Source organism: Haliotis rubra, unplaced genomic scaffold, assembly GCF_003918875.1.
Source record: "Haliotis rubra isolate DU_JTF1 unplaced genomic scaffold, ASM391887v1 Scf536, whole genome shotgun sequence".
Lineage (NCBI taxonomy): Eukaryota > Metazoa > Mollusca > Gastropoda > Lepetellida > Haliotidae > Haliotis > Haliotis rubra.
This window is the reverse complement of record NW_025767231.1, coordinates 1-72089: the sequence shown is the minus strand read 5'-3', so window position 1 is coordinate 72089 and position 72089 is coordinate 1. Positions and strand designations below refer to the sequence as shown.

General features: G+C 43.1%; 3 protein-coding genes across 5 annotated transcripts in view; 2 read left to right on the top strand and 1 right to left on the bottom strand.

Moving 5' to 3' along the window:
- LOC124253230 overlaps nucleotides 1–6872 on the top strand; it is a 9734-nt gene extending 2862 nt beyond the window's left edge. Inside the window, exons 5-6 of the mRNA XM_046686956.1 lie at nucleotides 3732–3862; nucleotides 6718–6872. Coding sequence (XP_046542912.1) covers nucleotides 3732–3862; nucleotides 6718–6835 — 249 coding nt within the window. The 3' untranslated portion in view covers nucleotides 6836–6872. The remainder of the gene's footprint in view (nucleotides 1–3731; nucleotides 3863–6717) is intronic.
- An 878-nt stretch (nucleotides 6873–7750) lies between these two features.
- On the top strand, nucleotides 7751–23807 carry LOC124253229 (ubiquitin conjugation factor E4 B-like). 3 transcript variants are annotated; one of them, XM_046686954.1, is made up of 10 exons: nucleotides 7751–7832; nucleotides 10438–10532; nucleotides 11335–11433; nucleotides 11851–11918; nucleotides 13428–13647; nucleotides 15975–16137; nucleotides 16579–16621; nucleotides 17479–17568; nucleotides 18325–18480; nucleotides 23697–23807. In XM_046686954.1, exons 1-9 carry the CDS (start codon nucleotides 7769–7771, stop codon nucleotides 18338–18340), a joined length of 858 nt encoding a protein of 285 aa, XP_046542910.1. In that variant the 5' UTR covers nucleotides 7751–7768; the 3' UTR covers nucleotides 18341–18480; nucleotides 23697–23807. The 3 variants fall into 3 exon arrangements, with proteins under 3 accessions (XP_046542910.1, XP_046542909.1, XP_046542911.1); XM_046686953.1 differs by lacking the exon at nucleotides 23697–23807 and adding an exon at nucleotides 19012–19037; XM_046686955.1 differs by lacking the exon at nucleotides 23697–23807 and adding an exon at nucleotides 18720–18745.
- Nucleotides 23808–38466: 14659 nt separating this feature from the next.
- Nucleotides 38467–54992, bottom strand: LOC124253227 (neuronal acetylcholine receptor subunit alpha-3-like). The gene is made up of 6 exons (XM_046686950.1): nucleotides 54819–54992; nucleotides 52634–52678; nucleotides 44648–44757; nucleotides 43068–43290; nucleotides 42336–42645; nucleotides 38467–38939 (listed from the first exon to the last, which is right to left on the bottom strand). The coding sequence occupies exons 1-6, from the start codon at nucleotides 54936–54938 to the stop codon at nucleotides 38830–38832; spliced, it is 918 nt and encodes a 305-aa protein (XP_046542906.1). The 5' UTR covers nucleotides 54939–54992; the 3' UTR covers nucleotides 38467–38829.
- Between the last annotated feature and the right edge of the window lie 17097 nt (nucleotides 54993–72089).

Genomic DNA, 72089 nt, shown 5'->3' with positions numbered 1-72089 from the left:
TCCACAGATCTCCTTCTTTGTTGTGTTTCTTCTAGAAAGACCTGACGTCATGCCTGGTGCTATCTCTGTCCACAGATCTCCTCCTTTGTTGTGTGTCTTCTAGAAACACCTGACGTCATGCCTGGTCCTATCTCTGTCCACAGATCTCCTTCTTTGTTGTGTTTCTTCTAGAAAGGCCTGACATGCCTGGTGCTATCTCTGTCCACAGATCTCCTCCTTTGTTGTGTGTCTTCTAGAAAGGCCTGACATGCCTGCTGCTATCTCTGTCCACAGATCTCCTCCTTTGTTGTGTGTCTTCTAGAAAGGCCTGACATGCCTGGTGCTATCTCTGTCCACAGATCTCCTCCTTTGTTGTGTTTCTTCTAGAAAGACCTGACGTCATGCCTGGTCCTATCTCTGTCCACAGATCTCCTTCTTTGTTGTGTTTCTTCTAGAAAGGCCTGACATGCCTGGTCCTATCTCTGTCCACAGATCTCCTCCTTTGTTGTGTGTCTTCTAGAAAGACCTGACATGCCTGGTGCTATCTCTGTCCACAGATCTCCTCCTTTGTTGTGTGTCTTCTAGAAAGGCCTGACATGCCTGGTGCTATCTCTGTCCACAGATCTCCTCCTTTGTTGTGTTTCTTCTAGAAAGGCCTGACATGCCTGGTGCTATCTCTGTCCACAGATCTCCTCCTTTGTTGTGTTTCTTCAAGAAAGACCTGACGTCATGCCTGGTGCTATCTCTGTCCACAGATCTCCTCCTTTGTTGTGTTTCTTCTAGAAAGGCCTGACATGCCTGGTGCTATCTCTGTCCACAGATCTCCTCCTTTGTTGTGTTTCTTCTAGAAAGACCTGACGTCATGCCTGGTCCTATCTCTGTCCACAGATCTCCTTCTTTGTTGTGTTTCTTCTAGAAAGGCCTGACATGCCTGGTCCTATCTCTGTCCACAGATCTCCTCCTTTGTTGTGTTTCTTCTAGAAAGACCTGACATGCCTGGTGCTATCTCTGTCCACAGATCTCCTCCTTTGTTGTGTGTCTTCTAGAAAGGCCTGACATGCCTGGTGCTATCTCTGTCCACAGATCTCCTCCTTTGTTGTGTTTCTTCTAGAAAGGCCTGACATGCCTGGTGCTATCTCTGTCCACAGATCTCCTCCTTTGTTGTGTTTCTTCTAGAAAGACCTGACGTCATGCCTGGTGCTATCTCTGTCCACAGATCTCCTCCTTTGTTGTGTTTCTTCTAGAAAGGCCTGACATGCCTGGTGCTATCTCTGTCCACAGATCTCCTTCTTTGTTGTGTTTCTTCTAGAAAGACCTGACGTCATGCCTGGTCCTATCTCTGTCCACAGATCTCCTCCTTTGTTGTGTGTCTTTTAGAAAGGCCTGACATGCCTGGTGCTATCTCTGTCCACAGATCTCCTCCTTTGTTGTGTTTCTTCTAGAAAGACCTGACGTCATGCCTGGTGCTATCTCTGTCCACAGATCTCCTCCTTTGTTGTGTGTCTTCTAGAAAGACCTGACGTCATGCCTGGTCCTATCTCTGTCCACAGATCTCCTCCTTTGTTGTGTTTCTTCTAGAAAGACCTGACGTCATGCCTGGTGCTATCTCTGTCCACAGATCTCCTCTTTTGTTGTGTTTCTTCTAGGAAGGCCTGACATGCCTGGTGCTATCTCTGTCCACAGATCTCCTCCTTTGTTGTGTTTCTTCTAGAAAGGCCTGACATGCCTGGTCCTATCTCTGTCCACAGATCTCCTCCTTTGTTGTGTTTCTTCTAGAAAGGCCTGACATGCCTGGTGCTATCTCTGTCCACAGATCTCCTCCTTTGTTGTGTGTTTCTTCTAGAAAGACCTGATGTCATGCCTGGTCCTATCTCTGTCCACAGATCTCCTCCTTTGTTGTGTGTCTTCTAGAAAGACCTGACGTCATGCCTGGTCCTATCTCTGTCCACAGATCTCCTTCTTTGTTGTGTTTCTTCTAGAAAGGCCTGACATGCCTGGTCCTATCTCTGTCCACAGATCTCCTCCTTTGTTGTGTTTCTTCTAGAAAGGCCTGACATGCCTGGTCCTATCTCTGTCCACAGATCTCCTCCTTTGTTGTGTTTCTTCTAGAAAGGCCTGACATGCCTGGTGCTATCTCTGTCCACAGATCTCCTTTGTTTGTTGTGTTTCTTCTAGAAAGACCTGACGTCATGCCTGGTGCTATCTCTGTCCACAGATCTCCTCCTTTGTTGTGTGTCTTCTAGAAAGACCTGACGTCATGCCTGGTCCTATCTCTGTCCACAGATCTCCTCCTTTGTTGTGTGTCTTCTAGAAAGACCTGACGTCATGCCTGGTGCTATCTCTGTCCACAGATCTCCTCCTTTGTTGTGTTTCTTCTAGAAAGGCCTGACATGCCTGGTGCTATCTCTGTCCACAGATCTCCTCCTTTGTTGTGTGTCTTCTAGAAAGACCTGACGTCATGCCTGGTCCTATCTCTGTCCACAGATCTCCTTCTTTGTTGTGTTTCTTCTAGAAAGGCCTGACATGCCTGGTCCTATCTCTGTCCACAGATCTCCTCCTTTGTTGTGTTTCTTGTAGAAAGGCCTGACATGCCTGGTCCTATCTCTGTCCACAGATCTCCTCCTTTGTTGTGTTTCTTCTAGAAAGGCCTGACATGCCTGGTGCTATCTCTGTCCACAGATCTCCTCGTTTGTTGTGTGTCTTCTAGAAACACCTGACGTCATGCCTGGTGCTATCTCTGTCCACAGATCTCCTCCTTTGTTGTGTGTCTTCTAGAAAGACCTGACCTCATGCCTGGTCCTATCTCTGTCCACAGATCTCCTCCTTTGTTGTGTGTCTTCTAGAAAGACCTGACGTCATGCCTGGTCCTATCTCTGTCCACAGATCTCCTTCTTTGTTGTGTTTCTTCTAGAAAGGCCTGACATGCCTGGTGCTATCTCTGTCCACAGATCTCCTCCTTTGTTGTGTTTCTTCTAGAAAGGCCTGACATGCCTGGTCCTATCTCTGTCCACAGATCTCCTCCTTTGTTGTGTTTCTTCTAGAAAGGCCTGACATGCCTGGTGCTATCTCTGTCCACAGATCTCCTCCTCTCCTTGTTTGTTGTGTGTCTTCTAGAAAGACCTGACGCCATGCCTGGTGCTATCTCTGTCCACAGATCTCCTCCTTTGTTGTGTTTCTTCTAGAAAGGCCTGACATGCCTGGTCCTATCTGTGTCCACAGATCTCCTCCTTTGTTGTGTTTCTTCTAGAAAGGCCTGACATGCCTGGTGCTATCTCTGTCCACAGATCTCCTCGTTTGTTGTGTGTCTTCTAGAAACACCTGACGTCATGCCTGGTGCTATCTCTGTCCACAGATCTCCTTCTTTGTTGTGTTTTCTTCTAGAAAGGCCTGACATGCCTGGTCCTATCTCTGTCCACAGATCTCCTCCTTTGTTGTGTGTCTTCTAGAAAGGCCTGACATGCCTGGTGCTATCTCTGTCCACAGATCTCCTCCTTTGTTGTGTGTCTTCTAGAAAGACCTGATGTCATGCCTGGTCCTATCTCTGTCCACAGATCTCCTCCTTTGTTGTGTGTCTTCTAGAAAGACCTGACGTCATGCCAGGTCCTATCTCTGTCCACAGATCTCCTCCTTTGTTGTGTGTCTTCTAGAAAGACCTGACGTCATGCCTGGTCCTATCTCTGTCCACAGATCTCCTCCTTTGTTGTGTGTCTTCTAGAAAGGCCTGACATGCCTGGTGCTATCTCTGTCCACAGATCTCCTTCTTTGTTGACTGCTGTGTAAGTCTCCTGGAGAGGCCTGACCTCATGCCTGGTCCTATTCCTGCCAGTAAGATGGTCTCTTGTTTGCTCCAGTTTGTCAACTCATCAAAAAGGCAAAGCTCAAGGTATGTACCCAAAATTTCTGGAATGACAATAGTGCATGTAACTTCTTGGTCAGTGACACATTAATATCAGCATGTCAATGTTAATAAAGCAATGAACAATACCTAGAGGATTGGGTAACGGTCTCATGTTTGTGTAATAATGTGTTGTGTACCTAGAGGATGGGGCAGTGGTCTCATGTCTGTGTAATGATGTGTTGTGTACCTAGAGGATGGGGCAGCGGTCTCATGTCTGTGTTATGATGTGTTGTGTACCTAGAGGATGGGGTGAGGTCTCATGTCTGTGTGATAATGTGTTGTGTACCTAGAGGATTGGGTAACAGTCTCATGTCTGTGTGATAATGTGTTGTGTACCTAGAGGATTGGGTAACGGTCTCATGTCTGTGTGATAATGTGTTGTGTACCTAGAGGATGGGGCAGCGGTCTCATGTCTGTGTGATAATGTGTTGTGTACCTAGAGGATGGGGCAGTGGTCTCATGTCTGTGTAATGATGTGTTGTGTACCTAGAGGATGGGGCAGCGGTCTCATGTCTGTGTTATGATGTGTTGTGTACCTAGAGGATGGGGTGAGGTCTCATGTCTGTGTGATAATGTGTTGTGTACCTAGAGGATTGGGTAACAGTCTCATGTCTGTGTGATAATGTGTTGTGTACCTAGAGGATTGGGTAACGGTCTCATGTCTGTGTGATAATGTGTTGTGTACCTAGAGGATGGGGCAGCGGTCTCATGTCTGTGGGGGCGGTGGGGTAGCCTAGTGGTTAAAGCGTTGGCTCGTCACGCCGAAGACCCGGGTTCGATTCCCCACATGGGCACAATGTGTTAAGCCCATTTCTGGTGTCCCCCGCCGTGATATTGCTGGAATATTGCTAAAAGCGGCGTAAAACTAAACTCAGTCAGTCAGTCATGTCTGTGTGATAATGTGTTGTGTACCTAGAGGATTGGGCAGCGGTCTCATGTCTGTGTAATGATGTGTTGTGTACCTAGAGGATGGGGCAGCAGTCTCATGTCTGTGTAATGATGTGTTGTGTACCAAGAGGATGGGGTAGCGGTCTCATGTCTGTGTAATGATGTGTTGTGTACCTAGGGGGGCGGTGGGGTAGCCTAGTGGTTAAAGCGTTGGCTCGTCACGCCGAAGACCCGGGTTCGATTCCCCACATGGGCACAATGTGTTAAGCCCATTTCTGGTGTCCCCCGCCGTGATATTGCTGGAATATTGCTAAAAGCGGCGTAAAACTAAACTCAGTCAGTCAGTCAGTCAGTTGTGTACCTAGAGGATTGGGTAACGGTCTAATGTCTGTGTGATAATGTGTTGTGTACCTAGAGGATGGGGCAGCAGTCTCATGTCTGTGTAATGATGTGTTGTGTACCTAGAGGATGGGGCAGCAGTCTCATGTCTGTGTAATGATGTGTTGTGTACCTAGAGGACGGGGCAGCAGTCTCATGTCTGTGTAATGATGTGTTGTGTACCTAGAAGATGGGGCAGCGGTCTCTTGTCTGTGTGATAATGTGTTGTGTACCAAGAGGATGGGGCAGTGGTCTTTGTCTGTGTGATAATGTGTTGTGTACCTAGAGGATGGGGCAGCGGTCTTATGTCTGTGTAATAATGTGTTGTGTACCTAGAGGATGGGGCAGTGGTCTTTTGTCTGTGTGATAATGTGTTGTGTACCTAGAGGATGGGGCAGCGGTCTCATGTCTGTGTGATAATGTGTTGTGTACCTAGAGGATGGGGCAGCAGTCTCATGTCTGTGTGATAATGTGTTGTGTACCTAGATGATGGGGCAGCGGTCTCATGTCTGTGTAATAATGTGTTGTGTACCTAGAGGATGGGGTAACAGTCTCATGTCTGTGTGATAATGTGTTGTGTACCTAGAGGATGGGGCAGCGGTCTCATGTCTGTGTAATGATGTGTTGTGTACCTAGAGGATGGGGCAGTGGTCTCATGTCTGTGTGATAATGTGTGGTGTACCTAGAGGATGGGGCAGCAGTCTCATGTCTGTGTAATAATGTGTTGTGTACCTAGAGGATGGGGCAGTGGTCTCATGTCTGTGTAATGATGTGTTGTGTACCTAGAGGATGGGGCAGCGTCTCATGTCTGTGTAATGATGTGTTGTGTACCTAGAGGATGGGGCAGCGGTCTCATGTCTGTGTAATGATGTGTTGTGTACCTAGAGGATGGGGCAGCGGTCTCATGTCTGTGTGATAATGTGTTGTGTACCTAGAGGATGGGGCAGTGGTCTCATGTCTGTGTAATGATGTGTTGTGTACCTAGAGGTTTGGGCAGCAGTCTCATGTCTGTGTCATAATGTGTTGTGTACCTAGAGGATGGGGCAGCGGTCTCATGTCTGTGTGATAATGTGTTGTGTACCTAGAGGATTGGGTAATGGTCTCATGTCTGTGTGGATAATGTGTTGTGTACCTAGAGGATGGGGCAGTGGTCTCATGTCTGTGTGATAATGTGTTGTATACCTAGAGGATGGGGCAGCGGGTCTCATGTCTGTGTAATAATGTGTTGTGTACCTAGAGGATTGGGTAACGGTCTCATGTCTGTGTGATAATGTGTTGTGTACCTAGAGGACAGGGCAGCAGTCTCATGTCTGTGTAATGATGTGTTGTGTACCTAGAGGATGGGGCAGCAGTCTCATGTCTGTGTAATGATGTGTTGTGTACAAAGAGGATGGGGCAGCAGTCTCATGTCTGTGTAATGATGTGTTGTGTACCTGAGGTTTGGGCAGTGGTCTCATGTGTACCCAGTACCTAGAGGATGGGGCAGCGGTCTTATGTCTGTGTAATAATGTGTTGTGTACCTAGAGGATGGGGCAGCGGTCTTATGTCTGTGTAATAATGTGTTGTGTACCTAGAGGATGGGGCAGCGGTCTCATGTCTGATCTTGCTGCGATGGTGGAGACATGCCCATCAGTACAGAACCAGCTAGGCTCGCCCTCCTCCGCACTCCACGCCAGCCGCCGATGTTGTTGAGGGCCTGGATGTAGACAAAGATGAGTTTGACAAATACTCTGCAAGGTAAGAATTTCAACAACTTTGTAATAAATGTGGATTACATAATTCAGCACTAGTCCATTACTGATGTAGAGGAGAGGTGTTCAGATGAAGCTTGTTGAGGTGATCTGAACCAGGATTCACGTCAGGTAAGAAGCTAATGGATAATATTGACTCTAGAATGTTGCTATACAAGTAACATTTTCTGTGTCTTAATCTTAACCATAGACAGCATGTCTTTCAAAAGTCTGATGTGTGTTTTTCTGATATCAGATCTGAGATTGGCAAACTGATTGAACACCTGTGGAGGAGGGCTGACTGTCGGACATCTATTGTTCAGCAGTGTGAGAAGGAGATATTTCAGGTAAGAGTCTTTGCTCATATGCTCAGTAAAATCAGATCTTTCATTGGACTGAAAAGAGCATCACTTACCAGGCCCGGAAAGTGAGATCTGTTTTCTCTTATCAGGCTTAACACTGGGTATGCGGAATGTCAGTTACAGGCAAAATCATCATCATCATCATCTCCAGCTTTAAAATGGAGGAGATTTTTCATAGCCAGTGGGAAGTTTTACACATTCCAGAATTTTTTCGTGTTCAGTTTTTCAGATATTGAGTTGAGAGTTTTACAAAATTTTTGTCCAGAGTTTAGTCTGAAACGGAAATCACCAGTTTGAAACTAGTGTTGTATTGCTTAAGGAAGATGATTTGCTAATGTGGAAACTTATGTTTGCCATCCCTTTGGTCTGTCAAATTTTGCTAAAGGTCATTTTAATATGACCAGTAATGGGATATCCTTTGATTAGATCTTTGAGAGCTAAGATGTATGTAGTGGATAAGTCTCACATGTTCCATGATCTGCTGCCTGCTGTTCCCAGAATTTCCTGGGAGCCATTCTGACACGCTGCTGTACATGCTGCATGACAGTCTCTCCAGACTTGCCAACATCAAGAAGATAGAAGTGGCCAAACAGAATGGTATTTATGTGAAAAATATAAATGACAGGTGAATAGGCATTTGAATGTAACGTTGACATGAGTAGAAATATTGTATGTTGATACGATTGTAGCAATACACCCTGTATGAGAGAATGGGACATGAGGTCCTAGCAATACACCCAGTGTAAGTGAGAATGAGGGATGAGATACAAGCAATACAATCCAGGGTATGTGATAATGGGAGATGAGATACAAGCAATACACCCAGGATATGTGATAATGGGAGATGAGATATAAGCAATACACCTCAGGGTATGTGATAATGGGAGATGAGATACAAGCAATACACCCAGGATATGTGATAATGGGAGATATGAGATATAAACAATACACTCAGGGTATGTGATAATGGGAGGTGAGATACAAGCAATACATCCAGGGTATGTGATAATGGGAGATGAGATACAAGCAATACACCCAGGATATGTGATAATGAGGGATGAGATATAAGCAATACACCCACGGTATGTGATAATGGGAGATGAGATACAAGCAATACACTCAGGGTATGTGATAATGAGGGATGAGATATAAGCAATACACCCACGGTATGTGATAATGGGAGATGAGATATAAGCAATACACCCAGGATATGTGATAATGAGGGATGAGATAAGAGCAGTACACCCAGGGTATGTGATAATGAGGGATGAGATACAAGCAATACACTCAGTGTAAGTGATAATGAGGGATGAGATACAAGTAATACACCCAGGGTTTGTGAGAATGAGGGATGAGATACAAGGACTACACCCAGGGTATGTGATAATGGGAGATGAGATATAAGCCATACACCCAGGGTATGTGATAACGAGGGATGAGATACAAGGAATACACCCAGGGTATGTGATAATGGGAGATGAGATACAAGCAATAATCACCCAGGGTATGTGATAATGAGGGATGAGATATACAATACACTCAGTGTATGTGATAATGGGAGATGAGATACAAGCAATACACCCAGGGTATGTGATAATGAGGGATGAGATATAAGCAATACACTCAGTGTATGTGATAATTGGAGATGAGATACAAGCTATACACCCAGGGTATGTGATAATGAGGGATGAGATACAAGATGAATACAAGGCTAGGGTATATATATGATAATGGGAAATGAGATACAAGCAATACACTCAGGGTATGTGATAATGAGGGATGAGATATAAGCAATACACTCAGGGTATATTAATGAGGGATGAGATGCAAGCAATACACTCAGTGTATGTGATAATTGGAGATGAGATACAAACTATACACCCAGGGTATGTGATAATGAGGGATGAGATACAAGCAATACACCCAGGGTATATGATAATGGGAAATGAGATACAAGCAATACACTCAGGGTATATTAATGAGGGATGAGATACAAGCAATACACTCAGTGTATGTGATAATTGGAGATGAGATACAAGCAATACACCCAGGGTATGTGATAATGAGGGATGAGATATAAGCAATACACTCAGTGTATGTGATAATGGGAGGTTAGATACAAGCAATACACCCAGGGTATGTGATAATGAGGGATGAGATACAAGCAATACACTCAGTGTATGTGATAATTGGAGATGAGATACAAGCTATACACCCAGGGTATGTAATAATGAGGGATGAGATACAAGCAATACACCCAGGGTATATGATAATGGGAAATGAGATACAAGCAATACACTCAGGGTATATTAATGAGGGATGAGATACAAGCAATACACTCAGTGTATGTGATAATTGGAGATGAGATACAAGCAATACACCCAGGGTATGTGATAATGAGGATGAGATACAAGCAATACACCCAGGGTATGTGATAATGGGAGATGAGATACAAGCAATACACCCAGGGTATGTGATAATGAGTTATGAGATACAAGCAATACACCCACGGTATGTGATAATGGGAGATGAGATACAAGCAATACACCCAGGGTATGTGATAATGAGGGATGAGGTATAAGCAATACACTCAGCGTATGTGATAATGGGAGATATGATACAAGCAATACACTCAGGGTATGTGATAATGGGAGATATGAGATATAAACAATACACTCAGGGTATGTGATAATATGAGATGAGATACAAGCAATACACCCAGGGTATGTGATAATGGGAGATATGAGATATAAACAATACACTCAGAGTATGTGATAATATGAGATGAGATACAAGCAATACACCCACGGTATGTGATAATGGGAGATGAGTTACAAGCAATACACCCAGGGTATGTGATAATGAGGGATGAGATATAAGCAATACACTCAGGGTATGTGATAATGGGAGATGAGATACAAGCAATACACCCAGGGTATGTGATAATTGGAGATATGAGATATAAACAATACACTCAGGGTATGTGAGAATGAGGGATGAGATACAAGGACTACACCCAGGGTATGTGATAATGGGAGATGAGATACAAGCAATACGCCCAGAGTATGTGATATGGCTGACAGCTGTGAAAGCCCCTACCATTGTGACATGGACATTTATAGCTGACCTCTGTTATCTTCACAGATTGTTTCATTTATCAAAATGTGAATGTTATAATGGAGGGTCATTGACCATATTTCAGAGCATGAGTGGAATGCTCTGTCGATGCAGGAGAAGATGGACAAAGAACACTTCCTGAAGAACGAGGAACATGTGGGGAAAGGCTTCATGGCCATGGTATGAAACATATCATCTTTGTTTGTCTTGTAGATGTCCAACCCCAAGATATTTTAGTTCATACTATAGTTTGGCATGAAATGCATGTGGACCCGGTTTTTTGTAAATATCTCTTCATCCAATGACCCAATCAATCTCAAACTGTGCAAGTGGATGTTTTATCAGACAACCTAATCACATTGTAAATCACCGATTTTATGCATTTGTATTAAAGAATCTGTGTATGTAACTGTCAACAAAATAAATAGCAGAACGCATAAACTGCTTGCAGAGGGAGGGAGCCAATGACCTGTAACAGCTGCAGTGTTAAGGTCATAAAGGTCAACGTCAGATTATGCGTTCTACTGTTTATTTTTTATTTACAATGTGATTAGGTTGTCTGACAAAACATCCACTTGCACAGTTTGAGATTGATTGGGTCATTGGATGAAGAGATATTTACAAAAAACCGGGTCCACATGCATTTCATGCCAAACTATATGTTTATATAACACACCTCTACACTGAAAACACAGTATGTTCTTCTTTAACCTTTACATTGGTCTGAGCACAGCCAACATATAAAACAAAATATGTCACGACTTTCTGTTACAGTCAGTTCTGTCAGTTCTGGCACACATACCTTGAATAGCGTACACACCGGAACTCTTGACTTGTAATATTGTAATGTTTCAAAAGGTGACTGAAACAGATGCACTGTCCTTCAGATATTAGTTTGAGCACTGATGCAGGTGTTTCAATCAGAACTGGTTATTGTGACTTTGATTGACGAATCAGAATCAACGGTGATCTTTTTCCCCAGGCTAACCAGACTCTGGAGTTTATTGACCTATTGACGAGAGCTGAGGAGGTGGCCAGGTGCTTCACACGACAACCACTAGCCAAGAGATCAGCATCAGTGGTCAGTGGGTGGATCTCATCTCGAATGAAAGTGGAGGACAAAATATGGTCACAGACGGATATGAATGTTTTAATGCTTACTTTCTTACACTTTGAACCAGATAGCAAGGGGAACTGTTTACTACTTCAGGCCTCCTTGCTGTGTTTTGTTATGTGTCTGTTGGTGTATTGGTGATGTATTTGTGCTAGTGAAGTGATAAGAGTGTTAAACTTCTCTGCAAGGGATACAAATCCTTCATGATCTAACCGGTAGTGTAGTGATGGCTATAACTCTCATAAATCTGTTTACATTTCTGTTGAAGTTAAAAAGAGTTGTCAATGATGAAGGGATATGCTCATTTAAAATTTTTTTTAAACCATTCAATGTCTTACAGATTTCCAGGCCTAGCTCAAATGGGTACTGTGTACTTGTTTTCAGATCTGTGGGTTTTTAGAATCTCTGTGTGGAGCCAAAGCGAAGGATTACAAGGTGAAAGATTTTGAGAAGTAAGTCCTGAAATCTTCATCTCACTGTTGTTTGTCATTTACATCAGAACAATGAAGTGTTGAGACATACACCTGTATGCTATAATACATTTATAATGTCAAATTAGCACGGTATACAGCTTTTCCAGTGGATCAGAGGCTGGTCACATGACCATGAACTGACATTTATATGAATCGACACATTTTGATTTTCACACATTATTCACAAGACTTTTTTTTTAAATGAAATAAGACTACTTTCAAATTCTTGGGGGAACTTCCTGGAATTCCCAAGCTTGAATAAATACAGAAGTGTTGTTGTGATCATTTATTTCATCTTGAACTTTGCATGTTGGCATAAATTGGGATAAGTTAGTTTGATGTCCTTTGAAGAATATCATTCCTTTGACTGGTTGTAATGAGGAAATGCATATGTGACAGTCTACCACAGTCTGTTGGACACATCTGTATAGTAACCTTCCAATGATCAGGCAGATGATCAGTGATGAATAACACATGTAATCTCCACACCTCCCACATCCATACAGTTTGGTCCTCACTCTGTCAAGCTTCATACTCCAGTGAACTCACTCAGTTCGTAATTTTACTATGTGTCGATTGCATGAATTAATACTATAATACAGTGGAATTCAGTGGGACTGTACCAGTAGGTAGTAGAATAGGTAGACACTGTATCGCTTGTAGGGTGACAGAGGTAGTGCAGCTGGTCAGACTCAGTGATTCTTGAGATTTTACCTCGACAACGTCACATGGTGCCCATAACATGCAACTGTCAAGCACAGGTTCATTTGTTGACATTAAGTAGTTGGAATAAGGCAACAAGTAAAGAAACTTGAGGTCTGTACGGCATGTATTTCATTACTTGTTCATTTTTGTCCTGTAATACTCAACCATACTCACCCAGTTTCTGCTTGATCCTGCTATGTTTTAGATACAACTTCAGTCTTGATCCTGCCTTGTTTTAGATACAACTTCAGTCTTGATCCTGCCTTGTTTTAGATACAACTTCAGTCTTGATCCTGCTATGTTTTAGATACAACTTCAGTCTTGATCCTGCTTTGTTTTAGATACAACTTCAGTCTTGCTCCTGCCCTGTTTTAGATACAACTTCAGTCTTGATCCTGCCTTGTTTTAGATACAACTTCAGTCTTGATCCTGCTTTGTTTTAGATACAACTTCAGTCTTGATCCTGCTTTGTTTTAGATACAACTTCAGTCTTGATCCTGCTTTGTTTTAGATACAACTTCAGTCTTGATCCTGCTTTGTTTTAGATACAACTTCAGTCTTGATCCTGATTTGTTTTAGATACAACTTCAGTCTTGATCCTTCCTTGTTTTAGATACAACTTCAGTCTTGATCCTGCCTTGTTTTAGATACAACTTCAGTCTTGATCCTGCCTTGTTTTAGATACAACTTCAGTCTTGATCCTGCCTTGTTTTAGATACAACTTCAGTCTTGATCCTGCCTTGTTTTAGATACAACTTCAGTCTTGATCCTGCTTTGTTTTAGATACAACTTCAGTCCACAACAGCTACTGTTGCAAATTACAACAATCCTACTTAGAATTGCCCGTGAGGTGCCGGCCTCAAATGACAACTTCCTGGTAAATGTGGCAACTGATGCTGACTTTGATGCCAGTAACCTGGACAAGGCCCTCTCTGTCATCAGCTCCAAGGGTCTGTCTGAAGAGGAGGACAGTCTCCAGCAGTTCCAGCAACTCATACAACAGGTACACATCCCCTCCTACAGCAGGTACACATCCCCTCCTACAGCAGGTACACATCCCCTCCTACAGCAGGTACACATCCCCTCCTACAGCAGGTACACATCCCCTCCTACAACAGGTACACATCCCTCCTACAGCAGGTACACATCCCTCCTCCAGCAGGTACACATCCCCTCTTACAGCAGGTACACATCCCCCTACAGCAGGTACACATCCTCCTACACCAGGTACACATCCTCCTACAGCTGGTACACATCCCTCCTACAGCAGGTACACATCCCTCTTACAGCAGGTACACATCCCCCTACAGCAGGTACACATCCCCCCTACAGCAGGTACACATCCCCCTACAGCAGGTACACATCCCCCTACAGCAGGTACACACACCCTCCTACAGCAGGTACACATCCCCCTACAGCAGGTACACACCCCCTACAGCAGGTACACATCCCCCTACAGCAGGTACACATCCCCCTACAGCAGGTACATATCCCCTACAGCAGGTACACATCCCCCTCCTACAACAGGTACACATCCCTCCTACAGCAGGTGGTACACATCCCTCCTACAGCAGGTACTCATCCCGTCCCTCATCCCATTCTACACAGCAGGTACACAGCATCCCCCTCTACAGCTGGTACACATCCCATCCCTACAGCAGGTACACATCCCCCTACAGCTGGTGTCCACTACATCCTGTCCCTACAGCAGGTACACATCCCTCCCCTACAGCAGGTACACATCCCTCCTACAGCAGGTACACATCCTCTTTCTACAGCAGGTACACATCCCTCCTACAGCAGGTACACATCCCCCTACAGCAGGTACACATCCCCCCTCATCCCTCCTACAGCAGGTACACATCCCCCCCTACAGCAGGTACACACATCCCCCCATGTCCATATCCCTCTACAGCAGGTACACATCCCCCTACAGCAGGTACACATCCCCCTACAGCAGGTACACACACACAGGTACACATCCCTACAGCAGGTACACATCCCCCCTACAGCAGGTACACACATCCCCTACAGCAGGTACACATCCCCAGGTACACATCCTACAGCAGGTACATATCCCCCCCCTACAGCAGGTGCACACATCCCTCCTACAGCAGGTACACATCCCTCCTACAGCAGGTACACATCCCCTACAGCAGGTACTCATCCTCCCGTCTACAGCACAGCAGGTGGTACACATCCCTCCTACAGCTGGTACACATCCCTCCCTACAGCAGGTACACATCCCCCTACAGCTGGTACACATCCCCCCCTACAGCAGGTACACATCCCCTCCTACAGCAGGTACACATCCTCCTACAGCAGGTACACATCCCTCTTACACATCTACAGCAGGGTACACATCCCTCCTACAGCAGGTACATCACAGCAGGTCCATCCCTACAGCAGGTACACATCCCTCATCCCCTCCTACAGCAGGTACACATCCCCCTGCAGGTACACATCCCCCTACAGCAGGTACACATCCCTCCTACAGCAGGTACACATCCCCTCCTACAGCAGGTACACATCCCCTCCTACAGCAGGTACACATCCCCTCCTACAGCAGGTACACATCCCCTCCTACAGCAGGTACACATCCCTCCTACAGCAGGTACACATCCCTCCTACAGCTGGTAACATCCTCCTACAGCCCACATCCCTCTACAGCAGGTACACATCCCTCCTACAGCGGTTACACATCCCTCTCTACAGCAGGTACACATCCCTCCTACAGCAGGTACACATCCCTCCTACAGCCTGGGTACACATCCCTCCCTACAGCTGGTACACATCCTCCTATAGAAGGGTACACATCCCTCCTAATACATACACATCCCTCCTACAGCCAGGTACACATCCCCTTTACAGCAGGTACACATCCCCTCCTACAGCTGGTTACACATCCCTCCTACAGCAGGTACACATCCCTCCTACAGCAGGTACACATCCCCTCCTACAGTGGGTACACATCCCTCCTACAGCAGGTACACATCCCTCCTATAGCTGGTACACATCCCCCTACAGCTGGTACACATCCCTCTCCTACAGCTGGTACACATCCTCTCCTACAGCTCCCTCCTATATGGTACACATCCCTCCCATAGGTACACATCCCCTCTCCTACAGCAGGTACACATCCCCTCCTACAGCAGGTACACATCCCCTCCTACAGCAGGTACACATCCCCTCCTACAGCAGGTACACATCCCCTCCTACAGCAGGTACACATCCCCTCCTACAACCAGTACATTGTTTGGTTTTAGCTGTCAATCATATGTATTCTGTCATCACTGTGATATGCAGTACTGTGGCAATGCATACTTCCAGTTACGTCAGCTACATGAGGAGAGAAAGTCGGACGATATGGCCGACTCGGATGAGCTGAGTGTGATGAAGGAGCTGGATGGTGTGGCTGTAGACCAGGACAAGGTGCTGGAGGTCTACACCCGCTGTATGATGGGCTATCGCTTCCTCACAGCAGACATACAGGTAACACTTCACACTTCATACCTACAGGTTCCAGTTTCACATATGAATTGTAGCGCATACATAAAATAAATCATAAATGCATGTTGAACTCTCTAAGTTACAATCACTTTGTGAAATGCGGCAGAGGTCACTAAATTCAACACATCTACACACCACAGGCATACCAATAACACGAGAAGATCCAACTCGGACAGTAACACTGTCTATTTTGTGATACCTCTCATGAACAATAGTGAAGGTTGCATCCCACATGGCAAACTTACAGTAAACTTTGTACCCACATGTTTGATGAATGTCTTGCAAGGATGTAGGTTATCACAGCCTAATGAAGGCTGGACACAGAAAACTGGACTCACTCGCATTATGTGTGAATTCAAATGGACTGTGATTATAAAGGGTTTTTTGTATAAATTTTATGTACATGTATTGATATTTTTCAGGAAAAGTCACAGCTACCTGAGTAATTTGCAGAGTCTTGATCCAAGGTAGGTGCATTACATATTTCACAGTGCTATATCAGCATTCTAGGAGTTGGGTAGACAACAATGAAGAATCTACACTAAAACGCCGCTCTGTGCAATAAACAAGTAGTTGTTATCCATGAAGTTTGTATGCATCGCTATATTTCAAAAATGCTGTGCATAATGTACAGGTCCCAGACCAGACCAGGTTATGCAGGTTTGGTCACATAGAATAGGTGGGTACTCTTAAGACACTGCTGCTGTGTGCTGGGTACACTAAGACACTGCTGCTGCTGTGTGTCAAGTACACTAAGACACTGCTGCTGTGTGCTGGGTACACTAAGACACTGCTGCTGTGTGCTGGGTACACTAAGACACTGCTGCTGTGTGCTGGGTACACTAAGACACTGCTACTGTGTGCTGGGTACACTAAGACACTGCTACTGTGTGCTGGGTACACTAAGACACTGCTACTGTGTGCTGGGTACACTAAGACACTGCTACTGTGTGCTGGGTACACTAAGACACTGCTACTGTGTGCTGGGTACACTAAGACACGGCTGCTGTGTGCTGGGTACACTAAGACACTGCTGCTGTGTGCTGGGTACACTAAGACACTGCTGCTGTGTGCTAGGTACACTAAGACACTGCTGCTGTGTGCTGGTACACTAAGACACTGCTGCTGTGTGCTGCTGTACACTAAGACACTGCTGCTGTGTGCTGGGTACACTAAGACACTGCTGCTGTGTGCTGGGTACACTGGAGACACTGCTGCTGTGTGCTGGGTACACTAAGACACTGCTACTGTGTGCTGGGTACACTAAGACACTGCTGCTGTCTGGTAGGTACACTAAGACACTGCTGCTGTATTCTGTCTGCAGGTCCCCCAAGGTGAAGACTCTGATGAAGGAAATGAAGCAGCTGTGCCAGAACCTGCCTGTTCACCCCAATGCGCCATCTTTGTTGTTCAGGTAATATGATCATTGGTAAATATAAGAACAAAATTGGCAAATAAGATCAAGGAAACATGCCAGATACTAACAAATGTATCTCTGCTATGACTGTTGGTGTCATGGTTCTAAATCATTAGTGATGGTCATGCTTTCCTAACTCTTGAATCAGTTTCCCTGTTATAAGGAGAGGTTCAAAAGTTCTGAGCCTAGCCAAGTTGGTGACACTCATTTACTTGTAGTACTTTTTATGCTAAGAGAATGGCTACCAACTGAAAAAGTTAACTCCAACAGGAATCCATGCAGAAATGGTGTCAGGGATAATGCCAGTGTTTAGTGATGAGTTCAGGAGGGAAGTATGTGGCAAGTAATATGCAAGTGATGGTGACATTATTCCTGCGCCAGGAGGAATCCTGCTTAACCAGCAGGATCCATGTACTCCAACATCAGTGTCAGGACCTCAGATTGGATTGTGGAAATACAATAACCATCAGATTGTGCAGTCCATGACAGGCTGGCTTAGAACTTTTCAGAAACCTCTCATGGGTTCTGTCAGACCCTTCATGTAAGTAAAAGATGTTTTCAAATGAAACAAAGAATTAAAGCAAAACAGAAGCATTTATTGTTAATGTTTCATGTCACTTGTCTCCTAGACAAAGGGATCATAGTCCTTTGGTTCATGTATATGGCTTGTTTCTACCACATTGAACAGTAAGACAGCTGTGATTGTTGTGTCAGGGCATGTTCCACCATTGGTAATGTGTGTGTTCTTCACAGGAGGAGGAGCGATTGATGTGATGCGAAAGCCTGGTAACAGGGCCTGTTGGGACACCTTACAGTCTGGGTTGTTTCGTTTGACATTTACTTCCCCGCCAGCTACCCAAACAGTGCCCCACTGGTGAAGATCATCACCACGGGAGGAGGAAGTGTCAGGTATTTAGGGTTTATTGATATTACCAGCATAAGAAGCAAGGTGTCACAAACAAGGTCAACAGATACATGTCCTGGCTGTTGTTCATGAATACAAGCCACAGGAGGACTAGGAGGACCATGGCAAATGGGGTCCTTCCACGTGTGCTCTTACAGAGGTGAAGGATAGTCTATCCATGTCAGTCATACAGCCGGTTACATGATTAAGCATTGAATTCAGTGGTGATGTTTTTCTGTGTCAGATTCAACCCCAACCTGTACTCTGACGACAAGGTGTGTTTTGTGTGTCAGATTCAACCCAAACCTGTACTCTGATGACAAGGTGTGTTTTGTGTGTCAGATTCAACCAAAACCTGTACTCTGACGACAAGGTGTGTTTTGTGTCAGGTTCAACCCCAACCTGTACTCTGATGACAAGGTGTGTTTTGTGTGTCAGGTTCAACCCCAACCTGTACTCTGACGACAAGGTGTGTTTTGTGTGTCAGGTTCAACCCCAACCTGTACTCTGATGACAAGGTGTGTTTTGTGTGTCAGATTCAACCCCAACCTGTACTCTGATGACCAGGTGTGTTTTGTGTGTCAGATTCAACCCAAACCTGTACTCTGACGACCAGGGCCCGGTTGTTCAATACTCGGTTTTCTTAACCGCCGGTTAACTCCTAACGGCCGGTTAAATCCTTAACCAGCCGTTAGGTAACCGAACGTTAAATATGCGTTGTTCAAAACATGGTTAGTCATGCCGTTAGCTAACGTCATTGTCAAAGTTTAGTAGTGTGGTTAACATCACTGGTTAGCTTTCATATATCCCACAATTCCGTTTTCTGTTTACTTCCGGATTACCAAAAATGGAATTGTGAAATGTCGCCTGCACCCCAAGGAAAAAGAGAAGTCGTAATTTCTCTGCTGACGATGAGAATGTAATCCAGTCAATGGTTGAGACCAACTCTATAGTTTATCATAGGCATGCGAATGTCGAAGCGCCATTTAACGCTTGTATTGGAAACACAGGGTTCCAGACGCTTGCATATATATTTCAAAGACATATGATCCCAGCTCTGTGTGGGACTTACTTCAATTCCGACAACAGAAAAGACATTTTCATGAGAAACTATAGCACAGCTATACTTTAAATATGATGAATCCATGAAAATACATGTAATATTAATAGTAAAAGCATGTTTTCAGTGGATAGAATATTTACAAATATTACACAGGAGTTACACTTAGACGGCTACAGTCTTAATAAATCTTTGAATTCCACAAGACCTATCGCTCACTTTTCACTCCTTAAATTGTCATCACTGTATGGCCAAGTCATTAAGATGCTATCAATATCATTTATTAATTATTTGCCAAGTCTGTCAAAAATTGTAATGTATGAACACACATTGCCAAATCTTTAACATCAAACAATATAGATGTTGTGACAATAATACCATTAGCTTTTATCTGAAATATGCATTCAATGCCAATAGAAACTTAATATGTTACTAGCACCATGTGAAAGTAATCAAACTGTAATTGTACTATAGGCCCCAGGGCCAACACTGCTGAATAAAATCGATCTATTATTCGACCTTACTGTTGACAGGAATCTCATGAATAAAACTGTGCAATATCGCCATTATCTGAATCTTACTTCACAGACACACATATTCGAAAGATGTCTTGAAAAACATGAAGCTGTGTCTAATTTATAGATGAACATAATTTCCTCGATACTCATTAATCAGATGAACCTTCATTTAGTTCAATTCACAAGTGACTGCAGAAAATGCATAATTCTTTTTAATGACTTCAAGGTCGGAAAACATTTCATAAGTGTATTATAGAACTCTGTAGTAGATGAACATAATTTCCTCGATACTCATTGATCAGATGAACCTCCATTTAGTTCAATTCACAAGTGACTATAGAAAATGCATAGATAGTTCTTTTCAATGTCTTCATGGACGGAAAACATGTATTAAATTTCATGAGGGTATTATAGAACGCTGCAACGATTCGGCAGAGAAATACTATTGTGCCATTGTATTCCTTATATAAAATACATCAGTGTATAACATTAGCATTCAGATATTGTTATAAAATAAGTTTAAAATTCCAAACATTATCGCGGTAAAATGACAAGAGATAGTGTTGTGTTCGCCAGACAAAAGGTTTCGATATTCAAATATAACATTTAATCAAAGTGACTACTTAAGTAGGCCTGCATATCACTCACAACTCACAACGCTTCGCTAAGGCCGGGTATTGAGACGCCAATTACATCACATATATTTCATATTCAGCTTATACAAATGCATCACTGAATTCTAAGGCTGTGACGGGTACTCACGGGTACTCTCGAATCTGGGTCGGTACAGCTGGAATCGAGTCCTATTTCTAGGAATTGGGTACCGGAAAGGGAGAGAGCTCTATAATGACAAGGGCAGACAATAGCTTGTCTTTTCGTTTTTGACGTAACACACATTTACATCATTGAATGAGTGAGTTTAGTTTTATGCCGCGACTCAGCAATATTCCAGCTATATGGCGGCATGGGTCTGTAAATAATCAAGTCTGGACGAGACAATCCAGTGATCAACAACATGAGCATCGATGTGGATACGCGATGACATGTGTCAGCCAAGTCAGCTTAGTCTGACCACCCGATCCCGTTAGTCGCCTCTTAAGACAAGCATGGGTTACTGAAGATCAATATTCTAACCCGGAAATTCTCGGGTTTTTACATCATTGGTACTGTCCGATGTGCAGTGAGTAGTTAAGTTACAGTAGCAGCAGGAACGAAACGTTCGTTGTTATAACGAGGAGTGTAAGTAATGGTGTTAGAATAGAATAGAAGAATAGAATAATACTTTAATGCCTTTTCAGGAATTTGTGTTACATCAGCAGAGCTACTGACACATTAGAGAGATACCAAACATATTTACATAAATTCTTGATTTAGATATCTTCACATTTGTTTAAGAGAGATATGGTACTTGGAATAAAGGATGTACGGGCTCTCTTAGTTTTCACAATTGGAACTTTGTATCGGGCGACCTGAAGGAGAAGGTTGTATTCCGAATTTAAGTAGTGAGTACAGTCAGATATGATTTTGACAGCTTGATTCACGATTTGCCGCTCATATATTGATGATAAACATTCAAATCTGACTCCAGTGTTTTTACTTGCAGTGTTAACAATTTTGTCTATTTTAGATTTGAGATGAACTGAGATTTGAGATGAACTCTCTATATTGGTTAAACAGACGTAAATTAAATAGCTTGAGGTCAGTTTTATTGTCTTATTACCACTTTTTCAAGTTTTCTATGATAGTCTCTGTCAAATCATGATTGAGTATTCAGAGGTTGACCCGAATGTATTTCTTACATTTCTGGGTACTCGATTTCCGATTCGGGTAAGTACATACGGGTACTCGATTCCATTTTTTCCTACTTGTCCCAGCCCTACTGAATTCCTCATACATTTTAGAATCTAATTACAACTGGTCTTTGTCACCAATACCAAGTGTCTAGATAAACTGAAACGAAAGATATTGGGGTGGAAACAAATGCTGTGCTCGAAAAGACAACACCTGTTTGAAAATGTAAACAAAGAAAATTTCAGACTTTATACTGTGTAGCATTTTCTCAAATTTTCAGACACCCATTTGCATGGAAAGAGCATAGTAGCAAGAAATAGGAAATTAAGAATGAATACAATACAGGAATGCGATATGTTTATACAAAACTGTCAAGTTTCTGTGCAGCGTGACGCCATGACTGACGCAAAATCACGCAGAACAAACGGTAATAATCGGCATTTCTGGCCGCTTCTTCTCTTTCTTAAAATGAAAACGATAAAAACATGATACAATACACAGATAGTCAGAATCATTCTGATTACTTACATCTCATATTTATGTAAAAACGATCCCTGAATCAAGGGGAGGGTCCTCGCAAAACCCATGTCAGCCGCCATTTTTAAGAAATCTCAACGGTAGTGATGTCATGCGTCAACATTGTTGTACATATTTGGCAATTTCTCTGAGGTGAAGGTCGGTAGAATAAGAGTATACACAATCACCATATCCCTACCGATTACACTTTCAGTATCATAATGTAATCATTTGGATATTTTTTCATGAAACTAATTTAATTATCTTCATTTAGCCTTGTTCAATATCATATCATACGTGGGTATAGGGTGTATGCGTGTTTGATTCTGTGAAAGTGTTTGTTTTGAATAATATTTACAGAAGAAATTCACACATTTAGTGTAGTAAAACATATATAAACCTTTACACAAGTGTTAAAAGATGAAACGTATGGCATCATGTTCTTGTACAACATGTATGTTAGTTCCTATGAAGTGCATAGTTACAGTTTCAGATGTAACTCTTCGGTCAGAATAATTTCCAGTATCGAAGTCCAGTCCACGATACACCCTATCCTTTCTTTGCTGAACTGGCCTCATGAAAGCAGTGTTAGCCATGAACGCCATTTGCGAGTTAACCAACCTTAGGTGTGTTAACTTAACGTCACGTTAACAACCTGTTTAAAGTTAACATAGTTTTGAACAACAAGATAACCCTCTGTTATTAGTTAATGGTCGGTTAAATGTACTTAACGGCTGGTTAAAGATAACCGAGTTTTGAACAGCCGGGCCCAGGTGTGTTTTGTGTGTCAGGTTCAACCCCAACCTGTACTCTGACGACAAGGTGTGTTTTGTGTGTCAGGTTCAACCCCAATGTGTACTCTGACGACAAGGTGTGTTTTGTGTGTCAGATTCAACCCCAACCTGTACTCTGACGACAAGGTGTGTTTTGTGTGTCAGGTTCAACCCCAACCTGTACTCTGACAAAGGTGTGTTTTGTGTGTCAGATTCAACCCCAACCTGTACTCTGACGACAAGGTGTGTTTTGTGTGTCAGATTCAACCCCAACCTGTACTCTGACAAGGTGTGTTTTGTGTGTCAGATTCAACCCCAACCTGTCAGATTCAACCCAAACCTGTACTCTGGTGTGTTTTGTGTGTCATCGATTCAACCCAAACCTGTACTCTGACGACAAGGTGTGTTTTGTGTGTCAGATTCAACCCCAACCTGTACTCTGACAAGGTGTGTTTTGTGTGTCAGATTCAACCCAAACCTGTACTCTGACGACAAGGTGTGTTTTGTGTGTCAGATTCAATGCCAACCTGTACTCTGACGGCAAGGTGTGTTTTGTGTGTCAGATTCAACCCCAACCTGTACTCTGACGGCAAGGTGTGCCTGAGTCTCCTGGGTACGTGGCATGGCGGTGATGCCAGTGAGAAGTGGAACCCTTCCAAGTCCAGCATATACCAGGTTAGTCTTGTATAGCAGTGTAGTTCACCAGCTGGAGCAAGATCCGCTTTTACATACAATGAACAATAAATGTACAATAAACATTCTCAGGTGTAATTGTCTACCATGGCCGCCTATGTCCTGATTGTGTCTACTGAACAGTGTATGATCTGGTGATACTGCTGCAGGTGCTGGTGTCCATACAGAGTCTCATCCTCATCCCGGACCCCATGTTCAACGAGCCTGGCTATGAGGGGATGAAGGGCAAGGCAGAGGGAGACGTGAGTTGTTGATATGGCCTTGTGTATGTGTAATCTCAGTGGCAGGTGGTTACTATACCACTATACTATACACACTGACAAAATGTATACAGTCATATGTGTGATGTACTTGAAAACATGACATTAGTTTATCTTTACAGATGTGTTTAAAAGCAAAGAAAGGTGGTGTAGATTTTAGTATGTGCCTGAAAGTACAAACAATATGACTACAAGAACCAAGCATAATAATTGTAAACATTTTAAATATAGTGAATTAAATGTATTATGCGCTTGGAATGGAATCAGCATTAAATGGACTAAACTCTCAAACCAGTTTAACTCAAACAGTTTACATAAGACAATATGAAAACTATTAAGCATCATTTGTACCGGTTTTGCCAAGTTAAGTTAAACAAATATCTCTGGGATATAACTGTTGCTTTATCTAGTCCTTGTATTTACTCACCTATTGTGGTTTTGATGTTTGTTCCAGCGTCAGAGCGCTGCGTACAACTGGAAGATCCGTCTGAACACACTGAGACATGCCATTCTGGGACAGCTCAGGAACCCTCCACCTGGTATGGTGTGAATAAAGGCTGAATGTTGGTTTACAAAATTGTGATAAATGGCTTTTTTTAGCTTCTTCTTAAGCTTTGTTGAATTATGAATAAATAACTATTGTCATATCATTGCAGGCTTAGAGAAGGTGATCCCAGGCCACAACATCAGTTGCAGTTCAAAAGGATCAGCGTGGCCCGGTTGAGGCAGTGTAGAGAGTGGCTGGCTGGAGTGCCAGGATGAGGACCAGGCCAACCCGGCTTAGGCAGCTGGTTACTGCCATAAGTGCACAGCCCAAGCTACCTGCAGCCTGATCGAACGATGAAGAGAGCCGGAGGAGATAGTGAACTGAATGTGGAACAATGGATGGGGTAGGAAGAGGTGGCAGGAACAACAGGATGGGGGGGAGGAAGAGAGGAAGAGGGGGTGGCAGGAGATAGTTACAGAGTGGAAACAATGGATGGGGGAGGAAGAGAGTGGAACAATGGATGGGGGGTAGTAGGGGGGAGGAAGAGGGTGGAGAGATAGTTACAGGAGTGGAACAATGGATGGAGGGGAGGAAGATAGAGTGGAACAATGGATGGGGAGGAAGTAGGGGAACAAGGGGGGCAGGAGATATGGAACAAGGGATGGGGATGACTAAGAGTGGAACAATGGATGGGGGGAGGGAGAGGGGTGGAGATAATGGAACAATGGATGGGGGTGGGGAGGAAAGAGATGGCAGATAGTTACAGAGTGGAACAATGGATGGTGGAGGAAGGAAGACAATGGAACATGGAGGAAGAGTGACAGAGTGGAACAATGGATGGGGGGGTAGGGGAGGAAGAGATGGCAGGAGATAGTTACAGAGTGGAACAATGGATGGATGGTGGAACAGGGAGTGGAGGAAGAGAGTGGAACAATGGATGGAGGTAGTAATGGGGGGAGGAAGTAGGAGGGAGGTGGAGATAGTGACTGAGTGGAACAATGGATGGGGAGGGGGAGAAGAGGAACAATGGAACAATGGATGGGGGAGGAGAGGAGTGGAACAATGGATGGAGGAAGGAGATAATGAATGGAACAATGGATGGGGAGGAAGAAGAACAATGGAGGACAGGAGTGGAACAATGGATGGGGAGGAAGGAGAGAGTGGAACAATGTGGAGATAGGAGGAAGATAATGGAACAAATGGATGGGGGAGGGGAAGAGTGGAACAATGGATGGGGGGAGAGGTGGGAGGAAGAGAGGTGGCAGGAGTGGAGTGGAACAATGGATGGGGGGGGAGGAAGAGGGGAGTGGAACAATGGATGGGGGAGGGAGTAGTTACAGAGAGTGGAACAATGGATGGGGGAAGAGAGTGGAGGAAGAGGTGGGGAGATAGTGACTGAGTGGAACAATGCATGGGGGAGGGAGGAAGATAATGGAACAATGGATGGGGGAGGGGAGGAAGAGAGGTGGCAGAGGATGGGGAGGAGTAGGGGTGGAACAATGGATGGGGGGGAAGAGAGTGGAAGCAATGGATGGGTGGCAGTGGAAAGAAATGGATGGGGGTGACTAGAGGGAACAATGGATGGGGTGAGGGGGAGGAAGAGGTGGCAGGAGATAGTTGGAGTGGGATGGGGAGGAAGAGAGTGGAATGGATGGGGGGGCAGAGGGGGAGGGAGGGGAGATAGTGGAACAATGGATGGGGAGGAGGGTGGAACAATGGAAGGGGGGCAGTAGGGGGGAGGAAGAGGATGGGGATGGAACAATGGAGGGGGATGGAACAAGGGATTGAGGAGAAGAGGTGGGAGGAAGAGGGTGGAACAATGGATGGTGGGGAGGAGGAAGAGGGTGGAGGAGATAGTGATTGAGTGGAACAAAGGGGATGGTGGGAGGAGGGTGGAGGAGATAGTGATTGGAGTGCTGGAACAAGGGATGGGGGAGGAAGAGAGGTGGAACAATGGATGGGGGGCAGTAGGAGGACTGTGTAGTCTTTCTGTTACTGTTTCTAACTGGTGACAAAGTTGATTGTCTGGTGAAAATATTGGTAGGTTAAATATGTTCAAGACATGGTGAATAGAAAGATTATCAGCACTTGCTCACTGTATCATGGAGAATGACCCGCCCTAGAAATGCTCTAAACCATCCCTAGATTTTGTGATAGATAGGCTGTATGGCTTCCCTTGGCTGCTATGATGAGGGAACTAAATAAATATTAATATAATTACTATTATTATCTTTGTGCGCGTGTGTGTCCTTAAGTCATTGGGATTGCACAAAATATTTGAATCTCACCTTTGACAGCTACTTTTGTTGAGTGGACACCAATTCTTTGGTTAATAAACCAAGACATTTTGTCTTTGCTATTTGCCTCTTGTAGAAATCCTTACATACTAATAAAATCAAAATAAATAACTGGTCTAACCTTTAGACGAAAAAGATTTTACTTTTTGTAGTGGTGGACATGTGCAATAACAGAACTGTATACTGTAGGTCAACATTGAACATTTACATTTTATCAGTGAAATGAAACAATTCATGGTTGTTAAAATGGTGATATATTAGACTGGAGTAAGACATCACGAGTCTTGATGTATTTGATGTTATATTTATATATATTGTGTTATATATGTTGTGTATGCTATTGATGAAGTTGTCTTTATAACTGAATAACATGTTTGAGAAGTGGATTATTAGATAATACAATGTCTCATATCAAGAAGCTAGACTTAAGACAACAGTATCTATGTGGTATTTGTCACATGCTATTTTCATGTTTATCTATCATGCTCATACCTTTCTGTGTGTTTTGAGGAAAACTGTTTGAATTCCAGCATTTTCACATTACTATTCACATATTGATGTTATTCTGGTAAGCTCTTGTCTAACAGTTTGGCAATAATATAGAAATATGCAAACATAGAAATATGCAAACAGATATTGATATACAATGTATGTTGAAATATGGGTTTTCAGGAGAAAATGAAAACAGTTTAAGAAAATGTTCAATTACAAATTACACTTATGTGTCATTTATACAGGAGCACAGGTAGGCTGTTTTCTCCTCGTAATTTGACAAGACAATAGATAAACGTTGGACCTTTTCACTGATATTAGATGAATGTTCAGAACTGTATTATTTTTAGTGATTAATGTAGAAAGATGTCTTTTGTGACACCTTTGTTTCAAACTAAGGATCATTAACACCATCATAGGAAAACATTGTTTGCTGATGTCATAAAGGTTCATATCAACTGTAATATTTTAATTATGCTCACAGGTAAATTAACTCAAAACATTCCTTTTCAACTATTTTTCCTGTTTCACTTGCATGTATGTCACCAATTTCTGTCTTATTCTGGTGTCAACAAAATCAGATTGGTTGTTTGGTTTGTTGCTGAACGCCTCACAGAGCAATATTCCAGCTATATGGCAGTGATCTGTAAATAATACAGTCTAGACCTAACAATACAGTGATCAACAGCATGAGCATCGATCTACACAATGTGGGATACGATGACATGTGTCAATGAAGTCAGCGAGCCTAACCACCCGATCCTGTTAGTCACCTCTTACGACAATCGTGAAGACCAATTCTAACCCGGATCTTCACGGGTAGACCAACTCAGGAGACCTATCTCCCACAAGCCAGTCAGACCATCTTAATTCAAAAGTTGAGTAGCTAAGTCATGTATGATACTGGTGATCATTACTTGGTCTTTTTATAAGCTCCAGTAAAGTACAGGAAATAAACAGAATCAAGTTGAGATTACAAAGTGCAATTATAATACAAATCCCATGCTGTGTTGCCCACCACTGTCAAGGCCTACATGTAGTTCACTTTGAACTTGACAGTGATGTTATACGAGTCTCTAAACAGGTTGTTTGTGGTATGACACACTCAGCTAAATGGGAGCTTGTTAACCATATGTGAATCACTGTTGTACTGAAGGGATCATTAGAATGACTGGGCAGTATAACATGTACTTTGATGTGATTGTCCAATTAATAGAATTTCAATCATTCATCATATCAGCATTTTAGTTGAATATTCATTTTCCATTGTTAATAGCTATACACATTTCCGCTTTGAGGGGAGATACTAGTGGGAAATGGCGTATTTGCTACTGTGCATTTAATTATAATATGTTCAAGAATTGATAAATTGAAAGTACTCATTCTTCAGAACTATATGTATTGATTGTATTTGATTTCATTACTATTCTTGAGCTGAGTGAGTGACCCACATGACATTCTACAGGCAGTAACAACAGGTATAGAACTCTAACGGTCACTGTTTGAGTGCTGTAATCAGTGAGTGAGTGAGTGAGTTTAGGTTTACACTGCTTTTAGCAATATTCCAGCAATATCACAGCAGGGGCACCAGAAATGGGCTTCAAGCATGTTAACCATGCGGGGAATTATGCTGTAATCATGATACACCCTACTTCTATATATCATGTGTGTATATGATAATAAACCAAATGTTTATAAACACTTATCTCTTGTATTGCTTCTCTTACTTTGCCCTTTACATCTGTCAGTGTTAGTGAAGAGTGTGCAACCTTTAGAAATGTAACAAGGCTCCCACTACGATTTTGAAACAATGTCCAAATATTTTTATCCCCCGCAACGCGTTTTGCGGTGGTATTAAAATGGACTCCGTCTGTCCGTCCATCCGTGCACATTTGTCTTTTTCGGAGCAGAACTCTAAAACCGTTCAATATTTCTTAACCAAACTTGGCACATACATGGATCTGGTGGTGTACTGGTGCCTTTTGGTAGTTTTGGAATTCTGAATCAAATATTTTTGGCATTTCCATGGCAACAAGTTCGACTTAGCCTGAAATTGTGGTAGTGCTCTTTTCCGGAGCTGAACTCTAAAACTGTTCACTATTTCTTCACCAAACTTGGCACATAGATAGATCTGGTGGTGTACTTGTGCCTTTTGGTAGTTTTGGAATTCTGAATAAAATGTTTTTGGCATTTCCATGGCAACAAGTTTGACTTAGCCTGAAATTGGTGATAGTGCTGCTTTCTGGAGCAGAACTTTAAAAACCTTTCAATACTCTCCTTCTACTTTTCTATATACACACCTAAATATTTGACATAATCATAACTCATAGACATAATCATGAAGAGTATTTTGCCATTGCGGGGGATATTGATGACTTTGTCTTCTTGTTATATGTTGTTTTGTTTCTTCTTAAGCTTTCAAAAATGTTGAACATGTTTCCAAACTTCATGTATATATTTCCTATATTGTGATAATGATTTAAGATGTAATGCTTGGCTGAAGTCAGGAGTAGTCCCATATGTGGGGTTGTGTTTTCCTGCAGAAATATATTCAGTAAAGCATGCCAAACTATCAGACCAGGGATACTCTACAACTCTTATAGAGTCTCCCTGATCAAACTAAGCTAAAAATAAAATAATAAAAAATAAAACATTTCCTTCGGGTTAATAAAGTATTATCTTATCTTATCTAACAAGGCATTGCTTCCAGTGAAATCATTTTTAAATAGATACAAACATGTACCATGTTAAATACAATCAATTCTGTTATTTTGCTCTGAATTATAGGGTGTAACATGGTGAAAGCCAATTGAAGAAATACATGTGTGTTGTGTTGACTACCTATTATTCAGTAAAAGCCATTCTTGCATAATGCGGTAGATGCCCCTCATTGATTAAGGCTTATAGGAGAGTCCTGTCATCTTGGATTGGTTAATAAGACATCAGTCACAGTATTTCTGAAAATGCTATAATATGCTAAAACGTTTGGAGGAGACTGGGGCAAATGGTGGGTTAGATGTTAGGACTCTGCTATTTTGATATATGGTTTTAGATATGTATGGCTAGCCCAAGATGTTCATGATAAGAAAATATTTGTTCGCCAATTCAAACCAAGCTGTAGAGATATTTTCAGCAGGAATGGTATAATGACATATGCTGTTCAAGGTTTCAGGGAAAATATGCTACATTGAAATCACAAATTACACCGGAAATGTACTTGTGAATATCCTGAGGACAGTTACGTAGAGCAGTGACTAACTTCAGGTCCAATTTACATGATTTTTATATCCTAGCATATGCACAAAAGAAAAGTCCAGAATTAGAAATATATACATGGAACTTCATAAAGCACACGGCTTCGATGACAGCACGTGGAGCCGTAAAACCTATGTAAACAAAGGATCGCTACGCAAATCGAAATGGTGTTACATGTTTTTGGATATTTTCTCAGTGAAACTAATTCATTCTGTTAAAGATGTTTAGTTAGATGTGTAGACTCGTCAAAAATAAAAGAGTAAAACAAATCTGTACATTATATTAAATGGACGGTGCAAGATGTGACGAATCGTCACATTTTTCTGGCCTGTGGCAGAGGTACTATGCTGGCTTGCCGCATGGAAGTCTGGGTAGGAGAGTGGGGTTCAGAAATGGTCTTACTCTTAGCATCGCGCTCATTCCAATTAACTTGTAAGTATTTTGTGTCACATGACCAACAAGTTTCGATGTATGGATTTCATAATGATTGGTCACGTGTATTTCTGTCTAGAATATTTCCTATTCATGTGAATAAACCTTCTTACAAGTAATTTTTATAAAGTTATCACGTTTCACTAAGTATTTTTTTTAAAGTATTACACTTTTTAGGTCCAAATTACACTTTTTGACCTCCAGTATTACACTTAGGCCCAAAATAGGGTTGGCATCTCTGCAAAATGTATCCCTGTACAACTATAGGGCTGCAGAGTTCCAAAATGGGAGAGTCAGTCTCAGTCTGAAAATGTACTCTGTCATCTTCAGACAACAAATCACATGAAAAAATGTTAATAGCGTTCATATCCACCTTGTGCACGGATGACTGCTTTGACCCTCATCCTCATGCTTGTCGTGAGTCTCCGGATTCGCTCCAGGGGCAGCTGCTGCCACTCCCGGCGCAGAGCTGCTTCCAAACATGCTAGATCTTGCACAAGCGGATCCAGTACTTGCACTCGGCGTCCAAGAATGGCCCACGTACAGGCTCCAATGGGTTCAGATCAGGGCTGATAACAGGCCATGGAGGTTTGGTTACAGCGTTGTTCGAGAAAAACTGTCACCAGTCGGGAACGATGTGGTCGGGCGTTGTCATCCATATATCACATGCGGTATACAGTATATTGCACTTGATGTACTGTATACTGCATCGTAGGCACTTTGATGGGGTATGGGTTCATCAGGGAATATAGACATACCCCATCAAAGTGCCTACGATACATAAATACAGGGCGAGTGGCTAATGGGTGGTTATCAAAATGTGGCACAAGAACAGGATCCAGAATGTCCGGATGGGATGTCGAGGTCGCCATTGAAATTTCCACGAACAGTTACCAAGTCCAGTTTACAATCATGGGAGAGACAACCCCAGATCATGACAGATCCTCCATCGTAAGGAACTGATGCTCTGATGTTCTTAGGCTCATGGGCACTGTTCTTGGTCCTCCAGACTCGCTGGCGCCCGTCTGCGACGTGCAATAAAAGGTGACTCTCATCCGACCAATGCACCTTCCTCCATGACGTGAAATTCCTGTGACGTCGGGGTAAACACCACTCCAAATGAGCTCTCTTGTGAAGATTGGTCAAGGCTGGACGCTTGATCACCCTTCTTGCCCTTCTTGCGGTTTCTTACAGTGCTATTGCACAGACGTCTGTTGGGGAGCCATAGGTGTTTCAGGACGCCATTTGTAGTGAAAGGTTGACGTCTCACAAAGCTTGCTAAATCCCGACCCGGCCTTGATCAGTCCTTAACCCTGTTGGTTTGACGGTGTTTTTGAACAAGTCGACTTATGACATCCCGGTGTCTAGCATTCCAATAATTTGCCATCTCCTTACTCCTGTTAGTCTCCTTCGTGCCATTGTAACAGATACTGGTAAAATCATTAAAACGTTTTGGTGTTTTATACAGTAAGCCGCATTGAGTTAATAGTGCTTTCTGAGACAATCGTGGGTAGTGTGCTCCTACTACATATTGGGATGTGTTTTGACGATTGATTTAGCAAAACCCTTAAACAATATTGAAAGGGACTACAGTTCAAATAATACTAATCGTTACAATTCAAGATTTATCATTAAGTAAGTCAGTAACTTAAAATATGTTAGTGGGTGCTTAATTACGTTCCATGTGTATATTAACTTGTAATTATTCTGTTGAGGATGAATACCATGTACTGATGATCTAAGAATGCTATAATGAACTAAGATATGAACATGTACCTGCATACTATAATGGAAACCCCACTTATCAGAAATGTGTCAACCTTATATCATCTGACAATGTTGGTATTCTTTATAAACTTGTGTTCACAAGTAAAATATTCACAGTACGAAAATCCCTCTGACCTGGTGTCATTATGTACGTGTTGTCAGGTGGAGCACAAACAACATACATACTGTAGATGAAATTTAAGCTTCTTGTACTATTGGCCTTTTGGTCACATATACATGATAAACGAATTGAATTGAATATCTGTAGAATGGTATTATATTTACCTAAATACCACTTTATAGCGTCTCAAAGGGCAGTGGTTCTTGCAAACAGGTTGATCAAACTGAAGCCTTCTTGTCTATGTTCTCAACATAGTCTCCATATTACAAATGTTCAGTACGGCTTGGCCTTGGCTGTGAAAAAACAACTTACACATCACACATATATCCTGAATTCTGTTTAGATCCGTAGAATGAATCTACTTGAATATCACTTTAAAGAGACTCAAATCGTAGTATTTGAAGCACACAGGTTGCTCAGTGTGAAGCCCCCTCTCTTATTTACTGAATTCAAAATCACAAAATGACTGTCAAAAGCAGGTTGTGGTATCGACACGTTCTGGCTGGTGTATGCTGTGATGAGATCATTGAGATAAGACGGCGCAAGACAAGACAGAGGAGCTTAAAGTCAACACGACATGCAAAAGGAAACCAATGTTATAGGGTTTTGGGGAAAGGAGTTCTGTGATCTGACGTGGATTTTAAAGAAACATTGCGAGCAGCTGTATTCTGAGGTGAGGTGAGGTGAAATTAGGTTTTACGTCGTACTTGAGAATATTTCGCTCATATGACGACGTGCATGCGTGTGTATGTGTATGTGCGGCTGCTTGTACTAGCCCAGACTTAAGCTGGTTTTATAGTGCTAGCTCACTGAGATACTATGCCGCAGTTAAGCATGAATACCCCACTCAGACACATTATACTGACTCCGAGCCGACCAGTCCTTGTTGTACCCATTAATGCCGAGCGCCAGACAGAGACCAACAAGTACCATATGTTAACGTCTTTTGGTATGACGCGACCGGGGATCGAACCCGCGACCTTCCGCTCTCCGGACGGACGCTCTAACCACTACACCACGGAGGCGGTCTAGCTGTATTCTGAACCTTCTGTAGTTTGTAAAGCTTTGTTGAGTCCATTACGGTAATTTACCTGACATATGACGAGGACCTGAGCACACTCTGTGGTAATGTACTTTCGGATGTTTCCGATCGTGCCCACATGAAAGTAACATGTTTTACAAATTCTTTAAGTCTGTCCACTTGAGCTTCCATGCAGCGATCGGAATCAACCCGGTACCCAGATCCAGTGTAGAAACAATATAGCTTGGAGAGAACCGATATTGACCTTTCTGCCTAGAAGTAGGATTTCTGTTTCGTCATCATTGAGTTTTAGGCCAGTAACCTTGGGTACAATTCTCAATTCACTTAAAGGTGGACTGTGCGGATTTTGACTTATAAGCGTTTACCCGTCGATTATCGACAAAATAGTAATAAGAGTGGAATTTGTAATTGAGAAAAGTTGACTCGCGTAGAGGAGGAAGAGTAGAGGTCCTAGAACAGAGCCTTTGGGCACACCACAAGACAGCACTGCCTGACGTCTGTCGGTCAAGTATGATGAGAACCCTGATAATGCAGTACCACTGATTCCAACCTGGTGTTCTACTGTGTGAAGAAGCTCCTCACGGTCCACAAATGCAGTCTCAATATACTGTTTTCTAGGGGCCTTCACCTGCATCGGAGGGCTAAATATAATATCCCAAAAATATGGTTCCTTAGAGACCGTTCATAATTTATGGCGGCCGGGGAAGAGGAGAAAGAATGATGATTTTTATGGAGAATCATGTACAATGTGACTGCCCCCTAAATTTTATGCACATAGTAAGTGACAACCCCCTTCTGCATGCCATGTACAAAATCAATTTCCCCTTCCCTTCCTATATTTTGTGAGCATAGTTTTTTAAATAGTATTACGTTCAACATTGATGACCCCCCACCTCCCCAGAACAAAATGGGTGACCCCCTTAAAATCATCATTTTCCTCTTTCTCCTCCTCCTTCCCCAAAAACCCACCCCCACCCCCAACACACACACACACACACACACACACATTTTGAACGGTCCCTAAGGAACCATATTTTGGGGATATTATATTTAGCCCTCCGATGCAGGTGAAGGTCCCTAGAAAACAGTATATTGAGACTGCATTGTGGGCCGTGAGGAGCTTCTTCACACAGTAGAACACCAGGTTGGAATCAGTAATATTTGCAACATACACAATAGCGTATTATATACACAAGCACAAGAATGTATTCTTTGACACGTGTCTGCAAAGATATCACTATTTATCTTTCCTAAAATGCCAAGTCTATGTCATTTGTTTCCAAGTAGCATACTGTCAATCGTCGACAGGTTTAACTCTTCACAATGTTTTCATTTTTGTATTGTATAAATTGTTTTCGTCACGATATGGCTGACATATTGCCGATGTGACGTTAAATATGAACTCACTCACTCACTCAAAGTAGCAAATATTATACTTTCAGTCATATTTGTGGTATGATTAGTATGTTATAGTTGAACATTGAAAGTAAGAGTTATTTTGTAACTGATCTTTAAAATAGACATAATTATCAGTTAATACTCTTTCCTTGATTATGACAGGACTATCAACGCGCACATGTAGCGAGATGATTCACACAAGCGCTGAAACTGCTGAAATAACTTTTGGGGGGAGACACATTTCACAACAGCCAAATATATGTGCAAAAACCTCAAGGAACGTGTATCACGTATAATTAGACGATTAGATACCGGGTGCTCGTGAACCAATACACATACATAACTAATTTGGGTTATTATTGAGTATAACAACACAAGTATTTGAAACAGCAAGGCGTTTATGTACAAACATCACTGTATATAATGTCCCCATCTACAATAACAGAAACAGTATTACTTCTTAAATCTGTTGATGAAAGCATGATGTCCACGGATGTCCGCTGACAGAAAGTTCAGGTTACAACTTCACAGTTACATTAGAGAGATGCTATACTCGGCGTCATTAATGAAGGGTCAAACTATTGGTTACACTATTTCTCAAACGTTGTAAAATCTTTGTTTTTGTTTGAAACATATACAGCGAATGTGTTACAAACTACTTTGTTAACATTATGGGAAAACACATCAGGTCGTTGAAATGTCATTATTACGTTCGTTAATATCTGATACGTTCTGTTACAAATGGCACATATTCTATTCAAATTGTCAATATGGAAATCCACCTACCACTTAATGTCAACGATTTGCACATGCAAGTCACTCTGTCCATGGAAAGTGGAGGACAATAAACATGCATTGATGCTTTTTCACTTTCGTTCACTGTTCAAGTACCTGTTGAACAGCTTAAAATGAGACGTTTTTTGACACTTGCCGAAAAGGGTCAGGCAATGGAGCTTTTGGAATCTGGTCAAACTCAGCAGCCAGTTGCTGTCCGCTTTAATGTGAGTCAGAGTGCTATTGGTAGACTGTGGCAGAGATTTCAAGCCAATGGGTCCGTGAAATATGCACGTCGACCAGGTCGCAACAGTCCGAGATGATTGGCACATGATTAACACTGTGTTACGCATCAGATTCCTTAACACAGCAGATCTTCAGACAGAACACGTCAACGTTAACAATGTAAGGATATCCAGGAGCACCGTTCGTCGACGTTTAAGGGCAGCCTGACTCCGCTGTTAGCAACCTGCAGTTCGTCCACCACTAACACCATATCACAGGCAGATGCGTTTGTGATGGAGTAGACATCATGGCCGCTGGAATCAACGTCAATGGTCCCGTGTGCTCTTCACAGATGAAAGCAGATTCAATTTATCCTTCCATGATGGTCGGGAAAGGATTTATCGTCGTAATGGAGAGCGAATGACAGATGCAACTGTCGCCACGCATAACCGATTTGGCGGGGGGTCGATCATGGTTTAGGCAGGGATATCTCCTACTGGATGTACTCCACTGCACGAGATTCTGGCTCATATAGCAATACCATTCCTGCAAACTATGCATGGATTTTATGGTCGACCCTCTTTACTGCAAGAGGGCCAGGATTGTCACAGAATTCCTTAGGCATCAGGGTGTAGAGCGGATGGAGTGGCCAGCATGTTCTCGCCAGACCGCAACCCAATTCAGTATGCGTGGGATGTACTCGGTCGACGTGAGTACACACGTCACCCAGCGCCAGTGGATCCCCCAGGACTCCGCAGAGCTCAGTCTAGTGGAGGAAAGGAATGCGATTCCGCAAGCTTTCTTTATGAACTTGATAAGGAGCACCTGTGCACCTGTGTCTTGGACGCGCGAGGAGGGTACACAAGATATTGAATGTCCGAGTGCTTCATGTTTGTCATTTTCGTTTTGGGGGGTTGGTCTATACACCTGATGTCTGATAGTACTGTTTGAATTTTATGTCTGTAGGCTATGTCACGATGTGTCACGTTTGTCAACATATTAAACATTATTATGACACTCTTAGTTTTATTATTTCTGAGAAACCTTTCTTTACACCCGTGAAGGTCCGGGTTAGAATGAGCTTTCAGTAACCCATGCCTGTCGTAAGAGGCGACTAACGGGATCGGGTGGTCAGGCTTGCTGGCTTGGTTGACACATGTCATCGGTTCCCAAATACGCAGGTCGATGCTCATGCTGTTGATCACTGGAATGTCTGGTCCAGACCCGATTATTTACAGACCGCCGCCATATAGCTGTAATATTGCTGAGTGCGGCGTAAAACGAAACTCACTCTCTCACTCATTACATATAAATATGCTATATATCATTTGACCCCTATTAATGACGCCTCGTATAGATTTACAATAATGGCCAATATGAGATTAACAATATACTGCAACAAAACACTGTAGTTAGCCGACACCGAATCGCATGGTAAATACGCAACTCGAAAACGAGGCTCTCGTAATGGCCGTATTGACACATACATGATCGGAGGATTCCAACAATGGTACGTATCAAGGCCCAATTAAGGACGTTAACGGGCACATAATCAATCTACAGAATCCTGACTTGCCTAAGAACATTTACATATACACAACTAGTAATCTGTTCTTAGGTTTTACAGGGAAATGTCGTACACTGGACATGTGCTGAAAACAACTTGCTGTGAGTGCAAGTGAGAGAAAAAACATTGTCTGTCAAGACACTGACAAAATAATTTGTGTTAAGTTTGAAACCATCCGCAAAACTGAAATGTAATTTTTGTGTTGTTGGTGTTGTGCTGCATTTATAACAAGAGTCTTAATATATAGTATCGAAAGGAGTTGAGGCACGAGGTTGTGTCATATTGCAATAATCAATCTCCCATGGCAAGACGGTCCTACAGAGGCACTGGCTGGTTTCAATACCATACATACCTCATGGTAAGATCAATGTAACTGGACCAGGTGTTCCATGTAGTTTATGATAACTACAATGTGTTTTGATCAAACAGTTTAGGGCTATCATTTGATGTGAGTGGAACCCTGTTTGTGTATCTCATGTCCAAATGTATTCTGAATAATGTAACAACTGCAAAAATAACGCGTTTTAACCCATACGCGATTACTTGGTTATGTTGGGTTACATTGCATTCAGGAGAGGAGAAAGCTTCTATATATTCAGCCAAATGTCGGATCGACGAGATACCCTCCTACGGACAGTGCGACAAAGAAGCAGAGTGTTGTCACAACTACAAACACGACGTACAGTTTGAACAGAAAGCTGTCCAGCATCATTGCCACATCACGCCAAGTGTACCCGTCTGAACAATTCTTGTCGTCTGCCTTCGAGTCTTCCCACGCCGCCTGTGGTGTGTCCACCGGAACAATCTTCTGTTGGCTGGTACTTTCTACGGGGCTTTACGCCACTGCTGCCTTTGGACTGTCTTTGAAGACATCGTACAAATCTCTTTAGCATAGGTGGATAGGTCGAACATCTTTCTGGTGGTAGATGTAGAGGTTTATGACGGCCAGGATCACGGATGTGCACCCAACGAAAAGGATCAAGGCCAAATAGATACCTGCAAGAACAAGGTGTGTACAGTTAGACCTGGGCTTTGCAATGTGAGGATATGAACATAAAGCATATCCACCGTGCATCAGTTTTAAGTATTCTTTCGCTTTTCTCTACACTGTGTTTACTATTGTATCTGTTAAATGAACATTCTCAAGGCTTGTGCTGAATTGTATTGTGTATTGTGTCAAATAATTGTTAATTCTACGAAGCTTCTTTGCTGAAGATTCTGGTAAGATCGTTTTGTACATGAGAAAACTTCCGAATTGCATTTCTTACATGACTAACTCTGATGCCATTTGTAACGATATGTTGCTTCCGAATGTATATTAATTGGTCATTTCATCGGAACAATTTTGCAGAAACGGAAAACTCTGAAATGACAGTTTGTTTATCTTAATTTAATTATGACCAAGGTAAGCACGAACCCTTGACGTTGTCGAAGACACTGATTAGAAATCTGAAAATATCTCTGTTTCAGGAAGCAGGTATTGTCGCCGAGGAACAGTATTCCACCAAGTACATGCCACCCACAGCTCGACCAGGACAAACCCACCGTGGGAAATATTACATAGAACTGGCAGTATTCCACCAAGTACATGCCACCCACAGCTCGACCAGGACAAACCCACCGTGGGAAGTATTACATAGAACTGGCAGTATTCCACCAAGTACATGCCACCCACAGCTCGACCAGGACAAACCCACCGTGGGAAGTATTACATAGAACTGGCAGTATTCCACCAAGTACATGCCACCCACAGCTCGACCAGGACAAACCCACCGTGGGAAGTATTACATAGAACTGGCAGTATTCCACCAAGTACATGCCACCCACAGCTCGACCAGGACAAACCCACCGTGGGAAGTATTACATAGAACTGGCAGTATTCCACCAAGTACATGCCACCCACAGCTCGACCAGGACAAACCCACCGTGGGAAGTATTACATAGAACTGGCAGTATTCCACCAAGTGCATGTACATGCCACCCACAGCTCGACCAGGACAAACCCACCTTGGGAAGTATTGCATAGAACTGGCAGTATTCCACCAAGTACATGCCACCCACAGCAGCTGCGACAACACGACACAAAGCTCGACCAGACCAAACCCACCGTGGGAAATATTACATAGAACTAGGGCGAATTGTTACAGAAAAATGTTGGCGTTTTTCTTGTGGACATATCCCTTATTGTGATTGAAATACATCCATATCGCATTCTGTTTGCTAACTGAGATGTACATTAATTCGAAAATTGCTTGTTATTGTTTTATGCATCAGTATATATCTAAACCTCACAAAAGACGCATGGAAGCACCCGAACATGCAAATACATCCACACTGTCCCAAACCTCTCGACCGGGAACCAGTGTTTGCCCAGGGAATTACTCTTGACGCTCACAATCAAACTCAACAATCGACTTTATTGTTTAGACCTAACGTCCATTCTGTGAATGATGGTTTTATTGAGAAAGCAATTTCATGTCTTCGGGGGTATCTAATGCCTAACTGTGTCCGTGTTCATCAGGCAGTTGAGACAGTGTTGACACAAGCCGCACCTCCGTTGCAACATACATGTCAGCAAACACATTTTTAATTACTTGTCGAATCAAACTAAGAGAACCAGTCATAAACTCATTACCGTACAGCTGCTGACTATGTTTGTTCCAAGTAAACGTTGACTTAGTGTAAGAGCTGCTCCAAAGCTGTTTCAGTTAATGACTGCCATCACAGTATATCGGTGTGTCAGCTCTTAAATACATTCGTGAGATAAATGAAGACCTCTGCTTTTAACGAAAGAAACACACGAATCTGCGGTTGTCCCACCATATCCCACTATAACGTCACTATAGTCCCGTGTAGTAACCTCAGTAGGGATGATCTCAGTATTAACCCGACGTAGTCGTCACATACAACAGGACTGCAAACACCCCATCCGCTGATACGAAATCGATATTAACTACTTTGTTTATATGAATTATAACACCTACACGTAATGGACAACTTGTCTGTTTTGTCCAAACGCATACCGGTAGCATACAGCATGGGACAACAAGGCTAAAACAAAGTTAGGATTAAGATCGTCCAAGCCCTAGACGTGCACTTTTTTGCAAGGTTTGAAACTTATGATCATTGTTTACCTATTCTGAGGTCATGGGCTTCACCAGCTTGACAAGACGTAAAGTAGCATCTAACTACACATACAGTTGTTAGTGTCACTACTCCATTACCTGTGTCGGACGTATAGAACAGATCAAGAAGCAAGTTCTGCAATATAATTAATCTCCGATCTGTTACATATCATTCTTATATGTTGGGCTCAAAGCATACATGAAATACAGTTGTATCCAATCAGGATATGAAACTCCCAAATATTTCAGCCAGACCACAGGGCTGGTTAGATGTAAAACTCGCCAGCCCAGAACAAAACTTACCTGCCCACAAAAAATACTAAGTTACTTAGTATAATTAAATTTTTTTAAACTTGTAAAATATTGAAAAAACTAATGCCAATGCAAAAAAAAGAAGAAGAAACTGTCTATTTCAGATTTGTGTGTGAATAAATAATTATTTATTATCCAAAAATATGAGGAATATCTTCATATACATGTCTAAAATTTTAACCCGACCGTCGGACAGGTGAATTTGAGAATCTGGCAGTCCGTGTTGATAATAACCCGTCGCGGGCGGTCGGGCAGGCAGTTATTTCGAACGCTGACCCAATATCGCTTTGGGCTAGACCCGTGAAGATCCAGGTTAGAATTGGTCATCTGTAACCCATGCTTGTCGTAAGAAGCGACTAACGGGATCGAGCGGTCAGGCTCACCGGCTTCATTGACATATGTCATCGTATCCCAATTGCGTAGATCGATGTTCATGCTGTTGATCACTGGATTGTCTGGTATAGACTCTATTATTTACAGAACGCCACCATATAGCTGGAATATTGCTGAGTGCGGCGTCAAACAACATACAAACAAAACGACCATATCCAATAAATGCCACAACCAAGATATGTCAACCACGATCTCAGGGCTAGATTCGCACATGTTTAATATAAGTCTTGGGATGGCCACATACAATCAGTATGTTAAGCCCTATATGACATCCGGCAGGTTCTTCTGTGTTGACAAAGTGAGCAAAACTTCAAACATAAATGACACGGAGATTGTAATATTTTAGCCCAAAGTGTTGGTTGGTTGTTTAACGGCGCATTGAACAATATCCCAGCTATATTGTGGTGTGTAAATAATCGAGTCTGGACCAGACAATCCAATGATCAACAGCATGAACATCAATCTACGCAATTGAGATACGATGATATGTGTCAATCAAACCTGACCAGCACTGATATTGTAATGGTGACGTTATTGCATGTGTCCAAGAAGCAGAACCTACCCAGTACCGAGATCCTGATGGAGGTGGGTGGGATGTTGCCGGCAACGATGGTCATGAGCACAGCGTAAGACAGCAGCACGGTGAGGGAGTAGCTCACCTTCTCACCAGACTCGAAGGGCAGGATGAAGACAATGGAGCTGAGCGCGGAGGTGAGACCAATGGGAAACATGATGTTGATGACGTAGTAGAAGGGGCGGCGGTGGACATGGAAGATGAACTGCAGCTCTGAAAAGGTCTCCTCCTCCTCCACCAGCTCCGACCGGATGAGAGTTGTTTTCAGGAGAGACCACTCGCCGTTGAGCACGTAATCCTGGACCCACGTAAGTCGACACAAGGTTCACAACATATAACTATGCATGAAAGATGTATAACTAATCCTATCAATTCATACTGTTTTATCGAGTGGTCTGAGAAACATGGACGTACACAGAAACATGTTGGAGGTTGACCTTTTTGATGGAACTAGAGTGGTGGCTGAGGTTGACCTACTTTAAGGTTGACAGAACTAGAGAGATGACTGGGACTGACCTACTTTAAGGTTGACAAACTAGAGAGATGACAGGGGCTGACCTACTTTAAGGTTGACAGAACTATAGAGATGACTGGGGTTGGCCTACTTTAAGGTTGACAGAACTAGAGAGATGACGGGTTGACCTACTTTAAGGTTGACAGAACTAGAGCGATGACTGGGGTTGGCCTACTTTAAGTTGACAGAAATAGAGGTTGACATACCTTAAGGTTGACTGACGTGGAGAGATGGGTGAGGTTGACTTCGTTGATGTTGTAAGCCCAGCTAGCAACATTCAGGGCACACTTTTGACCATCAAATGGGTAGTATGTAGTGTCCATTTCACAGTGGACTGAGTGTATACCAGGAGGTTCCCATACCACTTCGCCGTCGTAACGCACCCTCAGCAACAGGGCGTTGTCTTTGATGACGCCAATGTTGCTGATACTGAGGAAAGGAACACTGGAAGGCTTTGAGAGTTATAGTACTCCTCTGCATCTGCGTCATCTACTCTGGATCCTAACTTCTACTACTGACGCTTCAACTACATCTGCATCATCTACTCTACTGGATACACCATGTCTTCTACTGACGCTTCAACTACATCTGCATCATCTACTCTACTGGATACACCATGTCTTCTACTGACGCTTCAACTACATCTGCATCATCTACTCTACTGGATACACCATGTCTTCTACTGACGCTTCAACTACATCTGCATCATCTACTCTACTGGATACACCATGTCTTCTACTGACGCTTCAACTACATCTGCATCATCTACTCTACTGGATACACCATGTCTTCTACTGACGCTTCAACTACATCTGCATCATCTACTCTACTGGATACACCATGTCTTCTACTGACGCTTCAACTACACCTGCATCATCTACTCTACTGGATACACCATGTCTTCTACTGACGCTTCAACTACATCTGCATCATCTACTCTACTGGATACACCATGTCTTCTACTGACGCTTCAACTACATCTGCATCATCTACTCTACTGGATACACCATGTCTTCTACTGACGCTTCAACTACATCTGCATCATCTACTCTACTGAATACACCATGTCTTCTACTGACGCTTCAACTACATCTGCATCATCTACTCTACTGGATACACCATGTCTTCTACTGACGCTTCAACTACATCTGCATCATCTACTCTACTGGATACACCATGTCTTCTACTGACGCTTCAACTACATCTGCATCATCTACTCTACTGGATACACCATGTCTTCTACTGACGCTTCAACTACATCTGCATCATCTACTCTACTGGATACACCATGTCTTCTACTGACGCTTCAACTACATCTGCATCATCTACTCTACTGAATACACCATGTCTTCTACTGACGCTTCAACTACATCTGCATCATCTACTCTACTGAATACACCATGTCTTCTACTGACGCTTCAACTACATCTGCATCATCTTTACTGAATCCTGTCTTCTACTGCATCTACATCCTAAACGTTAATGGATCCTGTCTTCCACTGCATCTACATCCTAAACGTTAATGGACCCTGACTTTTACTACTGATGCTTCTACTACATCTACACCAATCATCTAAAGGATTCATCATGACTACTATTCTATCTAATTCTTCAATTGTTGAAAAAAACGAAGGCAGAGCTTTTTTGTTCAGATGGTTTGAAGCAAGTCTGTGTTGGCAATGATGGAGGCATCAGTGAGTGGTATTGTTATTGCACAGTTTGTATTATGTGTACAAGTTATCTTTCGACCTAAGATACTGTATAACTGAGGAAATATCATAATTACGAGTTGTCGATGATGAGTTCCGGTCTCCACAGAACGTCCTCCGTATCAAACATGTAGCTGAGGTTCCCATAGTTCTCCCTGGTCCAGGCTAGGCGGCGGTCCTCCCATTTCTGGTAAACAAAGATGGCATTACGCAGAGCCCTACCCACTCCTTGAACAACATCAACACTTATATCTACATATGCCTACCATGGTTTCACCGCCTTGATGTTAACTCCAACAACACTTATATCTACATATGCCTACAACACGTCACAATTTAATTCTGGACTCACAAAAGTCCAGAAACTCTCCGCACTGTGGGCATTTCCTAACAAGGGATTTGACCAAATTAAACATGCAGTTTTTATGAATATATACCAAGGATGAAAAAATGAAAAAATATTTTTTCGAAAACTTTCAATTTAAACTCGCTCGCCCTTGGGCCTGCCCATGGGCGAACAGTGGCCCATGGGGAGAATGTTTAATTTCGATCAGAATTCATGTTTTGGAGGTCGTAAATGAATGAGTGTATGTTTATAAACATCATGACACAAATTTCAACTCATTTTGACTTAATTCGACTAACTTAGAGCAATATTACAAAATCTCGCCCATGGGCGAAAAATATGTTGGCCCATGGGCGAGAATAATTACTTTTACTCAAAATACATGTTTTTTCCATGTTTTGGACGTTGTAAATGAATGAGTGTATACTTATGGGTATCATGAAACAAATTCAACTCATTTTGACTTCATTCGCCTAACATAGGGCGATATTTAAAAATCTCGCCCATGGGCGAAAATATGTTGGCCCATGGGCGAGAATGTTTAATTTCGATCAGAAATCATGTTTTGGAGGTCGTAAATGAATGAGTGTATGTTTGTAAGCATCATGAAACAAATTCAACTCATTTTGACTTAATTCGACTAACATAGGGCGATATTAAAAAATCTCGCCCATGGGCGAAAAATATGTTGGCCCATGGGCGAGAATGTTTAATTTCGCTCAAAATTCATGTTTTGGAGGTTGTAAATGAATGAGTGTATGTTTGTAAGCATCATGACATAAATTTAAACCCATTTTGACTTAATTCGACTAACTTAGAGCGATATTAAAAAAGCTCGCCCATGGACGAAAAATATGTTGGCCCATGGGCGAGAATGTTTAATTTCGCTCAAAATTCATGTTTTGGAGGTTGTAAATGAATGAGTGTATGTTTGTAAGCATCATGACATAAATTTAAACCCATTTTGACTTAATTCGACTAACTTAGAGCGATATTAGTGCTCGCCCATGGGCGAAAAATATGTTGGCCCATGGGCGAGAATGTTGAATTTCGATCAGAATTCATGTTTTGGAGGTTGTAAATGAATGAGTGTATGTTTATAAACATCATGACACAAATTTCAACTCATTTTGACTTAATTCGACCAACTTAGAGCCATATTAAAAAATCTCGCCCATGGGCGAAAAATATGTTGGCCCATGGGCGAGAATATTTACTTTAACTCAAAATACATGTTTTTCCTCCAGAACATGAATTTTGAGCGAAATTAAACAGTCTCGCCCGCCTTGATGTTAACTCCAACAACACTTATATCTACATCTGCCTACCATAGTTTCACATCCTTGATGTTACATCCAACAACACTTTTATCTACATCTGCCTACCATAGTTTCACATCCTTGATGTTACATCTAACAACACTTATATCTACATCTGCCTACCATAGTTTCACATCCTTGATGTTACATCCAACAACACTTATATCTACATCTGCCTACCATAGTTTCACATCCTCTGATGTTACATCCAACAACACTTATATCTACATCTGCCTACCATAGTTTCACATCCTTGATGTTAACTCCAACAACACTTATATCTACATCTGCCTACCATAGTTTCACATCCTTGATGTTACATCTAACAACACTTTTATCTACATCTGCCTACCACGTCTACAGTTTCACCTACTTCATCTTCATCTGCTACTGAATGACTCCATCTATCTATATTATGAAGTGTACTTCTGTATATTTCAGTATTCCATATTTAGATGGATCTATCTATCTATCTATCTATATATATATATAAACAAGTGATTTCTGCAGGTGTATAAGCAATACATATATAAAATATGAGTCTAAATATTTCTCCTTTATATCTGCACAAGATCTTTCGCCGTTCAACGGCTCTTCAGGTGTACACGCTAAGTGTCGTCATAGGCGACATACTGTCTACCATAGTTACCAAAGCCGTTGAACGGCGAAGATCTTGTGCAGATATAAAGGAGATTTGGCAAGAAGAAATATCTGGACTTATATATTCTATAAGTCTTCGATCAAATGAAGTACTTAGTCATTTCAAATCACGCCAAAAGATCGGAGTTTTCATGCATATATATTGATAAACATAGGTTGTTCCTGAAAATGTTTTAATTTGCCCACAGATGTTACCCCGAATATACTGGATGCTGAACATGCTGTATGTAGTGGAAACAATGTGTTCTGAAACAGTAACGAAACGCCTCTCCTACTGCATATCAGGCTACAGGATATACATTGTTTCTAGTGACGTTGTCTGGTTTATTTACCAGTTTGTTTGCGTGTATCTACCCAATGCCGACACGGAGTATTGCCCTCTGTGAATTATCGCCGGATACGTTAGGTCATGTGGCAAGGACGAGGGATAAATGCTTCGACGAGGGATATGCTTTAACTGTGGGTGCTGTGGCGTCCAGGTACAAGCGGGGTCACGGGGAGCTGCTGGACCAAGCTTGTGATAGTGGTTCCTGGTGCTGCCACAGGTAGCCATCTACCATTCAAGTAAATCCAATAACACTTCATTAACAATAAGGACTTCGTGGTCAACGAATGACCAGTACCCATTGACAAAAGTGTAGGACTATCGAATATTGCAGTCGTGGTTAGTCTGTCTCACAGTCCCTAACCATATTTTTCCCCTTCAGCCTAGCCCTCCCTGCAATGTTTAAGTCTTAAAAGTCCAGATTTCCCCCAGGTTCTGAATCTCTGGTCTCCCTGGGGCTCCTTTTCAATTTAAATGGGACTATTTGTTACAATCAAAATTATATATATTCAGAGACTAAGCGTTAGTCTACTGTCAGGTTTATCCCTTGGCTGATCTTCCCAGGGGGAACCTATTCCTCTATATGTTCGTATTATCTATATATATATTGTATTATGAGTGTTAATGAGACCAGAAAGGGAATGATTAATATTGTGATAGATTCCACTCAGATTGAGCTTAAGCAGCACACAACGGCCATTGTCTGTTGAATCAAAGACCCATTACTGCCCGGGTATCTGTTATTGACTGATGGTAACAGTATTGATCGATTGTGTCCACGTTCAGTATGTTTGGTTGGTCGTTTGTCAATCACCCCTTTCCTACATGCCACGCGGAATCAACCAGTTTATCTGAACAATAACAATATCGATATCAAAAGGTAATTTCGACGAAGATTGATTTTTGGTGAAGTTTTCATTTACAAACACTAACAATGGTTTGTTTGTTACAAAATAAGCCGTTGTCATTTCCGGAGAGATGTATTTATGGTAGTGGTCTTTGGTTTTAAAACCGCTGTGACTGTTAGTTCCTGATTCGTATAGAATGAGCACTCTTGGTTGTTCGCAGTACATTCAGGTTCCGCGGTAATGACAACACACTCCTCTTTACTTTATTTCAGTTATGGGGGTGGCCTATCTAGCCTTAATATGGCGAAATGCACACGATATTTTCTGACTCTTTAAGAGATTGAAGCAATACATTTCCGCATTATTATATGCAATAAGTTCCCGCGTCATTAATGAAGGGTGAAGCTGTTGGTAACACTCTTTCTTAAAAGTTGTAAAATCTTCGTCTTTGTTTGAAATATACTCAGCAGCATAAGATACGTCAGTACGAATTTAAAATTAGATAGGCACTGTTATCAAATCATTACAGAAATTTGTTAAATAAGCGCATCAAAAACTTTTTGTGTACAATATCCTGACACAACAATGAACAAATCAGCACAATTCCAAGACATTACGTGAGCGTTTGCAGTCCATTCAGACTCTTGACTTCAGTATCTAGTGTGACCACCACGAGTGGCAATAACTGCAGCACAGCGTCTATGCATGGAGTGATGAAGGCCATTGGCACCTGGAACCACACTCTGAGAAAGGCCTGGCGCAATCGGCTTTGTTCGGCCTTGGTATGACACTATTCAGTCTCCTCTGAATTTCATCCCAAAGGTGTTCAATTGGGTTTAAATCAGGACTAAGGGCTGGCCACTGCATAATGTTGACACCGTTCTGCTGTAGGAAGTCCCGTGTAGCTCAGGCAGTATGGGCCCGGGCGTTATCAAGCTGGAAAATGTTGTTCCGGTAACGTGCGAAGTGTGGTATGACGTGGGGTCTGAGAGCTTGGTCGATGTAGCGCACCGCTCTGATGCCGCCTCCTCTCCCTGGACCAAGGTTCTGGACCACCACAGGACCCACTCTCTGGTTCAGGCCTATTCCACCCCATACCATGATGCTTGCACCTTCCCATGAGTCTCTTTCCATAACACATTGGTCTGAGTAACGCTGGCCACGTCGTCGCCATATTCTTGTTTTGCCATCTGCAGCTGATACTCAGTACTGACTCTCATCTGTGAACAGAACAGTTCTCCATTGCCTGTATCGCTAGTTTTGGTGTTGTAGGGCAAACTGTAGACGTTCACGCCGATGACGAGGGGTGAGGATAGGTCCACGGTAAGGTCAACGGCAATGGAGGTTCCCACTGTTAAGACTTCGGCGTACTGTATCAGGACTGATTGGTCTGCCGTGTGTTCCCACTGTCTAGCGTGCTGTTTCGGATGTCTGCATGAAGGCATTCTGTACATGTAGATGGTCCGAACGTTGACCTGGAAGTGATTCGCAACGGCTTTTGTATTGAGGCCATCTTCAAGTCTTCCTAGCGCTTGGGTCCTCTGAGCTGTAGTGAGTCGCGGCATCCTGCTGACGTTGTAATGTGAATGTTTCAACCAGATTGGGGGAAATTTTATAGGGCTGGTCTATGTAAACAGCACGTGCATCATAAGTTCCAAGAAAAACATGGAGAACACCGTACCATCTCTAAGATCAGGTTGCGATTTTAAGACCATTTCCTGGGTTCCATTCTTTAGTTTAGGAAGGAATGTCCTTGCTCAGGTAAAGTTGGAGATGTTGTCAAAAATATACAATCAAAACATTAAATGAGTTAAGAGTTATCCGTTTCTGCGAAGGAAAATTCCAAACTGACGTTTCTTTTGCTGCTTAGTATATATACAACTGAATGTTTTACAAACTTTCTTCATAGTATGGATAAACACACCAGGCCGTTGAAATGTCATCAATACTATACATTATGTTACAAATGGCACATTTTCTATTCAGATTGTCAATATGGAAATCCACCTGTTACTTAATGTCAATTATTTGCACGTGCGAGTCGCTCAATCCATGGAAAGTTGATTAAAATACACATGCATGGATGCTTTTTCATTGCCGTTCACTGTTCAGGTACCTGTTTGAAATCGCAGCTTGAAATGAGACGTTTTTGACACTTGCTGAAAGGGGTCAGGCTATAGGCCTTTTGGAATCTGGTCAAACTCAGCGACGGGTTACTGTCCGTTTTAACGCAGCAGATCTTCAGACAGAACACTTCAATGTTAACAATGTAAGGATATCCAGGAGCACCGTTCGTCGACGTTTAAGGGCAGGCGGACTCCGCTGTAGGCGAACTGCAGTTCGTCCACAACCAACACCACGTCACAGGCAGGCGCGTTTGAGATGGAGTAGACATCATGGACGCTGGAATGGTCTCGTGTGCTCTTCACAAATGAATGCAGATTCAATTTGTCCTTCCATTATGGTCGGTAGAAGATTTATCGTCGCAATGGGGAGCAAATGATAGATGCAACTGTGGCCACGCATAACCGATGGCTTGGGGTCGGTCATGTTTGGGGCTGGGATAACTCCTCCTGGGCGTACTGCACGTGATCGCCGGTAATCCTACCGGACAGCGTTGTCAGGACTAGAGTCTGACTCCTATGGCAGTACCATTCCTGCAAGCTATGCACGGCTTTTATGGTCGACCCTCTTTACTGCATGACGACAACGCTAGGCCTCAGAGGGCCAGGATTGTCACGGAATTCCTTAGACTGCAAGGTGTAGAGCGGATGGAGGGGCCAACATGATCGCCAGACCTCAACCCAATGGAGTATACCTGGGATGAACTCTGTCGACATGTGTACACACGTCTGCCAGCACCAGTGGATCTCTCAGGACACCGCAGAGCTCTAGTAGAGGAATGGAATGCGATTCCACAAGCTTTCTTTATGAACTTGATAAGGAGCATGACAGGGTGCACCTGGGTCTTGGACTATATCATTTGACCCTTTATCAATGACGCCTTGTAGAGATCTACAAGGGTTGAATCATTTTACTTAGTGAGGGGACAGCTATTGAATCACTTTATTCAATGAGGGCACAGCTATTGAATCACTTTATTCAATGAGGGGACAGCTATTGAATCACTTTATTCAATGAGGGGACAGCTATTGAATCACTTTATTCAATGAGGGGACAGCTATTGAATCACTTCATTCAGTGAGGAACAGCTATTGAATCACTTGTTCCTGTGGTCTCAGTTATGTCAAGGATAATCAGCCGGTAAATTATCAAGAGAGTATGTTTGGGTTTTGTTGGCTATTCAAGTGTTTCCCCATCATGATCCAGATCTTTAGGTATCTGTCGTTATATAGAAAATAAACCTTTGAATAACCCTAGAGTGAGTGAGTGAGTTTAGTTTTACGTCGCAGTCAGCAATATTCCAGCTCTATGGCGGCGGTCTGTAAATAGTCTGGACCAGACAATCCAGTGATCAACAGCATGAGCATCGATTTACGCAATTGGGATGACATGTGTCAACCAAGTCAGCGAGCCTGACCACCCGATCCCGTTAGTCGGCTCTTACGACAAGCATGGGTTGCTGTAGACCAATTCTAACCCGGACCTTCAGGGGTTGAATAACCCTAGAGCATCGAGATCGTACGGTTACTGTGTCTGTGCAAAGAACAAAGTCAACGACCTCTGACAGAACAATATACATTTATATATTCGTCACATGATATTAGAGCGTTGCAAAGGCAACAAACCTGTAACTTAGTCAATCAATGTATATGTGTTCACACGAGATCCAAATGTGTACATAAACCAACCTCGCTAAAAGTTACCAGACTACCTCGTGTGTACACTATTACCAAACTAAACACTATCTGTATTTACAAGCACAACCACAGTATCCTCCATTACCCGTGTAAACACCGGTACTGAAGGTGTTGATAAGCGCCTGCCCCTCCCAGCAATCACAGTTGTCAGCTACATACCGCTACAGTGCAGTCAACGCCCCAGATTTGTTGGCGTAGAACATTTATAAATGATGGAGTCACATGCTGAAGGCCGCCCACGATGACCAGCTACCGACGTTTCTTTCAGCAGCCAGACATGCTTGGCTCTGTTTCGTGTAGTGTATTTTTGTTTATCAAATGACATCTTGCTCAAGGAATGCACTTAACGACCAGTATATAAAGTAATGGAGTCTATACTTTGTAAAGGAAGATAACGGGTGCTGTTTATTAAGTAATCGTTGGGAAGACATTACGTCAGTAGCCTACACTAATACTCCTTACCTTAGATCAGACCAGTTTACATTTGATAAGGGCGGTAGGGAAGCCTTGTGGTTAACGCGTTCGCTCGTAACGCCGGTTCGATTCCCCGTATGGGCACAATGTACGAAGTCCATTTCTATTGTCCCCCGCCCTGATATTGCTAGAATATTGCTAAAACTGGAGTAGAACCATACTCACCCGCTACATTTTGCATGCGAGAGCTATTAAACATTTAACACCTCTTCCAAGAAACTTTGTTTCTGAACCCTGCAAAAATCTTTTGAAACATTTGCAACAACTTACAACTGTCAACCACCCGGACGTTGAAAACGTTTGAGTCCTCATGTCCTGCAAGTAAAGTGAAAGAGACATTGTCAAATGCAAACAAAAATGATACTTTATATTTGCTTTTCTCTCTTTCAGCCCGAGATAAAGTGGAAACCTCTGTGTCTATGTTCCCCAAGAACAGTAAAAACATTTAACCCGAACGCACCACTCCTTGCGCATGCGCACCAGCACTTCCCGTGACAGTCATGTGACCGTCACTGTCTCCATTTTAGCCCTACAGGACGGTTGGGAGAAATCTTCCTCTGCCGTCTAATATTATATTATATACATGTATATGCCTGCGGAGCACACAACTAAACAGCAAAGCTTTATTTGTGAAAGTTGTCCAATCACCTCTGTATGCATATGGGTGTTTTTATATATGACCACCTAGGGCAGGAAACAAACCCATTTTGGGAGGAGGATTTGATCAAATTGAGAGGTATACATGATCAATATATCAAATTAAAGCTAAAGACCTATTGAGTAATAATAGACATGATGTGGAAATATTAGCGTGGACACGTTCTGGTAAAACCAGAATTTGGGGCCAAAAACACTAAAAATCATAATTTTGTCAAATATCTTTTTTAATTTTCAAACTATTGACCCCATTCATACAAAGTCACCATCACATGAAGGGTTATCTCTGTACAATTGAAAAATAATAGTGATTCCAATATTTAGACATAAAATTCCCATAGCATGCTTGAAAATTTGGGTAAAAAATATCATATTCGCTGCTCCTCTTTGACAATTTTTTCAAGGTATGATACAGTAGAAGAATAAGAACTCTATCTGTTTTAATTTCATAATTACCTTTTAATCACTCATCACTATCAGTATTACAGGCAAAGATACATTAATATCTCTAAAACAGAACATCTTTAAAGATACTGAATTACAAGTGTTCATGTGTTCAGAACCAACAATCATTCATATTCGATTCATTTGCTGTTCTTTTTGTAAAACAATAGAATGTCTTGTGCTAAAGGTTTTTGGTAATAACAACTTGGAAAAGCAATAAGCTCAAATATGAATATCAAACAATTATACTGACCAAGCATTCCATACTGGACTCGTCCAATTTCAGGTTTAGTTACACATCAGATTAGGTTTGGTTACAAATCAGATCAAAGTTTGTTGCTTTCTTCAGTTTAAAAGTTCTATTTTACAATCTCCACGTTGTACATCAAATAGATTTATGATTATTACACAGGTCATTCGGCATTGTCACTGGTTTCTTCACCAACATCATTTATTGGGTTAGTGCAATTCTGTCCATTCTGTCCTTGCTTGCAAGGACACAGTTCAATATAAGGCAGATTGCTCTGTCTACAAATGCACCACACTGAGGAGCATGGGGACTTGAAGCAGGTGCAAACACGGCAGCCAAGAATTTCCGAAGCAGTTTGATGTTCAAACAATGTGGGGGTGAGCAACACATTCACCCTGGTCCAGCCAAACAATTTACGGTTACCACGCTCTGGTTTACCACAATGAGAACTTGTTCAGATGCTAGTTTGCCACATCACACGCTTAACGTGCTGTCGAATGCTATCTTCGCATGGGGGAAAAGGTTTGGCAAGCTCAATGTCACTTAGCTGACATAGTTGAAGTCTCATGTCATTCAAAGAACGACATGGTTTAAGTTTCATCCTGGCGTCATACAAGGCTCATGCTAGTTTATTGCAGACCTTCACTGCTGCAGCAAGGTTTCCCGAACACAGGACTTGAGCACTTGAAAACAGATCTTTGTCTTTCATCATGGCTTTGTAGACAACATGACAAAATGTTGATGATGTATGCAGCCAGTAAAGGCATGGACATCTAACATGTCAATGCTAGGACAGGAAGTGATCTAAGCAGACTACAGGAAGTACTAGTAGTACCAGTTTCTTGATGATTCATTTTACTGTAGAGTTTCTCTACCAACTATAGATTCGACATAAAAACGTTTTTACAAGAAAATGTCCACATAAATTTCACCACATCGTTTTTTTTCTTAATACTCTGATCACAACCTTCCATTTCATGTATAGATTGTCTATACCTCTCTCGGATATAAAAAACAAATGGTTTTTGAAGGAATATCAGGTTTGTGTCCTGCCCTAACCAGTGTGCTTCACAGCAATTTATGTGAAGCCCAGCGTATACCCACCAGCGTGTTGATGGAGAGTAGGTTGTACCTGACGTTGACGAGAACCTGTTCAGCTGGCCGTATCTTGTGGGAGTAGTTGCTGCTGCCCAGCGTATCTCCCCGCAGCTGGACCTCGTACATGTTGCGATCCTCCCAGGACAGGGTGTTACTGTGGGGGAAGGCCTGGCGAGACAGAGCTGGGTCGGGAAAAGATTCGTAAACACAACGCAGAAGGAGGAAACCAATGAACGACCACAATTCACCTGAGAATATTTATTTATATGCTTATACGAAACGGTTTTAAGGAATTTTATCACGGAAATGAATAACCTGTTCAAATGTGTGATATAGGCTCTACTGCTGAAATCACCCTGCTGTCCAGAGAAGGAGCTACATTTTCAATGTTTCTAACGAGAATGTCGACTCAAAGCGTAACACAAACCAGATCGTGACCGAACATGGCATCGAGCTTATTTCTTGTTCGCAAAAAAATAATACAGAAAGAAAACTCTGTTTGATTAGCATTTAGAAGTAGATGAATAATAAGAAATGAATGATACTTTATGGACAACATAATACAATAAAGAAGTTGTTATCAATAAAAAATCATACTTTTCTCAGAAAGAAAACCAGTTTAAATATCTAAACAGGTAACTGATTAGTTTATGGTTTATGGCAAAGATACGGTACCCCCGAAACAAAATTGAGATTATATTATACCCTTTAAAACAATAGGGAATTCTCGGAAATGGATTGTAATGTTAAAAAGATTGAAGGAGCTATCGATTTTCAGTAACAGTTATATGATGATGGGCGAATGAACACATTACAACCTGTAGTGAAGTATGACAGTACATTTTATGGAAGCCAATGACCTTGAACGATCGGGGTAAGATGGGCAAGTTGTGGTTTTTGGATTAGTAGTGCGGACGGAGCTCATGGCTGGCAATGGCAGTCGTTTGTTGTTGAGAATCTGGAGGTGAACACTGACGATTTGGGGACGGTTATCGTCCAGGGCCTCCTTTCACAAAGCACTAAGGTGATCGTAAGTCACTAAGGTAACCTTAGCTCAATGTTAAAGAATGGGAGATAAGGCTGACCTTAGTAAAGGTTGCTTCGTGAAAGGAGCCCCTGAAAGACAAAACGTCGACCCTCGCGTCTTGGACAGCAAAGGCCATGAGAAGGTTGTCCCGGTGGTACTGTCGAGTGACCTTCCCTTCCGCTATGTTACCCCACACCATAACAGATCCACCGCCAGCCTCAGGCTGACATCGGCTTCACGTGCATTTCGACGTCCATTAAATATACGTAATAATAACAACTAGTAGACCACTTGTTCATATTTTATGGGAAACTTGCGTAAATCATAAAGGGAAACTTGCGCAACGAGCGCATACCATGTATTTAACGAGTACAAAATTCTACATCTGGCTTCTTGAAGAGTTTTTCTTCTTACAGAAGGGAAAGCTATTCAATTTTCTATCATAGTCGTAAAGTATTACGGTGTGTATATCTATGCCCAGTACAATATTACCAACATAATTCATTTCAGATACAAATACATGTACACCCTTGACATTACCATGATTACCTTATTGTCTCAATAGTACCACCATCATGAAGGTAACCATGGCAATGACAGTAGAACTATCTTGTTCATATAAAAAAAACATCACCAGGGCAACCATGGCAATGATAGTATTTCTGTCGTGTTCATGTTATTACCTCCATCACGAGAGTAACCATGGCAATGACAGCATATCTGTCATGTTCACGTTATTACCTCTATCGCCAGGGTAACCATGGTAATGACACCATCTCTGTCATGTTCACGTCATTACATCCATCATGAGGGTAACCAGTAGAACTGTCTTGTTCATATTATAACCGCCAGGCTAACCATGGCAGTGACACCATCTCTGTCATGTTCACGTCATTACATCCATCGTGAGGGTAACCAGTAGAACTGTCTTGTTCATATTACAACCGCCAGGGTAACCATGGCAATGGCACCATCTCTGTCATGCTCACGTTATTACCTCTATCACCAGGGTAATCATGACAATGACAAAAACTCTGTCTTATCCACGTTATGGCGTTCAGTAATAAAAATAATAATAAATAATAGTGCATTTATATAGCGCTATTTCCAAACATAAGGATGCACAAAGCGCACAAACATGGTTTGATATTAAGAGTCAGGGAAAGCTCGGCGGAAGAGGAAAGTTTTTAGTAAGGATTTAAAGGATGACAACATTTGAGAGTCTTTGAGTTCTTGGGGCAGAACTATAATGTGAATGTTTATAGGTATACATCGCCTATTTATACCCGTAGGCTTAGGAATAAGTTTTCAAAGAAAGCAACTGTATACGCTGATTACGATATGGCTTGATAAAGAGGTGACGTATGATTTTAGAGTATTATAACAAGGACATCAGATCAGCTAAAGTGATTTCAAGTAGAACAGGCATCCCTTTGTCCACTGTTTATCGTGTTTTGAAAAATATTGCAAATGGATATGGCATTGAGCACCAGGGAGGCGCAGGTAGGCCCAGAAAATTGACTGTTGGTGACAGGAGGCGGCTTGGTATTCTTGTTTCTAAAAACAAACGAAGGAGTTTAGAAAACTTAAGGCTGGATATGATTGATGGGAAATTGGGGCTGTCTGTAAGGAGACAATTAGAACTGAGCTGCATGCAATGGGTTAGCAGAAAAGTCGAGGAATTCCATCACCGATCATGAAACCTGAACAAAAGGAGCGAAGATTGAACTGGTGCTTACAGCATAGAAATTTTAACTGGGACAATGTGATTTTCTCAGATGAAAGTTCTGTGTGGCTGTTTCCTAATACACTGAAATTCTGGACCAAACAAACTGAAAAACCTTTGTATCAGCGCCCAAAGTACAGTCCGAAATTTAACGTGTGGGGTGGCATATCTGTGTTAGGGACAACGCCCCTCTGTGTAATTGAAGGGAATATGAACAGTGAGCGGTACACAGATATTCTCGAGGGACATTTACTTCCATCTGCTCACGTGTTTTATGGAAAAATTTTGATTTTCCAGCAGGACAACGACCCAGAACATCGTTCAAAGCATTCACAGGCCTGGTTTCGGACCCAAAATATGACATTATTAGATTGGCCAAGCTATAGCCCTGACCTAAATCCAATAGAAAATGTTTGGGGACTTATGAAGGAAAGTGTCAATAAGAAAAATCTGACAAATATTGCTGAAATGAAAGAAGAGGTGGTCCGATATTGGGACAGCATGGACCACGACTTTCTAACTTCTTTGATCAGTAGTATGCCCCGCCGCATTGAAGCCTGCATTGCTGCCCATGGTGACTTGACAAAATACTAACTGTTCACCTGTCTTTGAATCTGGAGATACGTTCTGCTAATATTCACATTTAATACGTGAGTAATGAGTGAATTTTTATAAAAAAATTGCAATCTTAAATTCTCAATAATTTCTGGTTGTACTGTAAATACAGGTTCCACGCGTAATCAGATACTGGAGAAGATTGTACGCTATGCTGGGCTCGTATAGACTCTTCTCTCATTGCGCACCAGTGTTAACTGTGGTCACTTCGGTATATATTTCAGATGGTCTCTACTTTTGATGTGCACTCTTTCAAACTTGTTGAATGTGTGTAGATTTATGCTATTTGCTCATAATGATAATGGATTAATGATATAAATGATGGTAAAATGTAAAATCAAAGACATATATTCATTTGAGATTCAGTAATGATGGCCATAAGTATTTGACACAAAGGTAAATGTCCTTGATGTGTACAGCGTTAGGTTTATCACATGAAGTTGAACAAGTATATATACAGGGCTGTAAATACTTACCAGGAAGTAATATGAATATATAACATATCCCCAGTCTGTCCATCCTCATCCTGAACCTGATGGTCGATGACTTGCGGAGTGTGATGTTACAGTCTCAACTCCAGGAAGCACGTCTACCACTACGACTTCATATCATCTGATATGGCGGTTCCACCCCTGTGTCCCATATAACCTACATTATTGATCAGCGTTAAGAGGATGAATGATGTCAGTTTCACCCGGCTACAGGTATCCGGCATTGATGTACTTTATAGAATTCCCGCCATCAATAGTATGCATCAATAGACAATAACTTGGCAGCAGTGTGGACGTAGCGAGGAGATATGTATCTGTCATGTGTTATTAATCCAACCGAGTATTAAATGTGTTCGTGTTTTCGAGGAGATAATACAAACTGCGCGGTATTTATAATGTTTTTCCAGAAATTTATTACGGGATATTAGGCTTAATTCACAGTAAATAGACCGCTGTCAGACTTTTAATTCTGTTATGGCAATGTAAATCGTTTCATCTAAAACATCGTGTTTACTGAGAGCACACTCAACACGTACATTGCTTCAACATATATACTCGTTAATGTCGTTAGCTGATCGTATTGATACGTTTGGGCGGGTAATGTTGGCACATTACCATTCATCGTGTTGGCGTGTGAACTACCTAATAGTGTTGACACATGGTGCGCAATCGTGTTGGCCGTGTCGATACATTTCTCCGCGTCGGTACATTCGAAAAGTCGTCCTGTTGTTTAATCCTTTCCATTAGTTTCAATACATGGCTGTGTTGGTATCTTCAATACCTCATCCAGTGGTCACTTTCGACCTTGCTTTGACACTCTTCACATTGACCGACAATCGGGCATTCCCTGGGCTATTGTATGACCAGTCAACAGATCCACACAACGTGCTTCTACCAGTCACCCAATATTTTGCTGGTTCGTGTGTATATTTAACATCGTGATCATCTTGTCATCTTGCACTGCTCTTATAGAAATACACATTCTGACAGAAAAGCGTCATACCCTGCTGAATGGGTGATCGTCACTAAACGTGGTGACCATGGGCACAGCTAAATCTCGATTTTCAATGTTTCAGAAGGATTCGTCAAAAGTTAGAGCAACTGTCATCAGAAGTTTACTGAGGAAGCAAAATCGTGAAAAGCTGAACAGTCCTTGGGGCGCTGGGGTAGCCTAGTAGTTTAAAAGTTCGCTCGTCAGCCGTAGGCCCGGAATCGATTCCCAACATAGGTACAATGTGTGAAGCCCATTTCTAGTGTTCTCCGCCGTAATATTGCTACAAGGGCGTAAATCTGAACTCACTCACCACTCCTTATTCCTCATATTTGCGAATGAGACATTCAAGCATGAAGTAGGCAAGAAAATGTGCCCCCTTCTTGCTCATCTGTTTCTTTAGGCATATGAAAAATAATAAGGGGATTAGGGGAATAAAAGTTAAACTCAATATAAAAGTATAACAATGCACTAATGTTGCTCAGCGATGATAAAATGACTTCCCTTCCGGAAAGTTATCCAGTCTAAGTAAACTTCGGCTCAGTATTATTCGTTACACTGCTATACTGAGACTCAATGTAGCAGTGTAATGAATAATACTGAGCCGAAGTTTACTTAGACTGGAAATTTATCCCCCTTAGCTAGCGATGAACTGGGTCACGGAAATCGTCTGAGCTGTTTCGAAGTAGGATACATGTATGGACATTCTCCGAGACATACTGCCAACGACGTATAATATTAAACTGCCACTAGTCAAATCTCCCGTTACATTTGGCAATATTCCAGCAGCTCCAGCATCGGTTGCCGTGACACTGCCTAACAGAACTCCAGTTGTCCGTGGGTTAATGAGGCATTGATGATAGTTTTAGATGTCAGTGTCTGACGTCACCAGCCGTGGTAGATCTGGCGTAACGACTGAGGCGCCCGCACGTACGTACTGTTATTTTCATCTGACACCAAGTTCAGCATGGGCCCTGTCCCAGGACTGACTGACTGACTGAGTTTGGTTTTACGCCGCTTTTAGCAATATTCCAGCAACATCACGGCGGGGGACACCAGAAATGGGCTTCACACATTGTATCCATGTGGGGATTCGAACACGGAGCGATCATAATCTCCACATCTCCTTACATGTAATTGCAGCATCGGCGTAAAGCCATCATACTTTTACGTATGATTTGCAGCAAAGGAATGGTTATTTTGTTAGTCTCTCTCTCCTCTCTCTCTCTCTCTCTCTAACAGACACACACGCGCGCTTCAGGAATGTTTTATATCACGTACTGAAATCTTAAATTTCCTACAGGAAATATACAGGTTATACATATATCGAGGGGATAGGCTTTCATCTGCACTGCAGAGGTCGATTGGATGCCAAAACGTTCCAGGCTGGGAATTTCGATGCTTTATTTATGACAGCAAAACTCTTTATATGTAGAACAACACGATTTCAGATTAGTTTTAACATACTATTGACATTGTGTCATTCTAAGATATTAACAAACATTCCATTGGAAGTCCATGCATCTTACGTTAATGTAAGATGCATGTTTATATGGGCTCAGTTAACGTTAATTGTTGGTGGTTGCAACAATAAGTCAGTACCACATATAGTCAAGCACATTATGTATAGCTTGTAACGCCAATGTTTTCAAGGAACACAATATTTACATCGTGTCAGTGGTCAACATTGGTACAATATCCTGCACTCACAGACCTGTACATCTCCTACATTGCCTGCCACCACGCCCAGATAAAACACCCTCACCTGACGTGCCAAAGCTGCCAAGGCTGTCAGTCATCAGATTTCGTGCCTAATCAAGAACAAAGCCGACATATATGTCACCTATCACCTATCAACCAGCACATACAGCCATTAACATGATTAACTCCAGATCCAGCTGGATTCCATTTGTGAAACCATCAGACTAAAGTCACCAACCAGCGACCATTAACATGATTAACTCCTCCAGCTGGATTCCTGTCACTATCACCAACCAGCGCCATTAACAATGATTAACTCCCTCCAGCTGGATTCCATGCACTGATTAACTCCTCCAGCTGGATTCCATGCAATCACTATCACCAACCAGCGCCATTAACATGATTAACTCCCTCCAGCTGGATTCCATCACTATCACCAACCAGCGCCATTAACATGATTAACTCCCTCCAGCTGGATTCCATGCAATCACTATCACCAACCAGCGCCATTAACATGATTAACTCCCTCCAGCTGGATTCCATCACTATCACCAACCAGCGCCATTAACATGATTAACTCCCTCCAGCTGGATTCCATCAATCACTATCACCAACCAGCGCCATTAACATGATTAACTCCCTCCAGCTGGATTCCATCACTATCACCAACCAGCGCCATTAACATGATTAACTCCCTCCAGCTGGATTCCATGCAATCACTATCACCAACCAGCGCCATTAACATGATTAACTCCCTCCAGCTGGATTCCATCACTATCACCAACCAGCGCCATTAACATGATTAACTCCCTCCAGCTGGATTCCATCACTATCACCAACCAGCGCCATTAACATGATTAACTCCCTCCAGCTGGATTCCATCACTATCACCAACCAGCGCCATTAACATGATTAACTCCCTCCAGCTGGATTCCATCACTATCACCAACCAGCGCCATTAACATGATTAACTCCTCCAGCTGGATTCCATCACTATCACCAACCAGCGCCATTAACATGATTAACTCCTCCAGCTGGATTCCATCACTATCACCAACCAGCGCCATTAACTCCTCCAGCTGGATTCCAGGCCATCACTATCACCAACCAGCGCCATTAACATGATTAACTCCTCCAGCTGGATTCCATCACTATCACCAACCAGCGCCATTAACATGATTAACTCCTCCAGCTGGATTCCATCACTATCACTATCACCAACCAGCGCCATTAACATGATTAACTCCTCCAGCTGGATTCCATCACTATCACCAACCAGCGCCATTAACATGATTAACTCCTCCAGCTGGATTCCATCACTATCACCAACCAGCGCCATTAACATGATTAACTCCTCCAGCTGGATTCCATCACTATCACCAACCAGCGCCATTAACATGATTAACTCCTCCAGCTGGATTCCATCACTATCACTATCACCAACCAGCCATTAACATGATTAACTCCTCCAGCTGGATTCCATCACTATCACCAACCAGCGCCATTAACATGATTAACTCCTCCAGCTGGATTCCATCACTATCACCAACCAGCGCCATTAACATGATTAACTCCCTCCAGCTGGATTCCATCACTATCACCAACCAGCGCCATTAACATGATTAACTCCCTCCAGCTGGATTCCATCACTATCACCAACCAGCGCCATTAACATGATTAACTCCCTCCAGCTGGATTCCATCACTATCACCAACCAGCGCCATTAACATGATTAACTCCCTCCAGCTGGATTCCATCACTATCACCAACCAGCGCCATTAACATGATTAACTCCCTCCAGCTGGATTCCATGCCATCACTATCACCAACCAGCGCCATTAACATGATTAACTCCCTCCAGCTGGATTCCATCACTATCACCAACCAGCGCCATTAACATGATTAACTCCCTCCAGCTGGATTCCATCACTATCACCAACCAGCGCCATTAACATGATTAACTCCCTCCAGCTGGATTCCATCCATCACTATCACCAACCAGCGCCATTAACATGATTAACTCCCTCCAGCTGGATTCCAGGCCATCACTATCACCAACCAGCGCCATTAACATGATTAACTCCCTCCAGCTGGATTCCATCACTATCACCAACCAGCGCCATTAACATGATTAACTCCCTCCAGCTGGATTCCAGGCCATCACTATCACCAACCAGCGCCATTAACATGATTAACTCCCTCCAGCTGGATTCCATCACTATCACCAACCAGCGCCATTAACATGATTAACTCCCTCCAGCTGGATTCCATCATCACTATCACCAACCAGCGCCATTAACATGATTAACTCCCTCCAGCTGGATTCCATCACTATCACCAACCAGCGCCATTAACATGATTAACTCCCTCCAGCTGGATTCCATCACTATCACCAACCAGCGCCATTAACATGATTAACTCCCTCCAGCTGGATTCCATCCATCACTATCACCAACCAGCGCCATTAACATGATTAACTCCCTCCAGCTGGATTCCATCACTATCACCAACCAGCGCCATTAACATGATTAACTCCCTCCAGCTGGATTCCATCACTATCACTATCACCAACCAGCGCCATTAACATGATTAACTCCCTCCAGCTGGATTCCATCACTATCACCAACCAGCGCCATTAACATGATTAACTCCCTCCAGCTGGATTCCATCACTATCACCAACCAGCGCCATTAACATGATTAACTCCCTCCAGCTGGATTCCATCACTATCACCAACCAGCGCCATTAACATGATTAACTCCTCCAGCTGGATTCCATCACTATCACCAACCAGCGCCATTAACATGATTAACTCCTCCAGCTGGATTCCATCACTATCACCAACCAGCGCCATTAACATGATTAACTCCCTCCAGCTGGATTCCATCACTATCACCAACCAGCGCCATTAACATGATTAACTCCCTCCAGCTGGATTCCAGGCCATCACTATCACCAACCAGCGCCATTAACATGATTAACTCCCTCCAGCTGGATTCCATCACTATCACCAACCAGCGCCATTAACATGATTAACTCCTTCCAGCTGGATTCCATCACTATCACCAACCAGCGCCATTAACATGATTAACTCCCTCAGCTGGATTCCAGGCCATCACTATCACCAACCAGCGCCATTAACATGATTAACTCCCTCCAGCTGGATTCCATCACTCTCACCAACCAGCGCCATTAACATGATTAACTCCCTCCAGCTGGATTCCATCACATATCACCAACCAGCGCCATTAACATGATTAACTCCCTCCAGCTGGATTCCATCACTATCACCAACCAGCGCCATTAACATGATTAACTCCCTCCAGCTGGATTCCATCACTATCACCAACCAGCGCCATTAACATGATTAACTCCCTCCAGCTGGATTCCATCACTATCACCAACCAGCGCCATTAACATGATTAACTCCCTCCAGCTGGATTCCATCACTATCACCAACCAGCGCCATTAACATGATTAACTCCTCCAGCTGGATTCCATCACTATCACCAACCAGCGCCATTAACATGATTAACTCCTCCAGCTGGATTCCATCACTCATCACCAACCAGCGCCATTAACATGATTAACTCCCTCCAGCTGGATTCCATCACTATCACCAACCAGCGCCATTAACATGATTAACTCCCTCCAGCTGGATTCCAGGCCATCACTATCACCAACCAGCGCCATTAACATGATTAACTCCCTCCAGCTGGATTCCATCACTATCACCAACCAGCGCCATTAACATGATTAACTCCCTCCAGCTGGATTCCATCACTATCACCAACCAGCGCCATTAACATGATTAACTCCCTCCAGCTGGATTCCATCACTATCACCAACCAGCGCCATTAACATGATTAACTCCCTCCAGCTGGATTCCATCACTATCACCAACCAGCGCCATTAACATGATTAACTCCCTCCAGCTGGATTCCATCACTATCACCAACCAGCGCCATTAACATGATTAACTCCCTCCAGCTGGATTCCAGGCCATCACTATCACCAACCAGCGCCATTAACATGATTAACTCCCTCCAGCTGGATTCCATCACTATCACCAACCAGCGCCATTAACATGATTAACTCCCTCCAGCTGGATTCCATCACTATCACCAACCAGCGCCATTAACATGATTAACTCCCTCCAGCTGGATTCCATCACTATCACCAACCAGCGCCATTAACATGATTAACTCCCTCCAGCTGGATTCCATCCATCACTATCACCAACCAGCTGCCATTAACATGATTAACTCCCTCCAGCTGGATTCCATCACTATCACCAACCAGCGCCATTAACATGATTAACTCCCTCCAGCTGGATTCCATCACTATCACCAACCAGCGCCATTAACATGATTAACTCCCTCCAGCTGGATTCCATCACTATCACCAACCAGCGCCATTAACATGATTAACTCCCTCCAGCTGGATTCCATCACTATCACCAACCAGCGCCATTAACATGATTAACTCCTCCAGCTGGATTCCATCACTATCACCAACCAGCGCCATTAACATGATTAACTCCTCCAGCTGGATTCCATCACTATCACCAACCAGCGCCATTAACATGATTAACTCCCTCCAGCTGGATTCCATCACTATCACCAACCAGCGCCATTAACATGATTAACTCCCTCCAGCTGGATTCCATGCCATCACTATCACCAACCAGCGCCATTAACATGATTAACTCCCTCCAGCTGGATTCCATCACTATCACCAACCAGCGCCATTAACATGATTAACTCCCTCCAGCTGGATTCCATCACTATCACCAACCAGCGCCATTAACATGATTAACTCCCTCCAGCTGGATTCCATCACTATCACCAACCAGCGCCATTAACATGATTAACTCCCTCCAGCTGGATTCCATCACTATCACCAACCAGCGCCATTAACATGATTAACTCCCTCCAGCTGGATTCCATCACTATCACCAACCAGCGCCATTAACATGATTAACTCCCTCCAGCTGGATTCCATCACTATCACCAACCAGCGCCATTAACATGATTAACTCCCTCCAGCTGGATTCCAGGCCATCACTATCACCAACCAGCGCCATTAACATGATTAACTCCCTCCAGCTGGTTCCAGCTGGATTCCAGGCCATCACTATCACCAACCAGCGCCATTAACATGATTAACTCCCTCCAGCTGGATTCCATCACTATCACCAACCAGCGCCATTAACATGATTAACTCCCTCCAGCTGGATTCCATCACTATCACCAACCAGCGCCATTAACATGATTAACTCCTCCAGCTGGATTCCATCACTATCACCAACCAGCGCCATTAACATGATTAACTCCCTCCAGCTGGATTCCATCACTATCACCAACCAGCGCCATTAACATGATTAACTCCCTCCAGCTGGATTCCATCACTATCACCAACCAGCGCCATTAACATGATTAACTCCCTCCAGCTGGATTCCATCACTATCACCAACCAGCGCCATTAACATGATTAACTCCCTCCAGCTGGATTCCATCACTATCACCAACCAGCGCCATTAACATGATTAACTCCCTCCAGCTGGATTCCATCACATCACTATCACCAACCAGCGCCATTAACATGATTAACTCCCTCCAGCTGGATTCCAGGCCATCACTATCACCAACCAGCGCCATTAACATGATTAACTCCCTCCAGCTGGATTCCATCACTATCACCAACCAGCGCCATTAACATGATTAACTCCCTCCAGCTGGATTCCAGGCCATCACTATCACCAACCAGCGCCATTAACATGATTAACTCCCTCCAGCTGGATTCCAGGCCATCACTATCACCAACCAGCGCCATTAACATGATTAACTCCCTCCAGCTGGATTCCATCACTATCACCAACCAGCGCCATTAACATGATTAACTCCCTCCAGCTGGATTCCATCACTATCACCAACCAGCGCCATTAACATGATTAACTCCCTCCAGCTGGATTCCATCACTATCACCAACCAGCGCCATTAACATGATTAACTCCCTCCAGCTGGATTCCAGGCCATCACTATCACCAACCAGCGCCATTAACATGATTAACTCCCTCCAGCTGGATTCCATCACTATCACCAACCAGCGCCATTAACATGATTAACTCCCTCCAGCTGGATTCCATCACTATCACCAACCAGCGCCATTAACATGATTAACTCCCTCCAGCTGGATTCCATCACTATCACCAACCAGCGCCATTAACATGATTAACTCCCTCCAGCTGGATTCCATCACTATCACCAACCAGCGCCATTAACATGATTAACTCCCTCCAGCTGGATTCCATCACTATCACCAACAAGCGCCATTAACATGATTAACTCCCTCCAGCTGGATTCCATCACTATCACCAACCAGCGCCATTAACATGATTAACTCCCTCCAGCTGGATTCCATGCCATCACTATCACCAACCAGCGCCATTAACATGATTAACTCCCTCCAGCTGGATTCCATCACTATCACCAACCAGCGCCATTAACATGATTAACTCCCTCCAGCTGGATTCCATCACTATCACCAACCAGCGCCATTAACATGATTAACTCCCTCCAGCTGGATTCCATCCATCACTATCACCAACCAGCGCCATTAACATGATTAACTCCCTCCAGCTGGATTCCATCACTATCACCAACCAGCGCCATTAACATGATTAACTCCCTCCAGCTGGATTCCATCACTATCACCAACCAGCGCCATTAACATGATTAACTCCCTCCAGCTGGATTCCAGGCCATCACTATCACCAACCAGCGCCATTAACATGATTAACTCCCTCCAGCTGGATCCCATGCCATCACTATCACCAACCAGCGCCATTAACATGATTAACTCCCTCCAGCTGGATTCCATCACTATCACCAACCAGCGCCATTAACATGATTAACTCCCTCCAGCTGGATTCCAACCAGCGCCATTAACATTAACTCCTCCAGCTGGATCACCAAACCAGCGCCATTAACATGATTAACTCCCTCAGCTGGATTCCATCACTATCACCAACCAGCGCCATTAACATGATTAACTCCTCCAGCTGGATTCCATCACTATCACCAACCAGCGCCATTAACATGATTAACTCCCTCCAGCTGGATTCCATCACTATCACCAACCAGCGCCATTAACATGATTAACTCCCTCCAGCTGGATTCCATCACTATCACCAACCAGCGCCATTAACATGATTAACTCCTCCAGCTGGATTCCATCATCTATCACCAACCAGCGCCATTAACATGATTAACTCCTCCAGCTGGATTCCATCACTATCACCAACCAGCGCCATTAACATGATTAACTCCTCCAGCTGGATTCCATCACTATCTATCACCAACCAGCGCCATTAACATGATTAACTCCTCCAGCTGGATTCCATCACTATCACCAACCAGCGCCATTAACATGATTAACTCCTCTCAGCTGGATTCCATCACTATCACCAACCAGCGCCATTAACATGATTAACTCCCTCCAGCTGGATTCCATCACTATCACCAACCAGCGCCATTAACATGATTAACTCCCTCCAGCTGGATTCCAGGCCATCACTATCACCAACCAGCGCCATTAACATGATTAACTCCCTCCAGCTGGATTCCCATCACTATCACCAACCAGCGCCATTAACATGATTAACTCCCTCCAGCTGGATTCCATCACTATCACCAACCAGCGCCATTAACATGATTAACTCCCTCCAGCTGGATTCCAGGCCATCACTATCACCAACCAGCGCCATTAACATGATTAACTCCCTCCAGCTGGATTCCATCACTATCACCAACCAGCGCCATTAACATGATTAACTCCCTCCAGCTGGATTCCATCACTATCACCAACCAGCGCCATTAACATGATTAACTCCCTCCAGCTGGATTCCATCACTATCACCAACCAGCGCCATTAACATGATTAACTCCCTCCAGCTGGATTCCATCACTATCACCAACCAGCGCCATTAACATGATTAACTCCCTCCAGCTGGATTCCATCACTATCACCAACCAGCGCCATTAACATGATTAACTCCTCCAGCTGGATTCCATCACTATCACCAACCAGCGCCATTAACATGATTAACTCCTCCAGCTGGATTCCCATCACTATCACCAACCAGCGCCATTAACATGATTAACTCCTCCAGCTGGATTCCATCATCACTATCACCAACCAGCGCCATTAACATGATTAACTCCTCCAGCTGGATTCCATCACTATCACCAACCAGCGCCATTAACATGATTAACTCCTCCAGCTGGATTCCATCACTATCACCAACCAGCGCCATTAACATGATTAACTCCTCCAGCTGGATTCCATCACTATCACCAACCAGCGCCATTAACATGATTAACTCCTCCAGCTGGATTCCATCACTATCACCAACCAGCGCCATTAACATGATTAACTCCTCCAGCTGGATTCCATCACTATCACCAACCAGCGCCATTAACATGATTAACTCCTCCAGCTGGATTCCATCACTATCACCAACCAGCGCCATTAACATGATTAACTCCTCCAGCTGGATTCCATCACTATCACCAACCAGCGCCATTAACATGATTAACTCCCTCCAGCTGGATTCCATCACTATCACCAACCAGCGCCATTAACATGATTAACTCCCTCCAGCTGGATTCCATGCCATCACTATCACCAACCAGCGCCATTAACATGATTAACTCCCTCCAGCTGGATTCCATCACTATCACCAACCAGCGCCATTAACATGATTAACTCCCTCCAGCTGGATTCCATCACACTATCACCAACCAGCGCCATTAACATGATTAACTCCCTCCAGCTGGATTCCATCACTATCACCAACCAGCGCCATTAACATGATTAACTCCCTCCAGCTGGATTCCATCACTATCACCAACCAGCGCCATTAACATGATTAACTCCCTCCAGCTGGATTCCAGGCCATCACTATCACCAACCAGCGCCATTAACATGATTAACTCCCTCCAGCTGGATTCCATCACTATCACCAACCAGCGCCATTAACATGATTAACTCCCTCCAGCTGGATTCCATCACTATCACCAACCAGCGCCATTAACATGATTAACTCCCTCCAGCTGGATTCCATCACTATCACCAACCAGCGCCATTAACATGATTAACTCCCTCCAGCTGGATTCCATCACTATCACCAACCAGCGCCATTAACATGATTAACTCCCTCCAGCTGGATTCCATCACTATCACCAACCAGCGCCATTAACATGATTAACTCCCTCCAGCTGGATTCCATCACTATCACCAACCAGCGCCATTAACATGATTAACTCCCTCCAGCTGGATTCCAGGCCATCACTTTCACCAACCAGCGCCATTAACATGATTAACTCCCTCCAGCTGGATTCCATCACTATCACCAACCAGCGCCATTAACATGATTAACTCCCTCCAGCTGGATTCCATCACTATCACCAACCAGCGCCATTAACATGATTAACTCCCTCCAGCTGGATTCCATCACTATCACCAACCAGCGCCATTAACATGATTAACTCCCTCCAGCTGGATTCCAGGCCATCACTATCACCAACCAGCGCCATTAACATGATTAACTCCCTCCAGCTGGATTCCCATCACTATCACCAACCAGCGCCATTAACATGATTAACTCCTCCAGCTGGATTCCATCACTATCACCAACCAGCGCCATTAACATGATTAACTCCTCCAGCTGGATTCCACTATCACCAACCAGCGCCATTAACATATCACACCAACCAGCGCCATTAACATGATTAACTCCCTCCAGCTGGATTCCATCACTATCACCAACCAGCGCCATTAACATGATTAACTCCCTCCAGCTGGATTCCATCCATCACTATCACCAACCAGCGCCATTAACATGATTAACTCCCTCCAGCTGGATTCCAGGCCATCACTATCACCAACCAGCGCCATTAACATGATTAACTCCCTCCAGCTGGATTCCATCACTATCACCAACCAGCGCCATTAACATGATTAACTCCCTCCAGCTGGATTCCATCACTATCACCAACCAGCGCCATTAACATGATTAACTCCCTCCAGCTGGATTCCCATCACTATCACCAACCAGCGCCATTAACATGATTAACTCCCTCCAGCTGGATTCCATCACCATCACCAACCAGCGCCATTAACATGATTAACTCCCTCCAGCTGGATTCCATCACTATCACCAACCAGCGCCATTAACATGATTAACTCCCAGCTGGATCCATCTGGATTCACCATCAACCAGCCATCAACAACTCAGCGCCATTAACCAACCAGCGCCATTAACATGATTAACTCCCTCCAGCTGGATTCCATCACTATCACCAACCAGCGCCATTAACATGATTAACTCCCTCCAGCTGGATTCCCATCACTATCACCAACCAGCGCCATTAACATGATTAACTCCCTCCAGCTGGATTCCATCACTATCACCAACCAGCGCCATTAACATGATTAACTCCCTCCAGCTGGATTCCATCACTATCACCAACCAGCGCCATTAACATGATTAACTCCCTCCAGCTGGATTCCATCACTATCACCAACCAGCGCCATTAACATGATTAACTCCCTCCAGCTGGATTCCATCACTATCACCAACCAGCGCCATTAACATGATTAACTCCCTCCAGCTGGATTCCCATCACTATCACCAACCAGCGCCATTAACATGATTAACTCC

Excerpts from the sequence above, each read along its gene's own strand:
- LOC124253229 (XM_046686954.1), top strand. The coding sequence starts at position 7,769 with ATGCTGCATGACAGTCTCTCCAGACTTGCCAACATCAAGAAGATAGAA. Across the intron at positions 7,833-10,437 it reads AGAAGTGGCCAAACAGAATG|AGCATGAGTGGAATGCTCTG; the intron begins GTATTTATGTGA and ends ACCATATTTCAG. Across the intron at positions 11,434-11,850 it reads CCAAGAGATCAGCATCAGTG|ATCTGTGGGTTTTTAGAATC; the intron begins GTCAGTGGGTGG and ends ACTTGTTTTCAG.
- LOC124253227 (XM_046686950.1), bottom strand. The coding sequence starts at position 54,938 with ATGTACGAGGTCCAGCTGCGGGGAGATACGCTGGGCAGCAGCAACTAC. Across the intron at positions 44,758-52,633 it reads CGTCCGGGTGGTTGACAGTT|AAATGGGAGGACCGCCGCCT; the intron begins GTAAGTTGTTGC and ends TTTGTTTACCAG. Across the intron at positions 38,940-42,335 it reads CATCAGGATCTCGGTACTGG|GTATCTATTTGGCCTTGATC; the intron begins GTAGGTTCTGCT and ends TTGTTCTTGCAG.